The sequence below is a fragment of the Tenrec ecaudatus genome, chromosome 1, assembly GCF_050624435.1.
Source record: "Tenrec ecaudatus isolate mTenEca1 chromosome 1, mTenEca1.hap1, whole genome shotgun sequence".
Classification (NCBI taxonomy): domain Eukaryota; kingdom Metazoa; phylum Chordata; class Mammalia; order Afrosoricida; family Tenrecidae; genus Tenrec; species Tenrec ecaudatus.
This window is the reverse complement of record NC_134530.1, coordinates 155509945-155582033: the sequence shown is the minus strand read 5'-3', so window position 1 is coordinate 155582033 and position 72089 is coordinate 155509945. Positions and strand designations below refer to the sequence as shown.

At 42.9% G+C, this 72089-nt stretch overlaps 1 protein-coding gene across 1 annotated transcript; it reads right to left on the bottom strand.

Annotated features, from left to right (window-relative positions):
* Positions 1–18553: 18553 nt before the first annotated feature.
* Positions 18554–47841, bottom strand: HAO2 (hydroxyacid oxidase 2). The gene is made up of 7 exons (XM_075540329.1): positions 47711–47841; positions 45584–45735; positions 41463–41746; positions 39541–39750; positions 25285–25443; positions 24203–24272; positions 18554–20020 (listed from the first exon to the last, which is right to left on the bottom strand). The coding sequence occupies exons 1-7, from the start codon at positions 47839–47841 to the stop codon at positions 19965–19967; spliced, it is 1062 nt and encodes a 353-aa protein (XP_075396444.1). The 3' UTR covers positions 18554–19964.
* Positions 47842–72089: the final 24248 nt, after the last annotated feature.

Sequence of the window (72089 nt, the reverse complement as noted above, 5' to 3'; positions counted from 1 at the left end):
AAAACAACTGTGTAATTGTGCTCAATAATATTTTTGTCATAAAACATTAGCATATATATACATAAGCATATGCTTGGTCTTGTTGGCTTACCTTTTTCTCCCTTAGAGACGCTAATTACAAATAAACTAGATCACTTAAGTTGACTGACACCTTTTCTTATTTATTTTTCAGATCCCTGTTCCTTTTCTATTGTGATTTCTTCAGTTTCCTCTATAGTTTCTTAGTGCTTTACCTGCTTTTATTGCATGTGTTTTCAACCACCTTTTTTCTGCCAAGAGCCCTGGATGCACAGGGCAGGGTTCTTCAAGTGCTTGGTTGCTAGCTGGAAGCCCAGCAGTTTGAACTCACTGGGTATTCTGTGGGAGAGTGATGTGACATCTCAGAAGAGTGCTTATGAAGTGGTAAAACATTGCTTGAAGCAGACTCTGATAAGTTAAATGAAGTGCACTATAAACCATAAGGAAATCACTAATAAAATATATTAAAAAATAAAAACAAAAACAGAGATACAGCATGAACGTTCCACTAAAAGATAAAAATGAAGTCATACAAAAATTGGGTCCAAACTCACATAGATATCAATTATTACATCCAAATATATGAAATGTAAAATTATTTAAATGCCTCAATTAAAATACTGAGATTATCAAATTAGATCAAAGACACAAGACTCAACTAATAGCAATGAAAATAAGCTACTTTGATTCTATTGATGTGGATTTTAGAGTGAATAATATTACCAATAATAAAGAGGGTCATATGATAATATAATGGCAAAGGAGTCACATTATCAAAATAAAATAAGAATGACATACATGCATGTGGAAACTGGGCATTGAACAAGGAAGACTAAAAGAATCGAAGCATGTGAATTGTGGTGCTGGAGAAGAACTTTGAAAGTACCATGGATTGCTGAAAGGACAGATGAATGTGTCTTGGAAGAAGTATGCCAGAATGCTCCTTGGAAGCAAGGATGGCATGACTTCATCTTACATACTTTGGACATATTGTCAGGAGAGGCCAGTCCCTTAGGAAGGCGTCATGCTTGGTAAAGTGGAGGGGCAGCGAAAAAGAGGAAGGACCAAGATGGACTGACCCAGCGGCTGCATAGTGGGTTCAGGCATAGGAACAATTGTGAGGATGGTGCAGGACCGTGCAGTGTTTTCAAACAAGAAGGCATCTAAGAGATATCAGATAAGTGCTCATGGAAGAAGTACATCAGCCTGTGTAATCCAAGGACGTAAATAATAAAACCCAAATCCGGAGGAGGGAATGGTATCAGAGATTAAAGTGTGAATACCAGTTTGCCGAGGCTAGGAATGAGAGCGGAAGCTCAAAATGGGTCTGCACTGTCCCCACATGAATTAAGTATCCAGTAAGTTGATTATGGAAGATGCAGTTAGGATACAATGTAATACCTTATCTTTGATATCCCTTTTGATCCATTTTAAGTTGTTTCAGTTTTGAATATTTTCTGCTTTCTCTTTGATAGGTTTTCTATGTTGTGTCTGGTTATTGTTGTTGGGTTTTGTTTGTTTGCTTCCTGTTTGTGCTTTGTATGATTTTCTGTGTGTGAAATCCAGGATGGGTAGATAAGCAGAGAGTAACTGGATTAGAGCATGGCAGGGGAGGGTGGGGGCAGGGGTGTGGTAAGCTAGCAACAACGAGTATAAGAAGAAAGTGTTCTGAAATTGATTGTGATGATCACTGCACAAATCGTAATATGATCGAATGATTAAATTGCATAATCTGTGGAGTATATGTGTGGTAGTTATATAATCTGGTGTCAATTTGGGACTTGAGAGGATTAAGAGTGAAGGGGTGGAGTCTAGTCTGTCAATCGGATCATAGCCAATGAGGCCTCTGTGAGGGCCTTCCCCTAGGGATTCTGGGAATTGTGAGATTTCCTCCTTAGAGGCAGGAGAGACTCTCTCTCTTTGTTCACTCCCTGGGAGACATTGCAGCTGACAAGACACATGGTGCTACCCCTTGGGAGCTGGTTAAGCCACATGGACCTACCCTGATACAACCAGACCTCTGGAGCCTGAGAAGCCACGTAGAGACCCCTGCCAGTGATGAGATGCTTGCAACGCCACTACATCCACAAGACTTCCAGTCCACTGGCCAGTGATCCTCCTGCATTCAGCATAATTGCATGTATTTTGTGGGTTTGAAGAGGACCTTATAGATTGGTGTAGGACATATGGCTAATATTGGACTTATGGACTTGATCTGGACTGGGCTGGGACATTTCCTCAATGTTCAATTGGTTTTGTATATAAACCTCTTTCTTATACACATATGAGTGTCTATGAATTTGTTTCTCTAGTCTACCAGGACTAACAAAATATGCCAACAAAACTATTTAAAAGTAATAAATCAGAAATTAAAATAAAATACCATCTATAATAACATCAAAATTATTGAGATTCATTAAAGAAACCAAAATGAACAGTTACATCTTTTTTATGATTCAGAAGACTCAATATTTTAAAAATGTTGCTTGTTTGCAAATTTATCTACAGGTTCAACATAATTGCCCCCAAATCCTAGCATGTTTTTGTTTTTATGGGAATTGATGAAACTACTCTATATAAGGAAATATAAAGGATTAAAATTGGCTTAACATTTTTGAAAGAGAAGAATGACAATGAAGGACTTATACTATCTGGTTTCAAAGGTGGCAATACAAAAACCTAAATGCTTAGAGAAATTCCAAAATGGAATGTAACAGAATGTATTCATTGTGAGTCGATAAGATTTGAATTGAGCAGTGTTCACAGGGGGAGTTCCAGGAAGTTGCCTAGAAAAGGAGATAGTGGGAACTGATTTGATAGGTCACTGTTATGTTAAATTATAGAAGAATATCAAAGCATGAGCAAGGCTTCAGGGCCCCTTGGTTACAGAAATAGAATCACCAAGGACACACCATGTATGCTTTAACACAGATAAGGCCGGCTGTTCCTGTAAATATTGACAGTCTCAGAAACCCCATTTGGGTCACTATGCGTCAGAGTGTAGGTTTGGGGATTTAGTTAGACCCTGGAGTTCCTGCCACACATGCTGCAACATAGCTTCTAGTCAGATCCTGTGAAGAAATGACGTGGGGGCCACATCTGCCCTCTCTGGCTACACACAGGAGGAGAATCAACTTTGCATTAGAGGTCAAACATGCCTCCACCCCCAAGCCCACCCCCTGCCATCCATCTTTACCCTCTTTTAACATTAACCACCCCTCCTATGGCACGCTGCTTCTCCCCTGGGTTTGATCATTCATTGCAATAGCCATGCAGAACTCACAAACAATCATCACAGTTAGGGGTTTATTAGGGAATTGAACAGGGTACAAAATGTTCAAAATATACTTCTTTTGCCCGCACCAACTATTCTCAGCTAGGCTGGCAGGACTTTCTGGGTGGTACTCTCAGCCATGTGGTCCCTTGGCCTCTGCCCTGTTCTATTGGTTAGGAAGTCCATTCGTGGCTCTGCCTCATGGTCTCAGCATGGCTTCTTTGCTCTGTCTCATATCTCCATGCTTCAGCCTGGAGGCCTCTCAGGGTTCTGCCACTTCAGGCAGGGCTCTCCCACACATTATTCTGGGTTGTCAGTCACTGAATTCTCTACATCTTGTGCAATGGGAAAACTGACCAATGACCCCTATCTGTGTCTTAACACACACTAGTTGTCTGGTCCTACTAGTAATCAGGAGAGACCGTCCCCTGGAGGAGGATATCATACTTGGTAAAGTAGAGGGGGAGCAAACCCGAGGAAAGCCCTCAGCAAAATGGAGTGACACAGGACTGCAACAACAGCTTCAGGCATAGGGACAGTTATGAGGCAGGCACAGGACTGGGCAGTGTCTCCTTCTGTGGTCGGAAATGACTCGATGGCACCTAACAAAAACAACATCATCCAATCAATACAGGAGCCCTGGTGATACAGAGAGTTACATGTTGGCTGTCAACCATAAGGTTAGCAGTTTGAAGCCACCAGTTGATCCACATACGAAAGACGAAGCTATCTACTCCCACAAAGAGTTTCAGTCTCAGGAACTCACGGGGTCAATTCAACCCTGTCCTATAGGATCATTATGAGTCGGAATTGACTCAATAGCAGTGAGACCCAAGCATTTGGAAGAAAGATGAGGCTTCCTATTCCCATAAAGAGTTAAGAGTCTTGGAAACCCACAGGGGCAGTTCTACTTGTCCTATATATAGGGTCCTCAGGAATTGACTTGAAGATGGTGATTTTGAGGTGTTGTTTTTCCTAACCTTATTGATTGGTGGGAGTTATAGACACAGGGATCAAAGCGACCCCCCTCACCTGCCAAGCTAGTGCCTAAGCCAAACGCCTCCCCCCATTAACCTGTTTACAAGTTCTTGTTAGATCAGAGGAGATTCCAAGATACTAGTTCCTAGGATATTCAAAAGGACTCTTAAGGGTGGATGGCCCGGAGGATTCCCCTCATTCCCTGAACCCATAAAATCTGGATTCTCAGGAAATCAGAATGATTTTGCCAACATGAGACTGCTGTAATCATGATAGTGTAGTAATGTGGCAATTTGGACATTCAGATGGAGCGGAATGGAGATTCCAGGAACAGATCCACACTAAACTGTCAATCATTTTTCAAAATAGGTGCCAAGGCAATTCAATCTGGAAGGGGAAATCTTTCATAACAAACGATGGCAAAACAGGTGGATAACCATAAGTGAAAAAAAGAAAGAAAAGAACCTTAGCGCTCTTTTTATTTCTTGTCTTTTTTCTTTTCTTAAGCCATTTTTGTGGGGGCTTGTACAACTCTTATCACAATCCATCCATCCATCCATGGTGTCAAGCATATTTGTACATTTGTTGCCATCTTCATTCTCAAAACATTTTCTTTCTACTTGAGACTTTGGTATCAGCTTATCAATTTCCCCTCCATCACGAACCCTTGATAATTTATACATTATTATTATTTTGTAATGTCTTACACTGTCCAACATCTCCCTTCACCCACTTTTCTGTTGTCCATCAATCACCCTGGGAGGGGGTTATATGTACATCCTTGTGATCGGTTTCTCCATTCTACCCACCTTCACCTTGCCCTCCTGGTATCTCTACTCTCATTATTGCTCCTGAGGGGAATATCTGTTCTGGATTCCATGTGTTTCTAGCTCATATCTGTACCCTTGTACATGCTATAGTCTAGCCAGATTTATAAGGTAGAATTGAGGTCATGATAGTCAGGGGGAAGAAGCATTAAAGAACTAGAGGAAAGTTGTATGCTTCATCATTGCTATACTGCACCTTGACTAGCTCATCTTCTCCCTGTGACCCTTCTGTAAGAAGATGTACAGTTGCCTATAGATGTGCTTTGGGTCTCCACTCTGCACTCTCCCTAATTCACATTGATATGATTTTTTTGTTCTGGGTCTTTGCTGCCTGATATCCTATCCTATCAACACTTCGTGATCACATAGGCTGGTGTGTGTCCTCCATGTGGGCTTTGTTGCTTCTCAGCTAGATGGTCACTTGTTTATCTTCGAGCTGTTAAGACCCCAAATGCTATCTTTTGATCGCTGGGCACCATCAGCTTTCTTCACCACATTTGCTTATGCACCCATTTTGTCTTCAGCGATCATATGGGTAAGGTGAGCACCACGGAATGCCAGGTTATTAAAACAAAGTGTTCTTCTGTTGAGGGAGTACTTGAGTAGAGGCCCGATGTCCGTCTGCAACCTTAATATGTAACACATAAATATATGTACATAGATCTATTTCCCTATGATTATATATAAATATATTTACATATGGTAGATGCCTGTAGACCTCTATAAATGTCCTTTGCCTCCTGGTTCTTTCATCTATTTCCTTTTACTTTCGTCTTGTCCCACTACCATGCTCAGCCTTCATTGTGTTTCTGTAATTCCTCTCAGTTATATTGCCCTTGATCCAGCCCTACCAGGCTTCCTACACCCTCCTCACAATCGATTTTAGATCACTTGTTGTTTTCCTTGTCCCTGGGTTTGTTAGCACACACTTCCTTTCCCCCACCTCCCTCTCTCCCATGTCACCCCTGGAACTGTTGGTCATGTTGGTTTCGCCTCCAGATTGTTTATTCCACTTATCTTATCTAGATAGATCTGCAGAGATAACAATATGCACACACATACACACACACAAAAAGACAGAGCAAAACAAAGCAACAAAAGAAAATAAACAACAAAAAAAACCAATGGCAAAAAAAGAAGTCTATAAATAGTTCAAGGTCTGTTTGTTGACCTTTAGGAGTCTTTTCTGGTCGAATCTGATGGGGTGCCACCCCCTGGCTCCAAAGTCTATTTTTGGTATTCCCTGGGAACTTTCTGCACTGCTCCCCTTGCTGTTCTGTTGTACGCCCTTAGTGTTTTGCCTTGGTGTGGTGGGATCAGATTGAGTGCAATTCCCACTGTGTCTCCAGTGTTGTCCCCCATAGGGCTATAGGTTAGAGAGGGATGTGTCTCATAGTTGGGCTGGCCATATGTTCATCTCTGTGGATTGGCTGCTCTGAACAGGGTTATTGTCCTAAAGGCTTGGTGGGCCAGGATATCCTCCACTCTTTCTCCCCCTTCATTTGCTCCTGTGCGCTCGGATCAGACATGTCCCTCTCCTTCAGCTGTAGCTTCAGTGCTTTCCTCTGAATTAAATTCTTCTGCGCAGAGGGGCGGCTATCCACATAGCTGGGATTGGGGCTGGGCCCTCACTCAGACTGCTTCATACCGGTATGCTTCATGCCAGTATGCTGCGTTCACATCTTGGAGCACTGGGTTGAAGTCTGGTCCCTCTTTCCCTGTGGAGTTATAAACAATACCCTCCCCTTGGGTGGATTAGTTCCCTGTTCCCCCACTACCCATTTCTTTTTTTCCCCTTTGCCCCTCCTTTTCAGTTGGCTACCATTTGTATCCCTAGATTTATTCTGGGTCCTGCCATACTACCTGGTCCTCACCCCAGGAATGTCTCTATATAGTAGCTTTGTCCCTATGTCCCATTTGCATTTTTAAAGCTTACCTCAATGGACTCATGTTGTACTTGTCCTTTTGTGCTTGGCTTACTTCGCTTAGCATAATTTCCTCCAGTTCTTCCCATGTGGCAATGTGCTTCATGTGTTAATCACTGCTTTTTAGTGATGTATAGTATCCATTGTATGTATTTAGCACAGTTTTTTAATCCATTTTCAGTTGATGAAAATTTGGGTGGTTTCCAACTCCTTGCAATTGTGAACTGTGCTGTGATGAACATTGGAGCACAGAAGCCTGGCAGTGATTTGTTTCTTGCCTCTTCTGGGTATATGCCCAGTAGGGGGATTGCTGGGTCACATAATAGCTCAATTTCCATCTGTTTTAGATATCACTAAATAGATTTCCATAGTGGCCATACATACCAACAGGTATACCAGCAGTGGATAAGAGTTCCTATCTCACCACAGCCCCTCCAACACTTGTAACTTTCTGATTTTTTGAATTGGGCTATCTTTGAGGGTGTTAGCTGGTATCTTGCTATTTTAATTTGCATTTCTCTTATGGGTAAAGATTGGGACCATTTTCTCATATATGTATTGGCCATTTGGATTTCTGCACCTGTGAAACTTCTGTTCAGGTTCTTTGCCCACCTCCTCAGTGGGCAATTCATTTTTTTTCTTTTTGGAAGCGAGCAGAGTAGTGTAGATTTTCGTAACCAGGCCTTTGACTCATGTGTCATAGCAGCATTAATTTTTCCATAGTTTTCTTATTTTCCCTCTCAGCCCTGGTTTTAATTATTTCCTTCTTTTTAAAATTTTGCTATTAGTAGGATTGTCCTGTTGACTCTACTCTAGTTGTTGTAAATCTTGTGCCAGACTATCAAAAGGAAGTCTCTCTTCCTTTTTCATATGTGTATATATTGCTATGAAACTTCCTCTGAGAATTGCCTTTGCAGTGTCCCATAAATTTTGGTATGTCGTGTTCTCATTCTTGTTGGTTTCTAGAAATTTCGTAATTCCATTTATGATCTGGGCCAGTATACACTCCTCTTTCAATGGAGAGTTATCATCCTACAATTATTTGCTCTTGTTTTCTTCATCTTCCTTTTGTTGATTTCCAGCCTTATGGTTCAGTGGTCAGAGAGAGGTCTATTTGATGTCAATGTGCTCAAATTTATGCAGATTCGCTTTATGCCCCAGTATGTGGTCTATCTTCAAATATGTGCCATGTGGGCTTGAAAAGAATATGGTGGGTTTTTTGTTTTGGTATTTGGATGAAGAGCTCTATAAATATTTATCAGGGAAAATTGTCTAATTGTAGTATTTAGATCTCTAGCCTCCTTGTTGAGTTTCTTTCCCTGTGAACTATCTTTCTCAAAGAGCAGTGGACTGAAGTCACTTATTATAATTTTTGAGGCTGTGATTTCTTTTTTCATCTTTTGGAATGTTTGGTTGATGTATTCAATGGATCTCTCTTTTGAGGAATATATGTTTAAAATGCTTAGTCGTTCTTTGTCTGCTGTTCCCTTGAGTATTATATAGTGTCCCTCCTTATCTCTTTTTATAGTTTTGCACTTTGAGGTCAATTATATCTGAGATTAACATTGCAACCCCTACATTTTTTTTGAATTGCTGTTTGCTTGGCATGTTTTTCTCCAACCTTAGATTCTCAGCCTATTTTTGCCTGTAGTCTTGAGATGTGTGTCCCATAGTCAGCAGATTGGTGGGTTGTGCTTTCTCAGTCAGTCTGCTAGCTTCAGTCTTTTAATGCCTGAGTTCAGTCCATGGATATTCGGTTATAATCTCCATCTGTGGACTGTGTGATGTCATCTTATACCTTTTGTATTTGGTGTTTTCCTACCTCCTTTTCTTATCAGTGTGTGTGTGTATGTGTGTGTGTGTGTTTCATTCTTGACTTTTTTCCACCTTTAAGTCAATGCTATCTGAAGGGCTGTTTTCTCTTTGTTGCCCTCTGGGTGTGGTTGTTCTATGTGGTGGTCTCTTATTTATGCTTGGTGAGTGCTGTTCTTTGGTCCATACTGGGTTGGCAAGAATTTTTGTAAGGATGGGTGTCTTCTAACATATTCTTTGAGTTTTTCCTTGTCTGGAAAGTCTCTTATTTCTCCCTCTATCTTGAGAGATAATTTGGCTGGATAGAGTATTCCTGAGTTTCCATTATTTTCCTTCAATTTTTGGAATATGTTATTACACTCTCTCGTTTTCTTTATAGTGTCCACTGATAGATCTGAGCATATTTTTTGGGGGGGAACCTTTATATGTGATTGCTTGATTTCCCCAGCTGCTCTCATGATTTTCTCCTTTTCCTCAATGTTGTATAGTTTATCTATTATGTGCCTTGGTGATTTCTTCTTGGGATATAGTCCAACTGGTGTTCTTTCTGCCTCCTGAATGGTTGCCTGGTTTTCATTCATTAAGCTGGGCAGGTTTTCCTCAAAGAATTCTCTCACTCTTGTTGCAGATGAATCTTTGTTGTGTATTCCTCAGGTAATCCAATTGTTCTGATGTTGTTCTTCTTCATAACATCAGACATAGCTCTTAAGTTTTCTTTATCTTCTCTGATGATCTTATTAGATTTTTATTCGTGTTTGTTAAAGTCTGCTTGACTGTCCTCTAGGTCACTGGTGCAGTTCTCTGCCTCCTCCAGTCAATTGGTGAAGTCCATGAAGCTGCTATTAGTTTTTGTTATCTCATCCCTAAGGTCTTGTATTTCCCTATGGTGTGTGGTCTTTATCTCCTTTATCATTTCATCCTTTTTCTGTATTATTCCCCTCATATCCCCCATGACTCCAAGGAGCATTCTGAAAATTTCTTTCTGTGGCAGATCAATGTCTGCTTCTTCTATGCACGTCACTAGGTTCAGGACATCTTCTGCCATTGCCTTTTGTTTCTCATGGGTTTTTTTGTGTTGTTGTTGTTGAGGTTGTTGGTGCTTATTGCTTTTTGAATTGTATTGTTTTAGAGGAGCCAGGCGCCATTGTCCAAGCAGTTGAAGAGCACTGGCCTCTCTTGGAGACTCACAGGAATGCTTCTTCAAACTGCCTGCAGCTAATTTCACTATTAAATTGGCCTACCGCTTTATCCTCCTGTGGCTTCACTCTTTCCCTAGTCAATGAGTATTCTGTTATTTGGAGGGCACATTGGATGGTCCTCTCAGGGGACACTGGTTGGGTGGTTGTGGATCCACGAGGGTGGTGTTCTACTGAGTGATATCACAAGAAGCCATGATGGTGTGGCCCATGGCAACTTGGGCACCGCAGAGGGTGTGCAGGGGTGCCTGCTGCAATGGGTTTGCCAAAAAAGGCTGGTGGATGGCCCACTTTGGTGTAGAGCACAGTGAATGGTGGATGGACTTTTCATGGTTATGCAGATTGCTGCAGTTTGGGCAGAGATTCCTGCAGCAGCATGGAGTGTTGGCGAGTGTTGACCAAGCTTCCTTTGGCCATGTAAGGCACCACAGAAGGTACGAGGAAGTTCCATCATTCATGTAGAACCATAGAGGATGGGTAGGCACTCCCCCAGCTTCACAGGCAGTATTCCCCCGAAGATCGGCAGGATTTCCCCAACCATGGGTTAAGCACTGCAGAGGGTGGGCGCATAGAATTTCCCCCTGAAGATGGTGGGCAGGACGTCCCTTGCCTCAGGTTATACTGCAGAGGGTGGAGCTCTCCCAGCTGGGTGAATTGAAGGTGTAAATGCCCTAGGCTAAGGGGAGTGGTCTGGAGGTTGGCAGTGGCATGTAAGAGAAAAGGGAAGAGAAAAAGAAACAAAAAACCAATCCCGCTGAGACTGCGGTGTGTGGATAGAGAAATAAAAAAAATAATATAAGTGAGCCCTGATTCCTGACCATGGGTCTGGAGGGGTTTAAGCCGTGTCTTGATGCAGTGGCAAGCTGTGGCTGTGTTGAGATAAAGCCCCTGCACCAGCTCCAAATGATCCTGGCTCCGGCCGAGACAGTGGCGTGGCTAAGCTCAAATCCTAGGCAACCTCCACTGTGGTAAGTCAAAATCCCCCAGCTCCTCAAAATCTAGTGGATCTGTGCCTACTTACCTGTATAATAATCCTCCTGCAACCTGGCAGTGTGAAATTTCCCTCTTAGTAACTCCTGTGCTGATTTCTGTGGAGTCGCTCTCGTATATGTTACTCAGTCGCTATCTTCCTGGAAGTCACCCTTATTTATTTCTTCACTCTCTCTATATAAGTTCATTCAAAATGGAGCTAAAAGTTTTATGTTTCTAAAACAAAACATAAGGAGAAATTCTTAGTGACTTTGGGTTTGGGAGATTTTTCTTACTTAGAACTAGAAAGGCAAAATGTAGAATAAAAATGTGGCAATTTTGGAATTCTCATGCACTGCTTGTGGGATGAGATGTTCCAGCCTTTGCCTTCTGCTCCTGGGAAGCAGAATGACCTTTGGAATGTTGCATTTGATGAGTGTCTGTTTAGGAAGGCCTTCTGAGCAGACTGTTCCCTCTAACTTTGTGGCTAACACAGACGCTTCAAAGTAGTGTCAGACGAGGTGGAGTTTGCTAGAATGACCCTTATTCTTGAAACATAGTGGTTTGGGAAGAAGAATACAAGGGTGGGGTATAATAAATTTTGGATTCTTGGGTGGCTATGAGTCTAGTTTGGTTTAAACTTGCAGCTGTGCTGGAATAAAAGTCACCCGATGGAATTTAGTAATGATGGGCCCATTACTGTATAAGAAAATGCAAAGATGACAAGGCAAAAAGCCTTGGTTATTGTTATTTGTCATAGTTCAATACAAAAAAGTTGAGTGCTGGAGTAGATCTTGGAACTGAATCAAGGTTGGGCTCAGGGAGAGTCTGAATTACAGTTGCTAGCTTCAGGGACAACTCCAAAGGGCAGTATGTTACTGAAATAACAGATGGAGAGAAAGGTAAAGTTTGTCAGAGAATGGGTCTAAGCAAACAGAAAGGAGGATGCCAGAGGACTTGACATGGCAGAGTAGAAATAGATTGACCAAAGTGGACATTAATCCTGTCAAAGCAAATCTTCATCTGCACCCTTCCAAGTTGGCTGAAGCAATATAGACCCAAGCTGATCCCTCAACATTGAGAGGCCCAAAGCAACTTGGTTCTATTTACCCTGCCATTGTGTCCACGGATTCACGTCAGACCCATAGCTTCCTTATTTGAATATAGGCAGAACTGACTGGTAGGGATTCCAGGGCTGTAATCTTTAGCCTGTGAAACATCTGGTGAGTTGGAACAGCCAACCTTTCAGTTAGCAAACTCTTTAACCACTGTACCAGGAAAACAACAACAAAGCCGTGTCACCCTGATTCTGAACCGTAGCAATCCTACCTACTCAGCGTTCTCAAGGCTATAAATCTTTATTGGAGTCGATAGCCTCATCTTTCTTCCAAGGAGCAGCTGCCGGTGTTGAGCCACCCAGCTTCTCAGTTAGCAATCCAATGCTTACCCGACAGTTCCTTTAGTCACCCTGCTTCGGAGGAATTGGAAAAGCTGAAAGGCAAAGATGACAATAAGAAATTTAATGCCAAATTGCCAGAGGGAATGGTCTCACAATGGAAGGCCAGATGAAAGGCCTGGATTCCATGATTCAAATCCTATCTGGGGACCCAAGGCCACATGCCTATGAGTGGATAAATGGTCCAGGGTGGAAAGAGATGTTTCGGGAACTCCATATACTGTGCTTTCAAAGCCAGTTGATGAAGTTCTAGCAGGGGCTACACTTCAGGGAATGGAAATGACTGACTGGGAGCGCTTTCCTTGCCTAGCACTGTGAACCCTAGGGTGTGTAAGTGCACCTTCCCACTCAGTATTAATTGCTAAGCGGGAGCCGAGAGGATTTGCTTAGCCAATGCTGGTGTTCATTTGCTATACAATAGTCATATGTGTTGGACCCATCAATTGGGGCTTATGGAAGAAGGCTGTTGGAGCCTCTAATGCTGACTGTAGGGATTTGGGACCAGACAGTTTCCATTTAAAAGGCACTGCTAGTTTGCTGTCGGAAACTATTAGTTTATTATCAGACATTGAAACTAATATAAATAGTCTTGATAACCCAAAATACCCATAATGTCTTGAGTGGTTCTGGGTTATTTTCAGTCAGGACTGTTCTCTATAAACCTGCTGTGAACATTTGCATATGTGTTGTTACATGAATGTAGATTTTCCTTTCTCTAGGAGTGTGGTGGCTGGGTTATATGGCAGGAGTACATTTGAATCTTCAAGAAGCTGTCAGATGGTTCCCAGAGAGAGGGCAGCCTTTTTGCATGCCGCTGGAGTGTGTGGTAGCTCCAGAACCTGCCCCCTCACCATCATTTTGGATTGACAATATTTGGGGGTTAGTCATTTAGATAGGTTTAATGGTATCTTTTCGTGATTTTGTAAAAATGGTGTGGGAGGGAAACTGACCTCTAACTTTACAGGGAGAAGTGAACCAAGATCAATAACAGGCGCTCAATATTGATTTTTATGAAGTGGTGATCTGAACCTTTTAACTATTTCTCACCCAATTCTCTGCCCCCCCCCATTGCATTCTCATGCAAAGCCTATGTCTAGGAGGGCTATTTAAGTACCTCAGGGAACCACAGTTTTCAATTGTCATTACCCTATTAACTTAGCAATGTTGAGCATCTTTTCATGTGTCATCAAATAACTTCCTTGATAGAATGTATGTTCAAATCTTTTGCTTGTTTTCAAATTGGATTGCTTGGTTTCTTACTGCTGAGTTTAAAGAATTATTTATTTATTCTGGATGTGAAACTTTGCCAGATAAGTGATTTACACAAATTTCTCCCAGTCAGTAATGTATCTTTTCCTCCTTTTAACAGGGTCTCCCACAGAACAAAATATTTCCTTTTTGAGGAAGTCAGTATTTTTTGTTTATTTGTAAGTGTTCTTATCTCGTTTGTTAGTTTGCGTATTATACCTTTCAGAAGAATTCTTCACCTAACCCTAGGTCATGAAGAACTTCTCTTCAGTACCCTTTTAGAAGTTGTATAGGATAGCCTTTAGATCTATGCTTCACAATACATACACTGGTGGTAGTCTGCTTTGTTATCCCAAACACTTCAGTGTGTGTTTTTTAAATTTGTCATGGTGCAAAGATTAAAATTAGGACAACTTTACATTGATACTATATGAATCAAGCACATTTGTACATTTGTTGCCATCATCATTTTCAAAACATTTTCTTTCTACTTGAGCCCTTGGTATCAGCAATTTGTTTGATCCCCTCCCTCCCTCAGGAACCCTTGATAATTTATAAATGATTATTATTTTTTCATGTCTTACACCAACTTCTGTCTCCCTACACCCACTTTTATGCTGTCCATCCCGCTGGGAGGTTATATGTTGATTATTGTGATCAGTTTCCCCTTTCTCCTCTCACCTTCCACTTACCCTTCTGGTGACTCTCAGTACTGGTTCCGAGGGGTTTATCTGTCCTGGATTCCCTGTGTTTCCAGCTCTTATCCATACCAGTATACATGTTCTGGTCTAGTCAGATTTGTAAGGTAGAATTGGGATCATGATAGTGGTGTGTGTGTGTGTGTGTAGGAAGCATGAAAGAACTAGAGGAAAGTTGTATGTTTCATCAGAGCTTTCATCTGCACCCTGAATGGCTCGTCTCTTCCTCTTAACCTTCTGTAAGGGGTTGTCCAGTTGCCTGCAGATGGGCTTTGGGTCTCCCCTCTGTACTCCCCTCATTCACATTGATATAATTTTTTGTTCTGGGTCTTTGATGCCCGATACCTGATCCCATTGACATCTCGTGATCACACAGGCTGGTGCGCTTCTTCTATGTGAGCTTTGTTGCTTCTCAGCTAGATGGTCACTTGTTTATCTTCCAGCATTAAGAACCCAGAGGCTATCTTTTGATAGCCGGGCACCATCAGCTTTCTTCACCACATTTGCTTATGTACCCATTTTGTCTTCAGAAATCTTGTCAGGAAGGTGAGCATCATGAATGCAGGTTAATATAACAAAGTGTTCTTGCATTGAGGGAGTACTTGAACAGAGGCCCAATGTCCCTCTGCTACCTTAATAGGTAACATACAAATATATGTACATAAATCATTTCCCTATCATTATAAAATATATTTACATATTGCAGATGTCTGTATTTAGACCTCTATAAATGCCCTTTACTTCCTAGTTCTTTCCTCTATTTCCTTTTACTTTCCTCTTTTCCCACTATCATGTTTGACTTTCATTTGGGGTTCAGTCAGTAATTCCTCTCGGCTACATTGCCCTTGATAAAGCCCCACTAGACATCCTATACCCTCCTCGCCATCGATTTTAGATCATTTGTTGTTCCCTTGTCCCTGGGTTGGTTGATGCCACTCCTTCCTTTCCCCCACCTCCCTGTCTCCCATGTCTGCCCCCCAGAACCGTCAGTCCCATTATTTTCTTCTCTGGATATTATCCTGCCTATTCTATCTAGATAGGCATTCAGAGACAATAATAAGCACAAAAACAAGACAGAGCAAAACAAAGCAAAAAATGAAAACAAAAAACCCCCAAATAATTGCAACAACAACAACAACAAAAAAGCAAAGCCTATAAGTAGTTCCAGGTCTTTTCGACCTTTAGGAGTGTTTTTCTGATTGAGTCTGATGGGGTGCCATGCCCTGGCCCCAAAGTCTTTTGGAATTGCCTGGGTAGTTTATTGTTCTGCTCCTCTTGCTGCTCCGCTGCATGGCCTTAGTGTTTTGCCCCAGAGTGGGGTCAGATTGGGCACAATTCCTGCATTGTGTCTCCAGTGTTGTCCCCATAGCACTATGGGTCAGTGAGGGACATTGTGTTTCCTGGTGGGGCCAGCCCTATGGCCCTCTCTGTGCATTGGCTGCTCTGAGCAGGAATATCATCCTCAGGGTGACATTCTCACTTCTAAGAAATATTCTGACTTACCTCAGTAAAGCAAATGGTTAAATTCTCATCTGCCAAACTGAAGATCGGTGGTTCCAGTCCACCCCGCGGAACCTTGCAAGAAAGACTCAGTGACTTACTTTGGAACAATCAGCAGTTGAAAGCCCTTTGGGGGGCAGTTCTATTCTAGAACATGTGGGGCAACCATGAATCAGAATCCACTCAATGACAACGGGTTTCATTTTATTCACCTTACGTGATTAATAAGTAAGTTGTAGGGAGATATTTTGAGGCCATGTAAATATCCTCCCTTCATCAAATTTTCACCCACTAGTTTCAGAACCCATGTTGTTCGTTTTTTAAAGATTGTGTAACTCCATAAATTATTTGGATATTTTTTAGTTGGCCTGTTAATAGAAAGGAAAACTTTCCAATCTCATTCATTCATATCAGTACAGACTCCTGCACTATTAATTTATTCAATGGGTTATAATTCATTACTATCATTGCTGTAATTACAACACTAATTAAAGCAAGTACGCCAACAAACAACAACCAAAAAAGCTCACTGCCATCAAGAGGATTCTGACTCATCATGACTCATCATGACAGAGTAGAAATGCCTATGTGAGTTTCTGAGACTATAAATATTTGGGGGAGTAGAAAGTCTCATCTTTCACGCATTGGACAATTGGCTTCAAACAGTGCCAAAAGGGAGCATAGTAGGAAATGGGTTAGAAGGACAAGTGAGAAGCATATCATGCAGAGCCGGTGATCAGTTTAGAGTTCATACTGAGCACAATGGGAAGCCATAGAAAGGCGTTACACAGCTGAGATGTAAGATTTAATTTTTCAAAATTTCTCTCTGGCTGCTGAATGAAGAATGCAATATAACAAGAGATAGAAAGCACACGAAGAAACTAGTTCTGGGGCTATTTATTTCTGACATGGATTTCCATCTCTCCCCTCATCCCCAATTTTCACATGTACAATTCAGCGCTGTTGATTACATTCTCCATGTTACACAGCCAGCCATTCTCTTGATCCTTTGCCAAATGATTCCACCACCACAAGAATGAGCTCAATGCTCCCCAGGTGAAAAGTCTCCCCTTTCCTTTCTTCCCATCCCTGAAACCACTAATAATATTCTGTTACTGTCATGGTGGTGTAGTGGTTGAATGCTCAGGTGCTAATTGAAAAGTCAGTGGTTCAAACTCACCAAACACTAGGTGAGAAAGAGATGTGGCAGTCAGCTTCTGTAAGGATTATAGCCTTGGGTGCCCCATGAGGCATTTCTGCTCATATTTGGTCACTATAAATTGGAATCAACTCAACGGCAGTGGGTTTTCATACTTCTGACAAAGGAGATCCTGCTCAGTTATCTCACCCAGTCTCACATTTTCAAGGCTCATTCGTGTAGTGGCAGGCATCAGGCCTTGCTCTCTCTATTTGGCTGGTTATTCCATTGTGTGTATGGTCTACATTTTGTTCATCCATTTATCTGTGGATAGATGTTGTAGTTGTTCCTTCATTTAGGCTATTTTGAACTTGATTTTCTTGATGTCTTCTGTTATCAGTTCTTAGTTAGCTTGTTAATTCTGTCCTACAAATCTATTCTACTGGTCTAGAGAGGGTTGGTCTGTCAGGTCATCTATGCATTTTCTTCTGTTTATCCATCCATCCATCTATTTGTTCATCCATCCATCAATCCTTCCCCACAAAGTTCACTGAGATGAAACTATACACCACACCCAGAACCAAGAATATACTTTTTTGTATGAAGCAAAGCAAATCAAAACAAAAAACCCAAACTCATGGTCATCAAGTTGATGTTGACTCATAGTGACCTCAAGGGACAGAGTAGAACTGCCCCTGTGAATTTCAGAGACTGTAACTATTTAAAGAGGGAGAAATCCCATCTTTCTGCCATGGAGCAGCTGGTGATTTTGAACTTGGGGCCTTGTGGAGCATAGGCTAACTCATAATCACCATGCCACCAGGGGTCCTCTTGTGTGAAGCCAGTTACAGTATGTTTGTAGAGAGAAGCATGTACATACTGTATATAATAGAATATAAGCTGACCCGAGTATAAGCCAACGTACCTAATTATTACCTGGGAATCCAGAAAAACTGATTGATTCGAGTATAGCCTAGGGTGGGAAATGCATAATGTGAATTAACACAGAGACCAGAAGGGAGAGACGGAGCGCAGCCACAGACACATCCTTACCAGTTCAGCTGCCAGCAAATTGGAGCCGTCAACGTCACAGGATGGCTCTGATTGGTTAGATGTGAGTAAACAAACATTCAAAGCCCTGCAGTGTCAGCGGGGCTTTGAATGAACAGCGGAGGAATGGCCATCACCTGCGAGATGTTACACTTCGCTGGGGTACCACTGACCCAATGTATAAGCTGAACCCCAGTTTTTCAGCACATTTTTTTGTGCTGAAAAACTCAGCTTATACACGAGTATATATGGTAAGTAAATAGAACACAATATACCATATATACTCATGTATAAATAAATAGAACAAAATATATCGTATATACTCGTGTACAAAAATGTGCTGAAAAACTGGGGTTCGGCATATACATGGGTCAGTGGTACCCCAACAAGGTGTAACATCTTGCTGCCACTCCCCCCGCAAGGTAACGGGATGAGCGCCCATTATCTCACGAGTGATTGCCATTTCTCCGCTGTTCATTCAGAGCCCTGCTGACACTGCAGGACTTTGAATGTTTGCTTACTCACATCTAACCAATCAGAGTGGTCCTATGACGTGTATCTTTGAATAAGCCTTTTAAAGAGCGTGTGCGAAGGATGTGACATGAATGGATGTCATCTGGTCAAGCCCGACTAACAAAAGGAGGAAATCTCATAAAGTCTGACATAGAGTTAATAGCAAAGTGGGTTCGAGATGCATGGGAAGACATTCCAGAAGACATGGTGAGACGTACCTTCCAGAAATGTAGTATTAGTAATGCTATGGATGGCAGTGAAGACTGCGCTTTGTATGAAAATGGTGATGATGGCGATCTCAGTGAGGACAGCGTCTATGATGACCTCACACCAGCTGAAGCTCTGCATTGGGATACCGATGATGATGAGGAATCAGTTTTGAAGGACTTTAACCCTTTACATTTTAGCTTGGTTGCTGATTGAGCTCAGGGAATAGTACTCTTAAGGAATCATTGTTGACACGTTATTGTTTTTGTTGAACCTATTTTCCACTTACTGTGCTGGTTTACTAATGTTAAGTGACTTGTTGTCCTTTTATTTCTGTTTTTTATTTAAAATAAATATTTAAATACATTACCCGACTGATGTCTCAATTTTTAGTAATTTTATTTTCATTTGTTTTGATTATTGAAACTCACCAATAGCTTCTGCATTTTCCACCCTAGGCTTATACTCGAGTCAATCGGTTTTACTGGTTTCCCAGGTAATAATTAGGTACCTTGGCTTATACTCAGGTCGGCTCATAATCAAGTATATATGGTAATATGAATTAAAATGGTAGAATGTGCAAGGGGCACTAGAAAGCACAGAACAAGTAGCTAAGGGTATAGGTTAGGTGGCATTTGAACAAGGTCTTGAAAGATAAATAGGAATTTGCCAAACAGTCATAATACCAGTTACTATTTCTTGAGTGCCTAAAATATGCTAAATGTTGCTCTTTGCACTTTGCATACATTATCTAAATCTTTTTCCCAATCCAGCAAGTCCATTAGTGTAATCCCCATTTTACAGAGAGCAACAGAGAAATAAAGAGATGGCAACATTTGCTCAAGATACACAGCTTGTTAGTACCAGTCCTGATTGTCAAACCTAAAGTCAGATGGCACCAAAGCTTGTGCCCTTTAGTCTATCATTTCCTAAGGGAAGGGTATCCAGCAAGAGAATAATGCCATAAAGCTAATGAGTCCCAGCATTGGAGGAGGGCCCACAGCATAGGGCTGGAGGACTAAGTGTATAGAGGATGAGCCATTGGGCAGGATGGCATCCCAGGGTGTGGCACCTTGCGCCATGTTTGAGTTGGTTTGAGCTGGTCTTCCTCCTGTGGATAACCTTGGCAGTCTGATGACCATCAGCTCTCCTTGCTTACAACCTAGGGAACTGGACGAGGTTCCGGTTAATCTCAGCGACTGACCGGCAGCCTAAGAGAGCAAAGCAGGAGAGAAAGTTCAGTTTTCTAAATGCCAGCAACCCACCCATCCATGTTTGGAATGGTCAGAATGAGAACAAGACTGACTTGGTCTCTGCGCTCAACACAATAAATAATTAAATACAAAAAAAATGAACAACATTTCTGATGGCACTGAAAATTCATTTTCTGGGCTTGGGCCACACCCAATCAAACCAGAAGGCAGTTGCCCAAGGTGATCTCTGTTCCATCAGTGGGAGCCCTGCCAGGTTGATGGGTCTTATATCATGTTAGCTGGCTCCATCATTTCTCATGCACTCTCTTATTTCCAGGCAGAATGAAATATTTATGGATCATCCTATACTTTCCCGGTGTCAACTCTGGCATCGGCTGTCTATCGAAGGACTGCTGTTTCCTTTTCGTGGGGAATGGGAGATTGTTTTGATGCGTGGGGCACTGGTGTATCATTGCTTCTAATCCAGACTCCCCACATTCAGCGGACAAAATAAGGGACTCACACAGACATCCATTCATCTTTGTATGTTGTCAGTGCCACCCTATGGCAGCCTGATGTGCTGCTGCAGAGTAGAATCGCTTCCTGTCATCTTCATAGCTGTGGCATTTTGGAAGCAGATTTCCAGAAACCTCTGGGTGGGTTCAAACTACCAGTTAGACATCAGACACTTTAACTGTTTGCATCATCCAAGGACTCTTTAAACACAACCACATCAGAATAGCAGGGTAAAAACACCGCTTCTCCCTTTGTGGTCAACTAATAAGCCATGGATCTGAAATGGACTCCAAGCAGCTAGCAAAACAATAATGCACCTATTAGATACTACTTGAACTTTTATCTCAGCCTTGATATAGCCCAGGAATGTAGAAAGGGTCAGGGAGGAGCCAACCCAAGAGATGGGATGGTTGTTCCATGCATGGAAGGACCTTCAGTGTACCAAGGCTCTTAATTTGCATGCAGTAGTATGGCTGTCACGGAGACTGGACACAGGAAGAGAATAGAATCACTCCAGATAACAAGTGAAGTGAAGGGAGAAAGGAGAACCAGTAAGATGGTGTGGGGCTAGGGAGTTGGGTGCAGTGGTCAGTGAAGAATTTAATAACCTGAATAGGTAGCATTAACTTGAAATTCTGTATCTAGGATGTATACTCCTAAAGCCAAATGCAATACTCTAAAAAATAAATGTAACTAATGAGAGTATCATTTTCTGAAAATGGAAACAAAGGAAAGAGTTGCATTTCAGCCCCGGGCTGATTGACAGGGACAGAACCGGCAGGCCTGGGAGAAGAAAATAATCTGAAAATTGAAATCATTCAGTAGAAGCAGGGATTCAGTGTCAGAGGTGACCCTCTCACCTCTTACCCTTGACATTGACATTGATCTTAATAGGGTCTGTGGGTCTCCACAGGGTGGACATTCCAAGCATGTTGACATACCCAGAGTGCACAGAGGTCTCAGCTGACACTTTTCAGCTCCACATGTGAAATTTAACACCTAAACATTAGATTTTCCTTTTGACTCATTTAAAATTTGTTCTGCTTTTTAATATTTTATGCTTTTCTTTTGACTGAGGTTTTTCTCTGGTTTACTTTGTTCTTGTGTTTTTTGTATTTTTTTCTGTATATGGAATCCAGGATAGCTAACTCTATCGAGACAGTAACTAGATTAATGGTTTCTTGGGGGGGAAATTGGGAGTTAATAATATTGGGTACAAGAAATAAGAAAATGTTCCAAAATAGATTGTGGTGATGACTGTACAGACAGCTCTTCTCAATATAGTTGAACTATTGAATTGTTTGATGTGTGAATTATCTACTAAAAAAACGGTTTTTCTTTTTGAGGCTTAACAGTTACATCAAAAAGCAGTTCTGCTGCAAACCAGTTTAAGTATCAAATCTACCAGCTGTTCCATGGCAGAAAAGACCCGCAGTTTGTTTCTTCAGAGTGAAAGCTTTATGGAGTGGTTCTACACTGTCCCATAGGGCTGCTGCGAGGCCCAGTTGGCTCAATGGCGCAAAACAACACTAGGTGCATCAAAGTGATAGGATTCTATTTCAAGGCAATTTGATGTTCTCATTCACATGGCATAGTGAGTTATTCTATTGAGATGCCAACGACAAGGTCAGTAGTTCAAAATCACCAGTTGCTCTGAGGGAGAAAGATGAGGCTTTCTATTCTCTTAAAGATTTACAGCTTCAGAAATGGAAAGGACCAGTTTCTATTCCATCCTGTAGGGCCACTAGAATCAGAAACAACTCAATCACAGTGAGTTTGGTTTGGTTTGGTTTTTATTGACATGTAGAAATCAACTATATTTTTTATTTATACTACTTGTCAATGAAAGTTCTCATCACTGATTTCTGGATTCCTATCATTATACCAAAGACACTGCCTTTCACTTAACAAAAAAGTTGGGAAAATGCACGGTGACAATTTTTTCATAGCTTATATTATTATTATAAGTTATGAGGATATTTAAGGCATAACAGTTAAATCAAAAAGCAGTTCTGCTGGAAACCAGTTAAAGTATCAAATCTACTAAAAGGCTTTACCTCATTTAAAGTTAAGAAGGTAATTCAAAACAATAAAGCTGAAAAGGACTTGTATTAATTCCCAGGCCAGCTACCTCATCTAATTGGTGATGAGACTTTCATGAGGTCTAGACAACCAAGTGTTGATATGACTTCACTCAACAATTCCCTGGCATTGAGTTGATTCTGACTCATAGTAAACCTATAGAACAGCGTAGAATTGGTCCTGTGGGTTTCTGAGACTGTTACACTTTCTGAAAGTGGAAGTCATTTTTAATTTTCAAAGCGAATTATGATTTTTAACCTCTCTAGAAATATCACTATAGCAGTTAGAAACCCCATTTAACAGTAGTAGCTGAAAAGGCTTTCTTCTCTTAGTGCCGTGATAACCCAAGAGCCCACACTAATGAAGACCCAAACCCATTACTGTCAAATCAGCTCGGACTCCGAGTGACCCTATTGCGTAGAGGGAGTTGCACTGCCTCGCATCGTTTCCAGGCTGTATGCAGTCTACAGGAGCAGACTGTCACGCCCCCTCCGCCCCGGGCCAAGAGGCTGGTGAGGTGGAGCTGATGGCTCTTCAGCTGGCATTATGCAAATACTTAATGGCTGTGATACCAGCAGGAACATATTGAAAAATTCAAGAATTAGCAGCACCAAAAACCCATCGCCATTGAGTAATTTCCAACACATCACGATCCTATACGGAGTTCCTGAGACTGGATATCTTAACAGGAGTAGACAGTCTCATCTTTCTCCTGCAGAGAGGCTGGTGGTTTTGACCTAAGAACCCTGTACTTAGCAGCCCAGTGCTCACCCCAAGACACCACCAGGGCTTTTTCGGAGGGGGGAGTATTAATTTCTGACCACACGCTAACATGGGGTTTTGTGCAGATGTTTCACCTGCATTGTGCAGGGAAGGGCTAAGAGGAGCTCCCCACTCTTCCAGGAACTCTGAGGGAATGACTCTCACTCGGAAGATGGAAGAGGCTGTCGTTTCCACCAACAGAAAGTTTCCTATCTTCTTCCCTCCACCCCAGCTTTGTTCAGCATAACCCACCTTCTAAATATAAAGCAATACCTTATCATCATAGAAAACCATGGAGAAAAATAATATAAAAAGATTAAGTGGGGACAGGGCATTTTCAGGGCATGGAGTCTATTCTGTGTGACACTGTTAACACTGAACACATGGTGTGGTGCACTTGCTGCAAGACTGTCCAATGTGGAATGGATTCTGTTGTGAACCAAGACTTCAGATAATTCTTGTCTACCACTGTTCTGCTCTGTTAACAGATGGGTCTGCGTGCGTCCACTTGATGGCAATGAGTTTGTGTGTGTGTCATGGGAGCCTCAGGGAGTGGGGGGCAGAAACCAGGCTGAAGAGAGGTCAACTAGAGGCAAGGAACATCAATCTTGGTCGTCACTAGACCTCCTGCCTTAAGCTTCCAAATGGAGGGGCGGGGGGGTGGGCGGGAAATACGGAACTTACTTGTAAACTTCTATTCTTTTGGCTAACAATGAGACTAATCAATAGAATTACCTTATGCCCCTAGGGGGATGATTTATAATGTTCTCAAATAAAATGAGGATGATGTTTCTAAAGTGAACCAGGAATATATATATATAAACCCTGAATAGATCTTACCTGTAAGAGACATGGATGTGTGAAACTCCTTCTTCAAGATGTTCAAAACTTTCTGGACACCATGTTCACCCTGCTCAGGGGACAGATGGGAGAGAGAGAGAGAGAGAGAGAGAGAGAGAGAGAGAGAGAGAGAGAGAGAGAGAGAGAGAGAGAGAGAGAGAGAGCATGAAGGAACATTTTGACCATCTGCTGAATCTAAATTCTGGACATAGCCTGAGATTTGGTGGGGAACGTTTGTGAAATTACAATGATGTTGGAAATAAAGGAGAGACACAAGAAAAAAGATGGGGTAGAACTGTTGAAAAGCCTGAAGTGTCAACTGGACATCCCTTACAGAAGGGTCGAGGGGTGTGGGGAGACAAGCCAGTCAGGGTGCAGGGTAGCAACGATGAAACATACAGCTTTCCTCTATTTCCTAAATGCTTCCTCCCCTCACTATCATGATCCCAATTCTACATTACAAATCTGGCTAGACCAGAGGCTGTACACTGGTACAGATAGGAACTGGAAACACAGGGAATCGAGGGCAGATGATCCCTTCAGGACCAGTGCTAAGAGTGGTGATACCAGGAGGGTGGAGGGAGAGTGGGATGGAAACGGGGAACTGATTACAAGGATGTACACATAACCTCCTCCTTGAGAGACGAACAACAGAAAAGGGGGTGAAGGGAGACGTTGGACACGGCAAGATATGTCAAAATAATAATTTATAAATTATCAAGGGTTCATGAAGGAGGGGGTAGCGGGAAGGGAGGGGGAAATGAGGAGCTGATGCCAGGGACTTAAGTGGAGAGCAAATGTTTTGAGAATGTTGAAGGCAATGAATGTACAAATGTGATTTACACAATCGATGTCTGTATGGATTGTGATAAGAGTTGTATGAACCCCTAATAAAACGATTTTTTTTTAAAAAAGAAGAAGAAAAGCCTGAAAGTAGAAAGGCTCAAGTGAGGCATACCTGACCTTTAGGGATCTGGACAGCCTGGAAAAAGTAAGTTTGCAGGTACCTCCGCAGAAAAGCATGATGGGCATCATTAAGAAACTGAGCATTCCCCCATTGACTTTCGCTTTTTCATTCTCACCTTGTAGGCAAGACCCCACAGAATGGGTCTTCCCACGAAAACACACTTTGCTCCAAGTGCTAGGGCCTTTAGCACATCATTGCCCGTTCTGATGCCGCCGTCCAGGTATACCTCCACCTTCCCTGCCACCGCACTTACAACCTCTGTCAAGGCATCGATCTGAAAAAGAAGGACACATGTGCTCTGGGATGCCCTTGTGACCCTGAGAGGCTTATGGAACAGAGCTGTCATCTTACTTCTCTGGGTGGTGTTGGTGGTGAGGTGCCATCCAGGCAGTGGGGTTGGTTGTGATCCATAGTGTCCTGTGCATAACAGAATGACTCACTGCCCAGTCCTACACCAGCCTCCCAATTCCTGCTACGTTTACGCCTATTGCTCAAGCCATGGTGTCAACCCACCTCATTGAGAGCATTCCCCTTTTTCACTGCGCCTCTACTTGACTGAGCATGATGTCCTTTTCCAGGGACTAGTATCTCCTGAAAGTATCCAGGGTGGTGTACACGCCGGACTGCTAACTGCAAGGCCAGCAGTTCCAAACCACCAGCTACTCCTCGGTAGAAAAATGGGGCTTTCTACACCTATAAATCGCTAATCTTGGACTCTCCCATGGGGCAGTTCTTCCCTACCCTAAAGAGTCACTATGAGTTGACATCGACTTGAGGGCTGTGAGTTTGGTTTGGATTGGTGTTCCCCCTGAGAGCACGTCCAAAGTATGTGAGATTCAGTCTCAACAGCCTAGCTTCTAAGGAGCGTTCTGATCATACTGCTCTCAGGACCAGTTGTTCATTCTGTGGCTGGCATATTCAGTATCTGTAGCCAAGACTTCTTTAGTCAGTGCCTCACTTTTGCATGTATAAGAGGTGATGGGAAACTAGCATGACATGCTCAAAGTGACCTTTTTGCACTTTAAAAGTGTTTTCTGCAGCACATTTGCCCCATCTAATACACGGCTTGAGTTTGTCATTGCTGCTTCCATGGACGTTTAATGTGGATAAAATTATTCCTTGATAGCTTCAATCTTTCCCCCAATTGTCACGATGCTGCTTATTGGTCTAGTTGTAAGTATTTTGGTGTTCTTTGTGTTAAGGTGCAAACCACCCTGAAAGACATGGTCTCTGATCTTCAGTAATTGTTTTAAGTACAGGTGGGAGGGTAACGGAGGGAGGAGGAAAAAAAGAGGAGCTGAGACCAAGGGCTCAAGTAGAAAGAAAATGTTTTGGAAATGTTGATGACAACATATATACAAGTGTGCTTAATACAATTGAATGATGGATTGTTGTAAGATTTGTAAGAGCCCCCCAATAAAATGATTAATAGTAATAAAAATAAAAAAATTCCTGACTTAAAGTGACTGCCTTCCAAAGTATGAAGGGACAATCATGCCAGACATCAATAAGGAAAACTGTGTGAAAAAATTCATCTGAAACTATATAGTCCTATATTTCCATCATCTAATTATTGAAACTATTTCTATGATGCTGTGAAGAAGAAGTCATACTAGAGAAGGTAATGGAATGACTCTTCAGCTGGGTTGTAATCTGGCTTGAGTTAATTTATGCAAGAACAGGACAGAACATTGTAGAGCCCTCTAGGAATACAGCTGCCTTATTCTCCTGCTATGTCCTAGGAGAAAACACAAGGACAGAGTTAGCTGCAGAGCCTCAGAGAGCAGGGAAATTCACTCAAAAAGTCACTCCACTCAGAGAACTGGAACAGGGTGAGACAAGGGAGGCACTACCGGTGGGCACAAAATTTAAGGGACCAAAAAAAGTATTCATCAAGAAACAAAAAATCATATCATTTTAAACGTGGGTAGCCAACCGGACATCCCCTTACTGAAGGGTTGTGGGGAGAAGATGAGCCTGTCAGGGTTGCAGGGTAGCAACGATGAAACATTTAACTTTCTTCTAGTTCTTAAATGCTTCCTGCCCCCCTCCCCCTACCACTATCATGATCCCAATTCTACCTTACAGATCTGGCTAGACCAGAGGAGTACATTGGTACAGATAGCAACTGGAAACAGAGAATCCAGGACAGATGACTCCTTCAGGACCAGAGGTGAGAGTGGCGATGCCTGGAGGGTGAAGAGAATGTGGGGTAGAAAGGGGGAACTGATTACAAGAATCTAGGTATAACCTCCTCCCTGGGGGATGGACAGCAGAGAAGAAGGCGGGGAGAGACATCGGACAGTGTAACATATGACAAATAATAATAATAATAATTTATGAATGATGAAGGGTTCATGAGGTGGGGGCAGTGAGGAGGGAGGGGGGAAATGAGCAGCAGATATTAAGGGCTCAAGTAGAAGGCAAATGTTTTGAGAATGATGATGGCAGCAAATGTACAAATGTTCTTGACACATTGGATGGATGGTGATAAGAGTTGTATGAGCCCCCAATAAAATGGTTTTAAAAAAAGAAACCATATATATTTTAATGCAACATTTAAAAAAACCGAGTTGACAAAATTTGGCTTGTAAGCCAAAAACCTGTTTTACTAAATCAAGGTTATTGGAGATGGGGTCAGGGTTAAGGTACAGTGGGGGGATAGGATTATGCAAGTGTGGGGTCGTTCCTTTATTTCAAATGTTGATGTTTCATTTAAAATAGTTTTGGTCTTGCATTCATTTCTTTCTTTTTTTAAAAAATGTGAATTTAGAATTATGTGTCTTGATTAGTGAGATTTTCGGTACCTCCTCAAATTTTGAGCCCAAGGCAAAAATGCCACACTCCCTCACATTAGTCCTGTCCCTGAATGACCTTGGGTTTTTTTCTGAAGTCAAATAGCTCAAGAGAATAGCCTGCTTATCTGCCATATGGGATAAGACATTCCCTTTTCTTCCTCCTGGCTCTTTCCTGTGTCCATATAAAAGAAAAATTCTGCCAAACACTCACTTTATACTGAGGACGTGCCTGTTTTTTCTTTTAACTTGGAATTGTGCATTCGGTGACATTTTACAGCCAACACTTCATCAGCGCTCCCACTGTCAGGCCTGGCCTGCTTTCATCATCCCTTGTCCATCTCCCTCTTCCTAGGCACTGTCTTCCTCTTCGCTCAGGTGAGTCCTTGTGCACCCTTTAGTCTGTGAGAGCCCTCTCCTCCCCCTCCAGTACCAGATAGCCATCAAAGTCTGTTTTTGTCAGAAAACCATACACACATTTTTTTAAATAACAGTAATCCCACCTCCTATTTGTCCTTTTGTGATTGACTAATTTCACTCACCATAATACCCTCTAGGGTGATCCATGTCATAAGGTATTTGATGCCTTGTTATGCTTTCATGTTGCCTAGTATTCTTTTAAAAAAATCATTTCATTGGGGGCTCGTACAACCCTTATCACAATCCATCCATCCATCCATGGTGTCAAGCACATTTGTACATTTGTGGCCATCATCATTCTCAAAACATTTGCCCTCTACTTGAGCCCTTGGCATCAGCTCCTCATCACCCCCTCCCTCACGAATCCTTGATCATTTATAAATTATTATTATTTTCATATTGCATAGTATTCTATTGTGTGTATACACTCAAGTTTACTTCTGTATTGTCCCACCAATGGACATTTAAGTTGTTTCCTGTTTTTTGCTATTGTGGTGCCCAACACTGTGATTAACATGGGTGTGTATGTATTTGTCCATACTCTTGCTTATTTCTTTAGGATCTATATCCAGTAGAGGGATTGCTGGGCCATATGGCATTTTCCTTCTTCTTCTTCTTCTTCTCCTCCTCCTCCTCCTCCTCCTCCTCCTCCTTCTTCTTTTTCTTCTTCTTCTTCTTGGAAGCGCCACAGCATCTTCCACAGTGGTGTACCAACCTCTCCACCCCTTTTCCAGCATTTATTATTGTCTGGGTTTTTTCTGTTGTTACTGTGAACTTTGTTATCAATTTTAGAGTGAGGGGGTGTCTCATCTTAGTTTGGATCTATATTCTTATCTTTGGTTACTTTCAATATGGAGTTTCTTTTGCTCATGTCAGGATCAGAAGTATTTCTTCATATGTTTATTGACTATCGGCATGTTTTGTTTAGTAAACTGGTTGTTCATGTCCTCTGCCCATTCTTCAATTGGATGGCTCATCTTTTCTTGTTGAGATATTAACATTTTCTATAGAGTTTAAAGATTAGTCTTTTGATATGTCATTGGCAAAAATTCCCCCACCCCCTAGACTATAGGTTTTCTTCTTACTTTTGATGCATACAAATGTTTTATTTTTAAGCAGTCCCAGTCATCTCTTGTATCTTCTGCTGCACACATGTTTTTCTTTATTAAAGAGGAAACTTTAATAAATATTTGATACATTTTAAGTTTTGATGATCATTCCCAGCAGCTGCAGCTTTGATTAACTCCCCCCTCTCCCTTTCTTTCCTGGATGTCACTCAGACCTGAAGGAGTTGGGGCTTGATGAGTTAGGCTTGTAAGTAATTGCTACAGTGGTTAACCTAAACTTAAGAGAAAGAATCAGCCAGAGAAAACCCAGATCCATTCACGTAAAAGAAATACAGATTCTAGTCACAGATAGGAAAGCCAGAAAGTTTAAGGGGAAAAAATGTAATCAAGCAACGTACTGACACCAGAGAAGTATAAAGCCGTGGCCGTAGCTGCCGCTTCTTTCCACCTTGTTAGTAAACTGTGCTGAATTGCACCCAGTCTCTGTGATTGGCTGCAGGCACTGCTGGCTGGACATTTAGTTCTGTTTACTATGGCACCTCTAGTTGGGACATCCTCAATATCTTTTTGGAAGTAAAGGTGTTTGTCCTTTGTACTACTTGCTGGGAGACTCTGTGAGCCACCAGGACAGGGGCAGTAGGGGCACATTCTGAACCTCCTTAGTGGCACCACATTCTGAACCTCCTTAGTGAGACCAGCGCCTCGAGGACTTTTGGAGTATCCGCTTTCTGCGTGTCCCATCAGGCTTGATTTCTGCAGAATCTGTACATTTTATCTTGTGATTAGGTGCCTGGTCAGATTTCTGTTCCGCCCAAGGGCTGCTTTACAGTTGTGTGTCCCTATCCGGTCTGTTTTGGTTAACAACCCCTGTTATGATGGGAGCGAGAGCTTCCATCCTAGAAGAAAAATCCGTTCAGACAAATCCTGCTTGTGTTGGCCCATTTATGGGCCTATTTTGTCCCTATGAATAAAAAGAGAACAGTGTTCTATTGTAATATGACGTGCCCTATTTGCAATCTGGACTCTAGAGAAAAATCACCCTTAAATCGATCTGTAAAATATTATACTATCATACACTGTGAATTGTTTCGTAGAAGTTTGAGTAAATGAGATGAAAATATTTGTGAACAAGCTTTTATAACTCTCTACAACCAGGATTCAGGGCAGAAGGGAAATGAATTGTTAACTTTTCTCCCCCTTTAAATCTTTGGTTTGAACTCAGTTTTAATTTTATGATGTATTTGTGCTTTCAAATTAAATTGGCTTATTATGGGGAATTAATAAAATAGTTCCGTTCGACAGGTTTTTGTATGTGTACATCAACCTGCAAGTCTAGACTTTTACAAGTGACTTGAATTACATATTCCAGGTGTTTCCAAAGAAGGAAAAAAGGGATTTTTAGAGAGAAAAAACAATGTATGGTTTTTACACTTTTTTTTCTGGCCTGAGCTTGTTTAGATATGCATGTGGATAGAGTTCAATGTAGGTAATTCTAAGTAGAAGTGGCCAAGGGCTACAGGAAGTTCAGTACTCTGCGGCTGAACCACAATGTGGAGATTTGAGCCCAATTAAAATAAACAACAAAAAGAACTCACTGCCCTCCAGCTGACGCCAACTTATAGTGATCCTGTAGGATATGGTAGACCTTCCACGGTGAGTTTCTGAGATTGTAACTGTTTGGGGGAGTAGAGAGCCCTGTGGTCTTTCTCCTGCAGAGCGGCTGGTGATTTCAAACCACGGACCCTTCCGTTAGTAGCCCCAGTGCATAACCCCCATGCCACCGGATCAGCCAGTTGCTTCTGTTTGAGTTTTACAATCTCAGAAATCCTGGGAAGTAGTTTCTGCTCTATCCCAGGAGGTTGCCGTGAATCAGAATAAATTTAATAATCAGATTTATTTGAAGTAAAAATGGAGACATTGTAAAGAATCTAGGAAAGCTAAATTTAGATAAAATAAGCAAAGCTTAAAAATAATTAAACTGTATTTTTGTAGTATCTTATAGTACAAAAGTAAGTTCAAGAGCTTCTATGTGATCTTTTGATACTAAATCTGAGTTGGTAGATATTTTTGTAATTGGATGTTCACATTTAAAATATTTGTTGTCTGCTAAATAGTGTGTTCATTTTTTCTAATTTTGAAGAGTTCTATAGTAGATACATAAGAACAATGGTTGAAGAACTCTTATTTAATATCACTAAATTTAATTAATAGTCTGAATAATTTCACCTAGAGGACCATCTAAGACTATTCCATCCATAGGATCATTAAGACATCACGGAGATTGTTCAAACATCAAAAATGATTCTTTTACTATTTTATCTGAATGCGGTAATAAATATTTAACATCTTGTGATTATAAGTTTTACTCAAGATATAATTTTAAATATTTTAATGGCTAATTCATTTTGTTTTTGAAACTATCAACTTACCTATAGGCTTAATTAAGATTTAGCTTTTAGCTTGATGCCTTTTTTAATTAGCATGTCTTTCTTATTTCAAAATGTATGTGGATCATATTATATTCATAAAATATAGCAATTGGGATGATAAGCCCATGTGAAAGAATTTAGAGTAACCTGACTGAAAAGATATAAAGAAATCAGAATGACTAATAGTAAGGTTTGTTTGTATTTTGTTTTTTTAAGAAGGAAAAAAGGTAGCTTTATCTTAAGCAAAATGTCTGGTTGTAGTAGAGTGTGAAAGATGGTAAACTGATGCAAAGATTTGAAGGAAAGTGAACTGTAGGAAGAAAGCCCAGAAAGTTAGAAACAATGGAATGCTCTTAAACTTACATGGGATCAAAGTTAGGGTGATTTTATTCATAAGATGGAAAAATGCTGGTGAATCACCACAAAATGTTCTATAAGTAATACTATTTCCTAATAAAATAATAGTCTTAAGGGGACCTATAGCCCTGTCGTAGCAAGTACATAACAATCAGCTCAAGTAAATGCTAACTATCATATTAAGTACAATCACCAATAGTAAAGTTGAAAAAGATGGTGAATAGATCACTGCAACTATTTCTCAGTAGTACGGGTGAAAAACAATGACAGAAAGTTTAGGAATTTAGGATTGACGTTATATCTGAAAATATTAAGCACTGTATTTTGAATTGTTTCCTGTTGGTCTGACGTTCCTTCTAAGTTTTAATGAACCTTGTTTGGCTGTGCATGTTTCTGTAAGTTCTATATGTGGGAATGTTGTGGACATTAAAAGAGTATCCGCTGGAGACCTCCCCTCCCCTGGGGTCCAGTCCTTATGTTGCAGAAAGAGGAAGAAGACCAACCAGTGTCTGATATACAAGATTTTGCTTGGGTCACGCCCAGTCAACAGACACCCCAACAAAAGTGACGAGTGAACTTTACTGGAAAGTCAAGTCAGGAGGTGGGTGGGGCACTTGTCTGTTTTTGGAGGAGGCCTTACACTTCTGTTGGTGGGTAAACCGGGTGGGGCAACCTGCCACTGGAAAAAATCAAACCCTTTCCTTTCCTTGAAATAGACCTCAAGGAGAGAATATGCTGGACATTATGTCACCAATTGGAAACTTTTGACCTAGTTTCTATCCAGCCCTTGGTGACTCATGCCCCACTGTGCTCCAGAAAACAGACAACTGGTACTTCTTGACTCTGCCCCTTAGATAGGCCACAACAGATAGATCAGATTTGGAAACCCCACTAAGCAAACTGGATTTTACCTTAAACTCAGCTGTAGCAGATTTAAGGAACTGATGAACTTCTCTGGTAAGGCTGAAATGTCCGAGTGCAAGAAGAAGCAGATGATTGCTACCCCAAGGTTCTGGAATCGGAGGTCGTTGGACTTGGACTTTGGCTCTGATCTCTTATTTTGAGGGTGGCTGGAGATGAGCAAATATTTACTTATTGGGGCGGGAGGGGTGTTCTTTCTCTCTCTCTTTTTTTTACAAATCACATGTGTTACTCTGTCAGGCATGGTTCTGCCTTTCTGAATGAGCATTGTTGAAAGTTTTGCTTTATTGCCAACCTTAATTGTTTCTGTAGTGTTCAGTCATGTACGTTTTAAATCTATACAAGTCAACAATCCATGTGTTGTACTGGAATTCCTACACATATATAATTTACTTTTCTCATTTCTTTGCTATTGGCTAACAATGATACTATCAATAGAATTGCCGTATGCCCCCATGAGGATGCTTTATAAGGTTATCAGATAACATGATAATGATGTTTCTAAAGTATCCACCCTGAATAGATTTTGAGTTTACACTTAATTATAGCCCTACTCTAACAACAGTGAGGTCTTGTGACAAGGCCCTATTTAATCCTTGCCTTTGTGAAGAGATCACTGAAGATCTGAGTGCTGTAGCAAAGTGTGGTGAAGAAACCAGATGGTGCCTGGCTATGAGAAAGAATCATGTCTGGGGTCTTAAAGCCTTGTCTTAGAATAAGCAGTCATCTAAATGAGGCATTAGTTAAATCCACATGGAAGAAACAAACCAGCCTGTGTTATCCAATGGCTGTAAATAACAAAATTCACACTGGGAAGAAGGAACAGTATCAGAAACCAAATTCTGAATACTTGGTTTTCAGAAGACAGAATCCCCTCTGAAGCTAGCCCAGGGATGTGAATAGGCTTGCTTTCAGACAGGGTGCATTGTAAAGTGGATTGTTGAAAATGCAGTTAGGTTCAAATGCAACACCTTATCATTTGCTCTCCCTTTTGACACATTAAAAATTTATTCTAATTTTTAATATGTTTGGCTTTTACTTTTTAATTTTTCCCAACAGTTTTATGAGCATATATCATACATATACAATTCAATAGCTGAATCACATCAAGAAGAGTTGTACAATCATCACCACGATCAACTTTAGAACGTTTTCTTTATTCTTGTATTCGTCGTTATTAGCTCCTTATTTCCCCCACCTCTCTTGCCATACCCCAAGGAACCATTAATCCAGTTATGATCTCTATAGATTTACCTGTCCTGGATTTTGTATACAGAAAAACTTTAAAAACAAAATAAAAACAATAACAAAGTAGGGTAGATAAATACCTCAGTTGAAAAGAAATCAGAAAATATTAAAAAGGAGCTCAAATTTTAGGGGCTCATAAGGAATGTGGTAGTTCTGTAATCTGGTGTAAACTTGAGACTATTAAGAGGGAAGGAGTGGAGTCTAGCCTGTCAATCAGGTTACAGCTTGTTTACCTCATTTGGAGGTGCTAAGGAGATTAATAGCTCGCTTGAGGCAGGACACAAAGACTTTCCCTGGGAGACATGTCTGTTGACAAGCCACATGGAGCTAAGCTGATAGAGACAGAACTCTGGAACTGGAGAAGTCACGTTGAGACCCACGCCAGTGCTGAGATGCGTCCACCACCACTGGGTCCATAAGACTTCCCACCCACTGGCCTGTGATCTTCCTGCATTCAATATCATTGTATGGCTGCATGAGTGTAAAGAGGAATTTATGAACTAGTATTGACATATGGGATAATATCTAACTTATGGACTTGATTTGGACTGGACTGGGATGTTTTCTTCATGTAAAATTGCTCTTTGATATGAAGTTCTCCGTTATACACACATTAGTGTCCTGGATGTGTTTCTCTAGTCTAGCCAGACTAACACGAGGGTGATCAAATGATGGGTTGCTAAATTTTAACCCAACTGCATCTGAAACAGTCCACTTTCCAGTGCACTCTGCATGTTAACCAGGCTGTTCACATCCCGGCTCCACTGGGCAGAAGGGATTCACCAGGAGCGTACTATACATACGTGTATTTCCCCTTCACTTAAAAAAGAAACAGCTTTAAAATGAGTCAAAAGAGAAGAAATTATATTTTAACCTAACTCGTTCTGCCCTAATCCCCTTGACAATGCTCTCTGTCTGATAACAGGGCTGTCCACATCCCTCGCCTGTGAGCAGAGAGGACCCACCAGTGTTTAATGCATGTGTGGAACCTGAAAGTGGATTTGGGCTTCCACTGTCATCCATAGCCTTCTGCAAGCCAGGTGTTCACATTTTAATCTCTGATACCATTCTCTCCTTTAGATTTGGATTATATTATTTACGCTCCTTGGATCACACAGGCTGATTCGATTCATCCATGTAGACTTAATTGATGCCACATTTATATGGCTGCTTGTTTGACAAGCCTTTCAGACCCCAGATGCTATTCTTTCAGATAGGCAGGCACTGTGTCGTTTCTTCACCACGTTACTATAGCACACACATCTTCCGTGATCTCTTCACGAGCGTGAGCATCAGCAGGGCCGTGTCATAGAAACAAACCGTTTATAGATAAGTACAAATCTCAAATCCATTCATGCATCTGTGGTTTATATTTGTCTCTGGTTCACTTTAGAGACATCACTGTCATTAGAAAGCGTTATCAATTACCTCCCAGGCCATCACTTCCACTGCCATCAAGTCAATGCTGACTCACAGTGACCTTACAGGTAGGGCAGGGTAACACTGCCCTTGTGCATCTCTGAGTCTGCAAATCTTCGCAGGAGTAGAAGAAACAGGCTTTCCTTACAACCGAGGCATCTTTATTTCTCATCTTGTCATTGTTCTTGATTTTTTGTTGTTACTCCTTGTTTTTGCTATATGTTTTCTGTACATGAAACCCAGAATGGGCAAATCGATAGAGACAGTAACGATTAGTAATTTCCTACGGGCATGCCAGCGAAGGCTGAGGGGCAATGGGAGCTAACAACAGTGAGTACAAGAAAGAGGAAACTGTTCTAACATTGATGGTGGTGAAGACTGCACAACTATCAATATGATTGAGCTACTGAACTGCATGATATGTGAGTGATATGTCAATCACACGGCTTTTTAAAAGTATCCTCTGGGTGTGGAAAAAAAAAAAAGCGTCCTCTCTATATAAGTAACTAGTTTTCTCATTTCGCCAAATTTGTTAGGTTTATGGGTTTAAAAATACCATGACTTTCAAATGAAAAGCTTCTATTAGTAATTTAACAAATTCATAATAATTGTCATTAGGGAAGCTAGTGATATTTGAGCTAAATAAAATAAGAGTTCGATTCCCCGCTAAGTTCCTGAGACGGTGCATCTCTCACTAGAGGGCCTTGTCATGAACATCCTGAGGGGCTGACAGGTGGTGACTGCTGCTGGTGTGATTTAAACCTGCACAAATTCCTCTTAGTATTGACCGCCCTTAGTCTTATATGCTATTTTCCAATATTTAGTTTAATATTAGTCTTTCTGTTCTGTCTCTGGCTTTTGTGGAAGTTAGGATAACCCACAGTGAACTATCTGCCCTAGATGTTTTTCAACTTCAAATCTTAGACCAAAAATGCAACACACAAACAAAAATTGGTGTCTAAAAAGCATTTTAAATCTAAATGATGGTCCAAAAGCACCAACAGACCGTTTTGCCTTGAGCATTATGCCGTAACAAAGAACTCAGACTATTTAAAGGAACAGACTCAGAACCAGAAAATCCGAACAGTCACTTGAATTTCGAGCAAGTCCTCTATCATTTAATTGATCCTAGGCTGTGATGTGACATATCTGTCCGATGCTTATAACTCATTTATTTGTAAATCTTAAAGCCAGTTCTTCAGAAGGCCTCACATCAGCCAATCAGTTACTGTCTTTATATACCCATCTAGCGTGGCTTCTGAAACAGAAAAATATACAACACAAGGACAAAAACCAAAAGAAGTACCCAGCAGCAGTGATCATACAAAACAGTGAACGACCTCGCCAGCCTGTGTGATCATGAGGTGTCTATGGGATCAGGTATCAGGCATCAAAGACCCAGAACAAAAAATCATATCAATGTGATTGAGGGGGAGTGTGGAGTGGAGACCTAGAGCCCATCTGTAGACAATTGGACATCCCCTTACAGAAGGGTCACAAGGAAGAGACGAGCCAGTCAGGGTGCAGTATAGCACCGATGAAACATACAACTTTCATTTAGTTCTTTGATGCTTCCCCCCCCCCCCACTGCCCATGATTATGACCCCTGTTCTGCCTTACAAATCCGGCTAGACCAGAGCATATGCAAAGGTACAGATAAGAGCTGGGAACCCAGGGAACCCCTCAGGACTGATATTGAGAGTAGCGATATCAGGAGGGGAAGGGAAAGGTGGGGAGAACAAGGGAACTGATTAGATTACAATGATCTACATATAACCCCCTCCCAGAGGGATGGACGACAGAAAACTGGGTGAAGGGAGATGTCAGACAGGGTAAGATAGGAAAAAATAATAATACTTTACAAATTATCAAGGGTTCGTGAGGGAGGAAGCGCGGGGGAGGGAGGGGAAAATGAGGAGCTGATACCAAGGGCTCAAGTAGAAAGAAAATGTTTTTAAAATGTTGACGGCAACAAATGTACAAATGTGCTTGACACAATCGATGGATGGGTGGATTGTGTTACAAGTTGTATGAGCCCCCAGTAAAAGGATTTAAAAAAAAAAAGAAAGAAAAAAAAAGCAGAAGCAAAGGCTATTAATTTAAGCACAATTCAAAGTGGGCCCAAAGGGAGCCCAAAGGGATAAGGTGTTACATTCCAGTCTAAGTACAGCTGCTAAGAACCACTTCACAGCGCTTTTTGGTCTGATTTTAGGACTGTTCCCATTCCTAGTCTATGGACAGAGGAGATTCTCCAGGGATTCAGTCCATGTCTCGGGACCTTGGAGATGGATTTTGAACTGCCATTATTTTATCGGTAGCCTTCCAAAAAAGTGGGTGTTTAGAATTTAGGCACCAGTATCATTCCCTCCTCTGGGTTTGAGTCTTACTGTTTACAATGCTTGGATCACCCAGGCTGACATGCTTCTCTGTGTGGACTTAGCTGATTCCGCTGTTAGATAGCTGCTTGTTTTGAGATAGAGGCTTGTCCTGAGAAGCAGCTGTCTAAGTACAGTGTCAGCTAAATCCATGCAAATGAAGCACACTGGGCGGTATGGCCAAAAGACTACTCATAATATAATCCACACTCAGAGGAAAAGTTGCACAGGAACTTAAATTCTGAACATCCTCCCTGCAGAAGGCTATAGCCCCAAATTCATTTGCAGATTCATGGCGAAAGGCAGCAACAATGTTTTCATCTTTCACAAACCTTATAGATACCCGATGATTTACATACGCCACGGGGAGTGACAGAGGAACTGCTGATTAAATATTCACAGTTGAAGATTTGATTATCATTCTCAGCAGCTGTGGCTTTGACTAACCTCCTCCTCCCCCTGTATGTGCCCCAGGTGTTTGGTTTCTGTTTCATTATTCTGAAAATTGAAATCTAGTTTTGCAGCATCATTTGTTGAAGAGATTATCTCTTCCCCACTTCAGATGTTTCAGCCCTCTAACAAAAATCAGCTGCTGGTGGACGAGACTGGTAGGGAGACTGGTGATTCCCATCGGTGAGATCCTGGTGGAGGGGAGCAGGGCAGATCTCCTAACACGTTTGTAACAAAGGTGCAGTTAAATCTATGTGCAATTGTTCACTACACAGTAGCAAGTAGGCACAAGTAAGCCCACATTCACCTTACTTACAGCACTCCGTCCCTTTTAGGGATCGTAGACTTTGAAGAGTCTTTGACTATGTAAAAGGCTGGTGTAGGTGTACACCTCATATCTCTGCACCTTAAGCATCTGCCGAGGTGTCCATTTGTAGGTCCTTCCTGTTATTTACTATTTTTGAAGGCTTATGTGTATAACAGTATTTACCTTTGCTGTCTTTTACTCTGTGTACCTCCAAGTGATTTATTTCCTTTGCTGCTGGCCTCTTGAACACTTCTTTTTATCAAGTCCCACCTTAAATACTAATTAACTGTGGTTATCAACTCAGACAGGCTACTTCACATCACTAAATTCCAATCTCCCCATCTTTAAAATGAGCATAAAAATGCCCACCTTGCAGATTGCTGTGAGAATAGAGATGATATATAAGTAAAATTTGAAGAAAAAAAAAAGAACTTGACCCACACTAAGCTATTAAGTTTTAAAGTCCCTAAAATTTACACATATATTCTGACATGTATGGCCACGGAGGTGTAAGTGTGTACCAAATTACACAGAGTACTTTGTTTGTGGACAGACACACACGCCTTGAAGTCATTCTACTTACTGATGCAGCAACTCCATCAAGTTGCCTTCCACCATGATTGGAAACAATGATGCCTTGCACATTGTGCCTCACCGCTAGTTCTGCATCCTCTTTTGTCAAGATGCCTTTAAGGATAATGGGCAACTGAGTGATACTTTGAAACCAGGAGAGATCATTCCAGCACATGGATGGGTCAATAGGAGTCATCTGCAGATGAGGTGTTGAATATCTCTGTGGAAAATAAAAAGAGAACCTTAGTCCTAAACTCCTATAAAATGTCCCACTCCATTCCAAAGATGAAACATATTCTAACTGTCTTCTATAAGCTTGATAAGAGTGACACTTAAAAAAAACACACAACACAAACTCATAAAACATAGATCCAGGAATGGGTTTGGGGCTTTCACTAAATCTTGGCTCTAACTTAAGAGCTGTTAGTTCTTATATCATGGACCTACTCAGGAAGGGAACACAGAAGATATGGGTGATATAGCAAAACGTGGCAAAGAAATGATAGGGTACCTGACTATCAGACAAAATAGCATCTGGGTCTTAGAGGCTGGCCTCCAAACAAGCAGCCATCTAAGTGAGATGCCAGCTAAGTCCACGTGGAAGAAGCACACCATCATCAGTCACCAAATGATTGTAAATGATGTCATCTGAATTGGAGACTCCAGTTTGCAGAGGTTAGGGGTTACAGTGGGAGCGCAAGATACATTTGTAGGAACTACATAGGAAATAAGTCTCCGGTGATTTTCTTCTCTCCTTAATTGGGAATGGGAGCAATGTGGTTACTAAACAGTGCACTGGAGGCCTGAGTGTAGATCAAAGACTTTTGTCAGTTGATGCCCCCTCTCCTGCATGCTGGACCTGATCTGGTTTTCTACAATTTCCGTATTTTGTTTGTTTGTTTGTTTGTTTGTTCATACTAGGGTTTATGTCAGGGGTGTTATGCCGTTGGGGATCACCATCTTGAAGTTGTGGTACATGTTTTTCTGTTTTCGGTATATAACCTATAGGACAGCGAGTAGAATAAGGGTTTTGGGGTGGTGGGGCAGTACAGGGGTGGGGTAGGAGGGGAAAGGGAGACAATGCCGAGGAATCCCGGAAGGAAAACAGTGTTTGTAAATGGACTCTGGTAGCAGTTGTATAATACTACTTGATGTGATTGAACTACAGGATGATATGATATAGGTATTAACTCCCAACTAATAATAACTTTTTCAAAAATCCAACAATGTTTCCAGCTCCCATTCTTAACAAAATGTTCTTAAAGGAATTTCTACTTAGTTTATTCCTTAACCATTATTCATATCCCCGTTCAATAATGATGGCAGGTAGTGGTGACACAAAGGTGAATAAGACATACTCCTTACTTTAGAAGACCCCAAGAGTATAGCAAGTGACTTGGATAAGCCAAAGCATCTATAATTTGATGTGTTGTAGTTGAGATATCATACGTCAATAAGCCCAAGTCAGGTATTAGGAAACATTTACTCTTGGTTCACGATGTCCATGGAGTACTCAGAAACCGCAATATGTCTCTGGAATCAGAGATAAGGATTTCAGAAATCTCAAAGGCAACTTGTGATTAGTGGTTGGAACTGCTGAGTCACTGACTGTGAACACCGGTCTCACTCTCTCTCTGTTGTCGGCAGTGGGATCCTGCCTTACCATGGTGTTCTCTCTCTTGGCCCTGTTGCTTCATTCAGTGTAGGAATTACTGAGGGGTGTGCTCTTCGCAGGCACCTAGTTTAGAGATTCCAAAGAGATGTGATGTAGTACTGTGGGGCTTCCTGGAGGAATTCTAAATATACAATGACTGACTCTTCAGACAGGAAATGAGTAAATGCCTGACAGAAGGATGCAGGGAAGACAGGAAGGGAGAGGTTGGCTACTTGTCTCCTGCAGTGCGTACCCATGGGCTCTGATAGCTTCCCTACCTCTTTAGGGGATCGAAGATCCTTTAGCAGTAAATTCGCCTTCAAATCCAAATTGTTTCGAACATCACGTCGCCTGTTGCCAGGTACGGGCACGTCCACAGTGATTACTAAAGCTTTGTAGCCCAAGGACTCTGCCCTCTGGATCAGTTGTTTGTTCAGCAGCCGGTCTGGCTGTGCATAGAGCTGGAACCACCGGAGACCTCTGGGAGCAGCGGAAACAATGTCTTCAAGGGTGCACGAGGCGTACGTGCTAGTGACATAGCAGATGTCAGCGGTCTGGGCAGCTATAAATCAAAAGACACCACATCAGTTGAAGGGAAGAATTGTTCTGGAATGGGGAGAGCGACCCTACAAGTTGTTTTGTCCTGAGAGTAGAAATAAAGCTTGGTTCCACTCTGTTTCCCTGGAGGGTATGAATAAGCAGGGGCTTGATCAGACTGGGAGGCATACACGTTTGATGTCTTGTCTGAGTAATATGTCTTAAAAACACTCCAGAAAAAAAAATCTCTACCCAGACATGTCTCTTCATGCCCAGAACGCTGGTGGGCATGTAGAGGACTCGGCAGGAAGTGGACTTCTTATTTCCTTATTGGGGAATTCAAAGGCAGAGCATGAAAAACTGTTATTTCCAGTAGAGAAAATGGAGGTTTGTAGCAGCAAAGGTGTGCTACCTGGAAGTACAGGAGTTCCAGCTCTAGTGCTCTTAGCTCTGCGCCTTACTCCCCTTATTTGGAAGATGGAAAAATAATAGCTCAGGATCAATAGGAGATACCAGATGAGAATCGATATGGGTGCACGCTTTCAGTTGCCACGTAACGGACTGTACGGGTGACATGGGTCATGAGAGTGATGGTAGGGTGGGGATGCTTTTGATACGAATGCCGCTGATAAATTGAGTGCCTCCCAGTCGACTCCGGCAAGTTTTAGTGGAATTTCTAACAGGTAATGCCACTATCGCTCTGTATTACATGCACAGAAAATTGGATCTAATCAAAACATAATATTTTCTTCACTTCTCTACTCCGCATCTGGGAAGCCACTAACTGGTCTTATATGACCACTCACAGACTTTTAAGACTCCAATCGCTACTCCCCCCAAATCAAATCTAGAACATTTTGTGTGTGGACCGTGTGGTGTCAAATGACTTTGATGTCCCTCAAGACTGTGGTCTCACAACTGCACACCCAGCAGCAACTCAATCCCTCAAGATATTTGGTGACACTTAAGAAGTGGTCATCACTGTGTTCCTAGTATGGACCACTATATTCATGGACATGTTTGCAGCACATACATGTAAATACATATCTAGTGATGCCTTCTGTCAAATGTGTATTTGTCAAACACATATTTGTGGGTTTCATGCTATTTGCCTTCCCACCCCTGTTCAGCTTGTATGACTATTTCTAGATCGATTCCTAGGTTATTGTTATTACTGTTAATGCAGGATTGGGTCTATAATAATAGTTACCTCTGTTGCCTTTCAAAGACACACGGAAGCAATTAGTCTAATGGACTAATGGACCCGATGAGCTCCCGCTTCCGTGACCACGACACAAAAAGCAACAGATGGTGCCCGGCCCCCACGGCCAACTGCTCTGAAAAGAACTACTTTAGGAGGTCTTAGATAGAGTGAGCGAAAAAAAGTAGAACAACGTGCTAAATAATAACCATAATCATAAAAGACCAGGCTTACTGCTCTGATAGCACTTGGAGGAACCCCCCATCACTACAGCACACAGTCGCCCTTCAAGTCTGGCACTGAACCACACCCCCCCTGGCTCAGCTTTCAGGCACCCCACAGACAGGTTTATAAGGCGGACAATACCGCCAGAGAGGTGCACACTCCTTGGACTAATCAACCACTCAAGATCACAAGGCCAGCGTTTACACGGAGACAAATTTCAGAAGGCAAGAGGAGATGGAAACGAAGGGCTAGTGGGAGCGGGAAGCACAGGGACAAGGAAAGAGTGCTACTGCCTGTGGGCATGGCAGCCAACGGCTGAAACCCAAGTGCACGCGTCATTCAACGGAAGACTGGTTTGCTCTTCAAATGTTCACCGCCGCCACAATAAAAGTTTTAAAGTCTTACTTTCCATTTTAAACCTCCACAGGAAAGACCCCTTACGTCATGCGCCCTCATAAGGACAACACCACACAACATTCAACCGTGCAGATGAGTAAACTGGCCTTATTTTACACTGGTCACACTGATTCCTAACCCATGCAGATGGTTGTCGCCTTCAGGTCTAGACTCCTCGTAGCCATGCCTCCCTGCTTCACGGAATCAAAGCAGAAGACTGCAGGGAAGCCCCGGGAAGCTTGCAAAGTAAATGAGAGTGAGGCTCACAAAGGCCTTAACAGCAATATTGTCAGGTTGTTCAATTTTCTTTTACTACCTTTGGGGCTGGGGGTGATAGGGGGGAATTTCATTGGGCAAATCTGCTGCCAATGACCTCTTTGAAGTGTTGGAAAGCGAAGATGTCACTTTGGTAAGAACTGAGGGTGCCTGACCCAAGCCATGGCATTTTCCGTTCCTTGCATGCATAGGGAGGAGTCCTGGGGGAGGAGTGGTTAGGGCTCGGGCTGTGCTCCACAAGGTCCTCAGTGCAGAACCAAGATGGGCTTCCTACTCCCTTAACAGTTCCAGTCTTGGAAGCTCACAGAAGCTGCTGTACCACATCCTACAGATTGGACCGCTAGGTGTTAGCATCGACTCAGTGGCAGTGGCTTTGGTCTTGTTTTAGGTGTGTGAAAACTGGGCAATGAATCACGAAGGCAGAATTTGTGACTTTGAATGACAGTGTTGGGAAGGCCATTGGGTGGACTGTGGGCTGCCATAGATTGAGCAAATCTGTCCTGGAAGAAGTACGGCCAGCTGTAAGTTTTCACCCAAATCTCGTGCGCGTGCTCTCTCACCCACACACACTAACAGTCACCTCACAAGGGACTGGCCAGTGCCCAAAACAAACTATTTGACTTAAAAAAAAAAACAACAATGTGAGACAAACACAAGGCAGATATGAGATGATTATCTGGCTCTTAATATGAGGACAAAGTGTCATAGAATGATTCTCCAGGGATATGCTCATGGGATGAAGGATTCTTGTGCAATAACCGGGGTTCAGTGAAGCACCTAGTCATGTTCGTGATGAAACATTTGGAAGTGAGGGCAGCCAACAGCCAGAAGTCTTCTCATCGGCAAGAATGACAAGACTGTCTTACCTACTTTGGACATGTTACCAGGATGGATCCGTCTCTGGAGAAAGAAATCATCCTTGGTAAAGTCGAGGGCAGTCCCAGAGGATGGTCTTTAACAATGTGGATTGACACAGTGGTTGTAGCAATGGGCTCAAACATGACAGTGCTTGTGTGCATGGTACAGGGCCCAGCAGTGTTTTATTCTGTTGGGCTGTGGGTCACAGCTGGTTTGCTGGCACCTAAGAACGAGAAACTACTAACAAGGAGACAGCACACCTCAAAAATGTTGTCAAACAAGAAGAGAAGAGCAATCGAAGACAAGGGAAATGGACTCCTGCATCAGAGTGGCTGCCAGGGTCTGTTGTGAGGACCGAAAGGCATGGTTTCTCTGACTCCTAATCTCAGATGGCTGTTGTTCCATCCCAACCTTGCCCAGGAAAAGCTCAGGGAGCCCTGTCCCTGTGGCCCCATTAGGATCCACAGAGAGTCAGAGAGGGGTGGCTGTGGTTTGGTGGGGTTTGGGTGACCCTCTCATTGATCAGAAAGGAGCTTTGGCTGTGCAGTGGCCAAGTGCTTGACTGCTGACCTAAAGGTTAGTGGTTTGAAAATACTAGCCTCTTCACAGGAGAAAAAAAGAGGCAGTGTGCTTCCGAAAAGATTGCAGCTCAGAAACCCTATGGGGCTCTTCTGCTCTGTCTTCCAGGGTCTGTATGAATTGGGTTTCCCACTCTGACCACTCCCTATTATGAAAATGGTTGTTTCATCAATTGTAGGTAAACCTTTAGACAAACACACCTTGAAATCTTCCCTTTCTCACCCTCCCCGAGTCCAACCAGATTGCTGTCCCCAGGTAGAGAAAACTTGCTGTTGTCTGCCATGTCTTTCCTCTGGGAAAAGAGCCTCCAGTGGGGTAGGGTCATACCTCTGGCTGTACTCATTTCTCCATCTGGCCAGGTGAGGCAATGGAAGCCCGTGGGTGCAATGCAGATGGGGGCGCTGATCTCCTGCCCTTGGATTGTGGTCCGAGTGTCCACCTCGGACACATCTCTCAGGAAGCGGGGGCGGAGGCGGATTCTATATTAAATAACAGAGAAGTGTTCTCTTGGTGGGTTTAACTCTCCAAGATGGAGTTGCTACCTGGGCCTGACAGCTGATTTCCGCACAGGCCTTAGCCAGGTGGGTCCCCAGAAGCCAGGTGGGCTCAGTTGACCGGTAGCTTTACTCTCCAGGAAGCATCTTCTACCTTCCTACTTCACATCCATCTGCTTTCTCTGAACCCCTCCAGCACACGTGCAGATCCTCCTGCCCTGCTGAGCTTTCCCTGTGCTCAGTGTCTTTGAATTGTGCTTCTTTGGCTGCGAACGCAGCAGTTCAAGGGCCATCAGAATGAGGCCTAGGGAGGAAGAGGATAGGCGTGGGGATGTTATATGCCTTTTCTCGTTCAGATGAGAACCATTTCTCCAAAGTGAGTAAGGCCACCAAACGAGGAAGCGTTCTAGATATTAATCATGAATTTTTTTGGAGGGGGGGACTAGAAGTTGATTTATTTAAAATCTGCTTTAAGGTAAAGGAGCACACAGATAGGAAGGACAGTATGCAAAATACAAATTTTAAGATTAATGGATACTTAGCTTCTGGGTCCAAAAATGTTTGTTTTTTACCTAAAATGTCAGCTCTGTCTACAAACGTAAAGGGGTTTTCCTGGGCGTACGTGTTGTGCAAACTTTAGTCAGGGAGCCTCAGTTGCTTCATCTGTGAAATGGGTGCAATGGTATAAATTTCCTAATAGTTTTGCAAAGATAAAATGAGAGGAAACTGTTAAAACGTCTAGAATGGTGCCAAAGGAGCCGTGGGGGTGGAGGTAAGCACTCAGCTGCTAACTGAGAGTTCACCTGTGCCACCCGCCAGCCGCTCCATGGAGACGGGCAGTCTGCTTTGTGAAGGTTCACCCACTGGAACCCTGTGAAGAAGTTCTCCCTTGACGGGCAGAGTCATTACGAGTCAGAATTCAGTTGACGACAATCCATTTGGGTGTACAATGACAGTTAAGTGTGACAATACAGAATACAATGCTAACATTGTATCCCATTTCTTTCTCGGTACTCTCCTCCCCTCTCTGTCACAGGAGCCAGACCACACTTTATTAAAGGGCCAGATCAGTAATAGTTTAGACTTCAAAGACCACAAAGTCTCCACTACAATTACTTAGCGTGTCGTGCAAAGGCAGCCACAGACACCATGCGAATGAATGAGCGTTGCCATGTTCTAATAGAACATAACTAATGTACACTGAAATTTTTAATTTCATAACATTTTTCCATAATCACCAACTTTGATTCTTTCATTGAATTATTTTCAACCATTAAAAAAACACCCACCCTCAGTTTGGGGCCACACCAAAGCAGGGAGAAGGCCAGATGTAGCTTGCGGGTCATTGTTTGCTGACCCCTGCTCTTCTCCCTTGGGCCACTCTTAGTTCATCATGATTCCTTGAGTCTCCATATCTTCTACCTATCCAGAGTCTTCTCCCTTGCCTTCCTCCAGAAAGATTCAGGCCCTCCCAGGAATTGTCCCTGCCTGCCCAGGTCACTGTGTACTCCAGTACACAGAGTGCTGGGTGTTCTTGTCCTATCTTACCAGGTTACAAAGGTTCTTAGATTCTGCAATAGTTGCAGAAATACAAAGACAAATTCCATCTTCCTCCGCCCACCCCCATCTTGGTTGGTGGTGGTGTGTGCCATTGAGTCAATTCTAATTCATAGCTTCCATAGAGGACAGAGAGGGTCAAACATAGAGGACAGGTAGACTTTCATAGGCTTGAACTCTTTACGGGTCTTTTCTCCAATAGAGCTGCTGGTGGGCGGGAGTCACCAGCCTTCGTTAAAAGCAGAGTGCTTACACCACTGTGCCACCAGTTCCTTGGCCTAATTGTTATTCCCCACAGAACTATATCCTTTTTTAGATCTTGAGTACACTCTATCTGATGGGAGCAGAAACTGGGACTGCCACCCTCCAAGGAGCTTAACGAAGGACAGACATAACACCGAACCTTTTAAATGCTGCGATGTTCTCGTCCCGGGTGACGCTGTCATCAGCCCCTCCATCAATGAAGTCCCAAGTTGACTTGCACAGAAGCTCTTGAGCATGGGCCCGAAAGTCTGCCAAACACACTAACGACATTTCTGTACCTTGAAAGAGAAAAAACACAACAAAACAAAAGCCCAGCAGGTACACTTTAGATGTGGAGGAGATGGAGAGGAGAGAGTTTCATTATGCAGTTGTTTGGATCCAACATTCATCCCCTGCATTCGTTAGATCAGCAGTTCTCAACCTGTGGGTCGCGACCCCTTTTGGGGTCAAACCACCCTTTCACAGCGTTCTCCCAATTCATCACAGTAGCAAAATTATAGTGATGAGGTAGCCACGAAAATAATTTTATGGTTGGGGGCCACCATAACATGAACTGTATTAAAGGGTCGCGGCATCAGAAAGGTTGAGAAGCACTGCTTTCGATTAAAGGATACTCCCAAGATATGACCACCAAGCCAGAAATCTGGAATCCGTATTCCAGTCCTCCAGTCGCTCAGCTCTCAATCTCCGACCCTACTTATTTGGGCTTTTAAATATCCTTCGTGTCTGTTGTCTCTCTTCATTCCCACTGCCTCAGCTCTAAGTGAGGGTTGACCACCTCTTGCAGGATGTATTGCAGAAATGATCGATCTCTGTCCTCTCGCCGCCAAGTTCACTCTTCATCTGATCTCCTTCGAGCTGCTAGAAGGAGTGATCTTTCTCAAGTGCAAGTCTGATAAAAACTCTTGTTTTTCAATGTGCCCACTTGATGGCCTTCCTAGTCTTGCAGGTCTGGTCCAACCTGCCTCACCAGCTTTATCTCTTGGGGCCCTTTCCTTGTACTTGTTATTCATGTTGCTACTTGCATTTCCTGGTCTGGCCAACGGACTGCGTCACCTCTCTGTGCCTTTTGAGGAGGGTATCTTTAGGGTAGAAAAAAATGAGGTGGAATTGATCCAAATATCTTGAAGTTCCCAGGAACCACCATATGTCTGAGTTGCCAGGGGCTGTGGATAATGTGGGAGAGGAGGCTGTCTTTCCGGGACTTTTTTCTGCATCACCAAATATGCCTCTTACTATCAGTTCCATTTTCTTGTTGTTAGGTGTCATTTAGTCAATTCTGACTCACAATTGACCATATGTATAACAGAACCAAATGCTGCCCAGTCCTGTGTGGTCCTAATAATTTGCTATATTTGAATACTTTATTTCTCAGATAATAATTAAATATATTCAAATAACAGTTTGCTGTATTTTAATCCCTTGTTGAAGCTGCCTGTCAATCCACTTTATTGAGGGTATTCTTCATTTTTCACTGGCCCTTCACCTTGTCAATGATGCTGTCCCCCAAGGATTCGTCTCTCCTGAGAACATAGCCCAAGTTCCTGAGATGAAGTCTAGCCATCTTCACTTCCTAGGAGCATTCTGGTCATGATTCTTCTGAGACAGATTTGATCCTTCTTCTGGCCAAACCAAGCTCACTGTCATTGAGTCAGTTCCAACTTACCATGACCCTAGTGGCATTGTGGGTTAGGTGGGGGACAGTTAACCACAAGGTAAGTAGTTCAAATCTACCAGCTGGTCCACAGGGGAAAAACAAGGCTATGTTCTCATAAAGATTCTTCTCTCAGCCCATGGTGCGCTCAATATTCTTTGCCAACATGATAATTCAAGTGTGTTAGGCAGGGTTCTCTGGAGAAACAAAACCAGGGCACTTATGATTATTTATATAAAGGAGAGGTTTATATAGTGAAAAAGAACACAACAGCTAACTAGTCTTCATAGCAGTACGGAGGGCTCAGTCCCACTCATTTTTGGTTCAGTTAATATATTGAAGGTCCTTCCTACTCATGCCGGTTGCTGGTCCAAGGTCAAGGAAGCAGACAGTGAAGTGGCTAGCAGGAAGTATAGAGTCTGCCCACAGGCAAGATGAACAGATTTGGCCCACAGGGAGCAACCATGGCATGGTGGGGCTGCAACAGCAAGAGGATGAGATGTTGGGGTGTAGCAGAGGCCAGTAATGCAACAGTGTAGGGAAGCAGGCCGTGTTAGAGCCTCAAGATATACAACATGGCGATGATCCACTACAATCTATGGGTTGGCTCAGTTCACAGGTAGTGCAGCACACTGTTGAAGCAGAGTAGCTAACTCAGGCAACAGCTCACTGGTCCAATTACCAGGGAGAAAGAAAGAGGTCAGCCTTGGAGAGCCATTTGTCTCAGGTGCCCTCCAATCAAGCTGTGACCTGATTGATAGGTTAATCTCCACCCACATTTTCCTACAGGAGACATGTTGGCACAAAAAAACCCTAACTATCACACTAAGTGACCAGTAAAAACAAACATAACTCATTGCCATTGTGTCAATTCTGACTCATAGTGACCTAATAGGGCAATGCAGAGCTGACCCACAGGATTTTCAATGATGCAAATCTTTACGGAAAATTTAAAGACTGCCATTCCTTCCCACCGATGTAGCGCTGGTGGGTTCAAACAGCTGATGTTTCAGTTAGCAGCCAAGAGCTTTACCCACAAAGCCACAGGGATCCCTTATAAATGACCAACTTGCAGGAAATACCTTGGGCATAGAGTCTTTTCTCTGCAATAAATCAGAGCAGTGAGTGCGACTCTACACGGGGTCTTGAGTGCTCCTGGAGAACCAGTGAGGCTAGGGGTGGTCTTGGGGACCCATGAAAACACAGGGACTAGCTTAGCGTCTGACACTGAGTTGCTGTTCATCAGTGTTCCCTGTTTGAATTTAACATCCCCCTGACTGTTATTTCTCTGCCGTATTGGATGAGAATGCTCCACTAGGTTTCAAGCCTCCGTGTCTCAATAAATTCTCTTATTTTTCCCATTGCAGACTCACATTAATGTTCTGTGCATTTCTAGCATAGAAACTAGATAAAGCATGTGTCTAGAGAAATGACTCAGACATTCAGAAAAACTTGCTTGAGATAGTGTAGATGATTTCATTTGAAAATTGCTTGGGACTAAAGAATTAACCCCAGCATTTTAATCCTTGTATAGATCAAAGATTAATGTCCTATATTTCTAGAGGAGCCATCTAATTTTTGTTCTTAGTCTCTTTTCTGTCTATAATGTAAGTTTACATTTGTGCAATGATAAAATTTGACAGCTGTGTAGCGATGTATTTTGTAGTCATCCTACATTTTTGCATACACTACATGTTATGCATAGTATGCAAAAATGTTTGCAAAACAATTTGTCTATGGAACCTAACCATGTTGTTAAGTGAAGAGTGAGTGTGTACAATTATGATGTATCTTAAAATTGCATATGTACAACTAACTCAGTAAGATATTTAGTCCATTGTTTTCTTCAGAGATCGGATATAAATAAAGCTTATTGTTGAAAAGCAGGCTAACTTCTCTGTGCAAAGTTCTCCTTAAATTTAGGAGGGAAGATTTAGCACTGTCTGTTTTGTATATTTCCGTTTGCTCCGTGCCAGATTTGAAGCCACCAGAAATGTAAGGGAAGATGCACGTTTTCTTGTATTCCCATTTTCTCTCGTCTCCATTCCAGTGTTGTTGTTCCTTTGTTTCTCTTCTTCTCTATCCTCGTTGACCAACAGGAAGAGAAGGGAATAAATATTTTTGAGGTGCTCTGATCCCGTTGTGGATACTGTTCTAGGACTTTAGCTAATTGTAGCTCATTTAACCTGTTTAGATTCTTTGTCTTATGGTGGGGAGAAGAAAAAAAAAACCCCAAAGGCATTCTTGCACTAACCTACCACTGCCTAGCATCCCACAGTGCCTGTTGCTAACAGTTAGAAGGGGCAGGGATGCACGCTGGAGGGGGAAGTGCTCCCCAGCACACGTTGCTTTCTTCCACACTGCCATTTGACCTGAAGGAGTTAAGCTAAGGGAGCAGTTGCTTTCCTTTGAAGATTTCAGTTGCCTCATATGCTTTACGTCGATGCCACGTTAGGAGCCTTGGGATATCAGGGCTGAGCTCATAGGACAGGCCACTGAAACGCAATGATGAAAGCAAAGGTTAATTCTGATGACTCACCTTAAGATCCACCAAAGAGGTGTCCTTCAAGACCCTCTGGCCCGATCTGCTGTGAGCTGATGGCAAATTTCCCAAAGAGAAGGCAGGCGACAACACCAAGGCTGCCTTCGGGGGCCTTTGTTTAAAAGATGAAACAGTTCCAGGATAGTTGAGACGACTTAATCACCGCATGTGCGGGGAGAGCTTTGCCCTGATGCTCTGGTGCCTGAAATGCTGAACTGTGAGGAAAAGAATGGTCTGGCTGGCGAAGGCTCTCCCCTCTGTTGTTTGTATCGTAGCAGCAAAGGGGAGCTAAGACAAGGTGGCCGAGGAACTAAAGGCGGCAGAGGTATGGGGGTGGGGGGGGCACCAAGGAGCCCCGCGTGGGTCTGACAGTCCAGGCCAATGTTGTCGTTTCAGATACCATTCCTCTCTGCAGGTCCCCGCCCCCCATTCGCTTTAGCCCACTTTCCTTCCTGGTGAGTAACTTTCCCTTGGGACCCAGGAGAAGGCCTGGCACCTAAATAAATGGTCAGCAGTTTGAAACCACCAGATAGATCAGGATTTCCACTCTAGTACAGGTTTATTGGCTCAGAAACCCACAGGGGCGGTCCTGCTCTGTCTTCTCGGCTTGCTTTGTGTCAGAATGGACACGTTGGCAGTGAGTCTGGCTTGGCTTTGGGTTGACTCAGGAGCATGCTATGTTATGCCATTAAATCACCATGATAGTGACACGAGGCATGTGATGCCACCATGATCCTTATCTTTGTTTTTCGAAAAACGAAACCTTTATCTTTTTGAATCATGGTTTTAAGGACTTTATGAGGCTTGGGATGACTAATTATTTTTGGGTGGGGAGGTCGGGGGCAGGGCATATTCACTCTGGAGAAATGGTGGCAACATTTGGCCACCAGTCGTGCCTGGTGAGGACCAGAAAGCAATGGGAAGCACTGTGGTTGGTAGAGGTGAGAGGGGCTTCAGGGGATGCAGGGAGGCCCACGAGCACGTGCGGTAGGTTCGCAGCATCACAAAGGAGACCCCCGTGTCCTCCCTCAGGCTCCTAATGAAGTAGCTACTGTCCGCACAGGCTGAAGGCTTCGTTGTAGCTACACTGGATTTCCTCATCCCAACTCTTCCTCCACACTTTGTGAGTGAGCAACAGGCTGCACTTGATTTTGGAGGGTCAGGGGGAAATGTTGTTTCATCCAGTCAGGGGTCTAATACGCGTGGCTGCTTCAAGGAAGGGCTTTCTTGCTACATGCCAGCGATGTGAACAAAGAAAAATGATTTTTTTTCCCCTTTGGGCCTCAGTTTGCTCATTTGGAAAATAAGGTGGCTGAGGAGCCTTCAGGTGTTCACATGTAGTGCGTCTCCTGTCCATAAATACACGGGCCTCTGTTTACAGGTCAGGAGCCCTGTTGAGGCAATGGGCAAGCGCTTGCCTGCTAGATGAATGGGTGGTGGGTCAAACCCACCATGTGGCTCTTCAGGAGACAGTACTGGAAAGCTTCTCCCATCCGGATTACAGCCTAGAAAACACGATGGGGCTAGGCATTGCTAAGATTCAGAACCCACTGGGCAGCAGCAACCCTGTCGAACATATGAGTTTGGCAGTTTTGACAGTAAAGTGGGTTGCTAACAAGATCAAAGGTTCAAACCCACCAGCTGCTCTGTGGGAGAAAGATGGGGTAACTGTAATTGGAATCTATTCAGTGACAGAGTTGGGTACTGTTTTTTTCCAGAGCATTTAAAAGAAAGAAGAGATATTTACTATACAGGGTTTTCTTAGTTTCTTTTTTCCTTTTGGTTGATGGCTAGCAGTACAATATGATTTTGGGCTAATTTGCATTTCAAATATGTGCATTTTCTGCCATATATATTTTTAATCATTTTATTGGGGGCCTCTTACAAGTCTTATGACAATCTGTCATTTAATTGCACTATGCACACTGGTACAGATATTGCCATCAACCTTTCCAAACATTTTCTTTCTACTTGAGCCCTTGGTAGCAGCTCCTCCTTTTTCTCCTCCCTCCCCTTCTGCTGTCTGATCAGGTGGGTCTTTTCAGCCATCAGTGGAAAGTAGTCACTGTGTCACTGGCATTCTTTCGATGGAAAAGCGCATCTGAGTTTCAAACAGTGACCTCCAAAGAGCGCTTTGGAGCACAGCACTGTTGTGAATTGGGACTATGGGAGAGGGTACTGGCTGTTTCCAGTTTAGGGCATCCTGGGAGGGATTGCTTCAAATGCTCAGCTAGCATTTTGAAAGGTTGAGGATTGTCTTATACTTCACAGCAGTGGAATGATTTGATTGTAGACAGAGCCTTGGAGAAAGTGTAACTGCTCCTTAGTACGAAAGATAATACCACTAACAAGAACATTGCAGCCACTTCTCGCATGCTTCATGATGTGTCATGTTCTCTGTAAAATGTTTTCCAGGCATGCACATTCTCATCGTTAAAACAATCCCCAAGCACAGAGAACGTCATCTCCACTTTGCCAAGCAACACCCAAAGTTCAGGAAGGTTCGAATGCTCTGCCTGAGTCACCGGGTCTGACTCAAACAGCTGATTCCTAAACATTGTGAGTTGGAGAAAATGCATGCAGTTTATAGACTCGCAGAGAGCCTTCAAGGCACACAATATGAGAATAGGTTTGCTCTCTCCCTCCCTCAGGAAACTCATAAGACAATCTCTTCCATTGAGCCGGGACAAGCCTGCTCGGGGGAGAGGGGGGCGGTTGGGGTTGGGGAAGTGACCTGGAGCAGAGAGAGCAAGCAGAGCACTTGGAAAGTGCGATCATGGCTGTGTCCTGTTACCTGCTCCCCGGAGACACCTTGTCGTTGGATCTCCCTCTTAATCCACTATATTAGTATTCCCATTTTTAATATTTTCTGCTTGGCTTTACATTGAAGTTCTCCTCTGCTTTATTCTATCAGTGTTGGCGGATTGTTTATGTTTTTATTTGGTATGTTTCACTATATATGAAACCTAGGACACAGAGGAGCCAGCAGCTGGATTCACAGTCTCACAGGGAGGTGGCAGTGGCAGGAGAGGTCGGCAGGAATGGAGAACCAGCAACAATGAGGACAAGAAAGAAGAAATGTCCTGGAATTGCTTGTGGTGATGGGTTCACAATGCTTATGAATAAGAGTGAACTATTGAAATGCATGATGTGTGAATTGTACACCAGTGAAGCTGTTAAAAATCAATCATTTTTTAAAAGTTACACTGTGCCAGACGGCATTTAGGAGCTACCCACAGCTTCGGTACAGGCTCTGGACTCTACTCTTCTCTCTATTGACTTTCCAAATCAATATCCAAAGTCACCGCTTTAGAGTCGATAATGACTCATAGTGATACTATAGGGCAGGGTGAGATTCTGAGAAAATAACCCTTTATGAAAGTCATAGAGTAGAAAGCCCGCTCTTTCGTCCATGGAGCAGCTGGTGGTTTCAAATTGCAGACCTTATGGTTAGTAGCCCAATGCGTAACCACTACACCACCAGGGCTCCTCTGTGGACTCTAGGTTTTGTCAAACAAACAAACACAAGCCTATTGCCTGAGAGTTTATTCTGACACATAGGGACTCCACAGGACAGAGTAGAACTTTCTGCAGTTTCCAAGATTGTGAACTTTATGGAAAGAAGATTTGGTGTTCCAACATTACAAAGGTCAGTAGTTCACCCCACTAGCTGCTCCCTGAGAGAAAAGATTGTGGCAATCAGCTTCTGAAGAGATCGCAGCCTCAGTGGCTCTACTGTCCTGTGGCGCCACTATGTCCATTCAGACAGGCTCAATGACAAGGGATTTGGTTTGTTTTATCTTAATGTTGTTGTTGCCCCCAGCCCCTAAATCTTTTTTTAGGAGCTAATCCAAACATTGTATAATTGCTACCCAAATCAGTTTCAAAACATTTTCTTCCTTCTTGAACTCCTGGATATCAGCTCCCTCTTACCACCTGGTTTTGTTTCTCTAGACAACCCTGTCTGACACAATTGGTGCCAGGAGTGGTTCTAGAGAAACAAGACCATCAATATGGGCTTCTCAGATCGGCTCTCCAGCACTGGCAATGCTGTCTCTAGCCCTAAAGGCATGGGTAAGCCTGCCACTCTTCCTAATCCATGGGGTGCAGTATCAAAGCTAATATCCACCGTATTGCCACCAATAGATGAAGTGCTGGTTAGAGGAGAGGCTCTGGGTGATTGCGTGTTTGATATTTTCCAGAAGTTTTGTCAGGATGACAAATAGAGCTGACACTGCCAAAACCCTAATCCAGGGTCTCACCATACGAGTAGCTGAATTACAACATCAGCTGAATTGCAGGTCTAGAACAGTGTCTGATATTAGTATAAGGTCATTAATAGGAAAGAATTGGGACCCTGAAACATGGGATGGCAACACATGGGCTAATGATCCAGCAGAGAAGGATATTGAGCCCCTAGAGATGATTGAGCCACCTCAGTCAATAGATCCACCCCACACTGAGTACCAATTGTGTCAGACAGGGTTCTCTAGAGAAACAATCCAGGACACTTATGATTATAGATTGATAGATAGATATAACATGAAGAAATAAACAGCTAATTGGACCACAGAACAGTACAGAGGTTTCAGTTCAACTCACTTCCATGAGATGGTTAATATACTGGCAGTCCTTCACCTCACAAGGACTGCTGGGTGCAAGTCAAGGAAGCACACAGCTGAGTCTTCTGGAGAGCAATACAGGTAGTCCGGCCACAGGCAGCAAACAGTAGGGAGGGTCACTAACAGCCAGCTAGATGACAGGGTTCAGTAGTCCCCAACTCAAGTGATGTATACACCAGCAGTGTGGTGAAGCAGGTCTCAAAGGAACCTCAAGCTATAGCGACCTGGTCCATGGGTTGGGCGGCCTACAGGTAGTGTAGCTCGCAAGTTGAGGCAGAGAACTAGCTAAGGAAGCTGCACACTGGTCTGATCATCAGAGAGCAAGAGTCAGAAAGGTGAGGCTCAATGAGCCATTTATCTCTTTGTCCTTCAATTAAACTGTGACCTTATTAATTCCACACATGTTTATTGGCCAGGTTGGCACAATAAACCTACCTATCACGTCACATTGCCCCCTCAGGAAGCAATATCCTAGTTGTCGTCTTGATCCACCCATCCTGGGCTTCATATTGAAGGCTACTAAGAATGACAAAGGCAATAGAGATAAATCCTCATATTGGAAAAAAAAAAAAAGAAAAGAAACCACAGAAAACATTAAAAACCAGATCAAGCCCATAGTGTATCAGAGGGGAAATCAAGTGAGACGGTTTTAGCCATTCAAGTCAGATTAATCAATTTAATCTATTATTGTTGTTTCTACAATCCCCTGTTTGATAACCAGTTTATGCCCAGCCCTCAGTTATAGTTCGAGAGAAATCCCCGGGAGTTTATTCTCTGTGTAGATCCTGCGAATGTATTTTGGGTTTCCACTGCCATCCATAGCCTTCTACACACCAGAATCTCACCATTTAAGCTATGAAACTATTTCCCCTTTCAGATTTGGATTAATCTTTATGGAAGCAGACACGGATTGCCACATCTTTCTTCCAGGGAGCAGTTGGTGGGTCCAAATAACGGACCTTCCATTAAGAGCCAAGTGCTTCACCTCTGCCCCACCAGGGCTCCTTTTAGATCCTATAGGTGCTGGTACAGCTAGTAGTGGCGGTCACCGGGCACTTTCAGGAGAGGCAGCGTGATGCTGAGTGGGACTCTGCTCTTGTTTACCTGCATCCTACTACCTCTCACCATGGTGGCAGAGGCTGCAGTTTTTCTTTCTTTGATGTGTTTGAAATGAACTTGTATATCACTAAAGATTCCAAGTCCGCTTCAGTTTTACTTTCCCTCTTTTTTTAAGCCACATACCAATATTTAGATCTGAGGGGTAAGGAATCTGGAAGTTTTAAAAAATATTAATTATTAATTGCTTTTTACCTTGTTTTCTGATAAACCTTCCATATTTTTCGTCACCCTCCATTCCTCTTCTCACCTTAGTATGGCCTCCTCATAGTCCTCAAAGCCTTGTCAATTGGTGCACAAATCACATTTCCTCTTTGCTTTTCTTCACAGTGGTGAAAATAAATATTTATCTTTGTAAGATTGACTGATTGGGCTAAGTATAGTTTTGCCCATGTTTTGCAGTGTTTAAGAGAGTTATCATTGTTTTTTATTGACACATAAAATTCCATAGTCTGAATGTACCAGAGCTTGTTCATCCATTCCTCTGTAGTTGGGGTTTCTGTTTGATTCCAGTTTTTTGTTAGTGTGGGTATTGCTGCAATATGCATAGGTGTGCGTATGTCTGTTCTGGTCATACTCTCAATTTGGGGAGGGTGTATGCCCAGGAGAGAGATGCTGCTGGATCATTAGGAACTAGGATTTGCATTTGCTTAAGGAAGAGTCATCCTGATTTCCGTAATGGTTGCTCAATTCTGCAGCCCACCAGCAGTGTAAACACCAATGACCGGAAGAAAGTGTATGTGGCTTGTAGCCTACACTTTCTTTGAGCTCCTCGGCTTCCCACAGTGTTCCAATCTACATCCTCTCCAGCATTTATCATTTTCTATTGTATTGACCTTTGCCAGAAATGTTGGTGTGAAGTGATATCTCATTGATGCTTAAATTTGTATTTCTCTCATTGCTGATGATCACAATATTTCTTTATATGGTTGCCGGCCACCTGCGTGTCATCTTTGGTGAGTGGTCTACTCATGTTTTGTACCCAATATTTATTTGGATTATTTGTGTTTTCTTGGGAAGCTATTGTAGGTTTCTTTAGATTTTGGAGATTAGCCCTTTATCTGGTGTATTATTACTGAATATTTTTTTCTAATCTGTAGGTTCTCTATTGACACTTTTGATGAAGTTATTTTTGTGTGCATAGACGTCTTATTTTTAGTAGGTCTCAGTTCTTTATTTGTCTTCCACAGTATGAATATTTTTCATTATATTTGCTAGTGTGTTTATGTCTTGTCTTAGCATCCTTAAGTTTGTCCCTATGTTTTCATTGATGGTCTCAATAATTAAGTGATTTATACTTAGTTCTCTGATCGAGCTTGCATTTGTTTTTGTACATGGTGTGAAGCGTGGTCATTGATTCATTTGTTTACAGATGAAGGTCCAGTTTTTCCAGCACCATTTATTGAAAAGGCAGTCTCTGGCCCATTTAATGTGTTTTAGCTCCTTCTAAAAAAATTAGGTGTCTAGAGGTACTTAGCTGTGTTTCTGGGTTTTTAATTTAATCCATTGGTATTTACATCTACCCTTTGTACCCGGGTCTTTGATTATCTGGTAGGCTATCTAGTAGGTTTTGAGAGTGAAAGGCTTCCTACTCTGTTTTTATTTTTCAATGGTTTTTTAATTAATTCTAGTTTCTTTCCTTTCCATATAAAGTTGGTAATTAGTTTTCCTATTTCTTGGAAAAATTGTGGTGGAGTTTGGATCATAATTGCAATGAATTTGTAAAGTATTTAGGGAAATATTGGCATTTTAACAGTATTTAGTCTGCTTATCCAGGAATATGATAACTTGTCCCCTTTGTGTAAGTTCCTTTTGGTTTTTTGAAGGAGCGTTTTCTAGTTTTCCTTGTATAAGTCTTTTGTTTCTCCTAAATATTTTACCAACTGTGTAGTTATTGTAAATGGTATTGTTCTTTTGATATCTTTTTGATATCTTCATACTTTAATCTGCAGTAATCCAACATAGCCTGCTATACTGCCTAATTTTTCAATTACAATTGTTAAATCGAATCTGTGGGTTTTTCTATATATAGGATTATATTGTCTACTAATAAAGAAATTTTTATGTCTTCTGTGCCTATGTGGATACCTTTTATATGATTTTAGTGTCTTTTGGCTCTAACTAAAACTTCCAGAATTATATTAAATAAAAGTGGTGACAAAAGGCAACCTTGTATAATTCCCATTCAAAGAGGAAATTATTTCCATTTCTCTCGTTCAATGAGATGCAGACCATTGGTTTCACACATATGGCTTTTACTATGTTGAGAAATTTCCCTTTTCTATCTATTTTGTTGATTATTTTTATTAAGAAAGGATACTGAATTTTGTCAACTATCTTTTTTGCATCAATTGATATAATCATATGGTTCTTCTTTATTTATGTGATGAATTCTATTGATTGCTTTTCAAATATTAAAGCATCTTTGTATATTTGGTATGAATCCCACTCAATTGTGATGTATTATTAGTATTTTTTAATGCTTAGTTGAATTTTATTGGTTAGTTTTTTTATTGAAGATTTTGACATCTATATTCATTAGAAATATTGGTCTGTAATTTGCCTGATTTAGGTAACAGAGTTATAGTGTCTTCATAAGATGAGTTTGGTAGTAAATAGTCCTTTTGTATATTATGAGATAGTTTATATAAAATTGGTATTAAGTCTTTTCTAAATGTTTGATAAAATTCCCCAGGGACAATCTGGTCCTTCCCAGGCTCTTTGATGTTGGTAATTTTTTAATTACTAGATCTGTTTCTTCTCATTTTATAGGCTTGTTGAGATTTTCTACATCATTCTGTGATAATTAAGTTAAATAATGCATTTTCTAGAAATTTATCCATTTCTTCTAGATTTTAAAATCTAGAAAAAGTCAAATAAAAATTTGTCGAATACAATTTCTCATAATACTGTGTGATTATATTTTTATCTCATATTTTTCTGAGGCTGCATTTCTAAGGGGCTTTGCTTTTACTTTGTAAATAAGGTCCATAAGGCGTTCACGGCTGAGGAAGTCAATGAAGAATAAAAAGTAAGTTTAGGAACTTGCCTTATTTGGGTTAAAATCTCAGCTTGCCACTTGTTCACTGTGGCTCCATGAAAAAGTTGTGAAAAGAGAATATTAACCCGTATTCCATAGGATCTTTGGGTTTCCTTAGGGCTTCGAGCAGCAAGAATGTTACTTTGATGATGAAGATGTGTCTGACCCACCCCCTCCGAGGGGGACAGACAACAGAAAAGTGGGCAAAGGGAGACCGGTCAATGTCAGACATGAAAAAATAATAATTTATAAATTATCAAGAGATCATGAGGGAGGGGAGGGGAGGAGGTGGAGGGGATAATGAGGAACTGATACCAAGGGCTCAAGTAGAAAGAACATGTTTTAAAAATGTTGATGGCAGCAAATGTACAAATGTGCTCAACACAATGGATGGTTGTATGGATTGTGAACAGAGCTGTATGAGTCCCCAATAAAATGATTTTTTTTTAAAGAAAGATGTGTCCGACTCAAGCCATGACACTTTCACTTGCCTCATATGCATGTGAAAATTGAACATTGAATAAAGAATACCTAAGAAGAATTGATGCATTTGAATTATTGTGCTGGAGAAGAATATTGAAAGTACCATGGGCTGCTAAAAGGACAAATCTATGTGTGCTGGAAGAACTACAGCCAGAGTGCTCCTTAGGGGCAAGGAAGGATAGGTTTCACCTTTCAGACTTTGAGCATTTTGTCAGGAGAGAGCAATCCCTGGAGAAGGAGATCATGTTCAGTCAAGTAGAGGGGCAGCAAAAATGAGGCAGGCCCTCTAGGAGATGGACTGACACTGTGGCTGCAACAATGGGCTGACACTTGGGCACGGTTGTGAGCATGGTGCAGGGCAGGGCGGTGATTCATGTTGTTGTACATAAGTCACTCTGGGTCAGACCAACTTGATAGCACCTAACAACAACAACAAAACAACAACGACAACATAGGGTCTTCAAGAAGATTAAATAATACAGCCTGTAAAGCATTTCTGGAGGAGTCCAGACCATGCAGCGGTTACTTGTCGGGTGGCTAATGGTGAGGTCAGAAACTGGAAGCCCCTAGCCTGTCCACAGGAGATACTCCCATATGGGGTTACAGTCCTGGTAGATCACAGGGACAATTGTACCTTGTCCTAGGAGTCGACATTGAATCAATGGCAGTGAGTTTTTATCAAACCTTTCTCTCACTGCCATCGAATTGATTCCAATTCAGAGTGACCCTATAGGCTTCTTTCTCCTGGGAGTAGCTAATGGCTTTGAACTGCTGACCTTAGGGTCACAGTCCAATGTGTAACCACTATGCCACCATGGCTCCTCTAGGATAATGCTTTGTACAGAGTAGATCAATGTTTCTCAACATGGGTGACATTGCACCCCTGGTGGCGGAAGGTGATGGAGCTGTCCAGTTGGGGTTGCAAAAGTAGATTCCTACACTTTTCCTGGACTATAGTACAAAAATTTTTAATTGCTAGAGGGAGTGTTGAGTTTGCTTGTTTTGTTGCTTTTTTTTGAAAAGCAAATATGCCACATAAGTTTGAGGACATATGGAGTCAATGGCCAATCAATAGTCAATTCATTTTCATTACTCTTCCTATTGAGGACAAGGACATTTCCATCTGGGTTTCTGGACATTGGTGGCACAGTGGGTTTCTGCGTTCAGCTGCTAGCCCCGAGGTCAGCCATTTGAAATTACCAGCTGCTCTGCAAGAACAAGATAAGATTTTTCTGCTCCTGGGAAGAGTTATGGGAACTCACAGGGGGCAGTTCTAGCCTGTCCTGTAGGATCACTCTGAGCCAGAATTGACTCAGTGATCCTGTTTTATTTTTCATTTGTTGGGTAAGATTTAAAGACGTCTGTGATGATAGAATAGACAAGCTGTGTCAGACCTATTCATTAGGTTAGCCACCGAAGTTTGTGGAGTTCTTGTTTTCAGCCGATGTGGCGGAGGCCTTCGCTGGTCACCATAGGTTCACATAGACTACAAACATGTGTATGTATCAACAACCTTAACCCAATGATAATTATAGAACCCTCCTCCCAATAGCAGAGTACACAGTCCTTTTGAATGCACACAAAACGCTGACCAAAGTAAGTCATACTTGTGTTCATAAAGCAAGATTCTAGCCACTATGGAATTAAATCAGAAATAACAGAAAGCTTAGTGGAACGGTTGGTGCAACAGCTTAAAAACTGGGCTAAAAACTAAGAGGCTGGTGATCTGTACCCAGCAGTTGCTCCACAGGAGAAAGATGAGGCTGTTTGTTTCCATAAAAATTCACAGCCCTGGAAACCTCTATGGAGCAGTTCTACTCAGTCCATAGGGCTGTTATGAGTCAGAATCAACTTGGTGGCAGTAGGTTTGGTTTAACGATATCTTTGCTATTTTCCTATGTTTATGTCACTTACTGACAGAGTTATTTTCATATCTAACTGTACTTGAATATTTGCCTCTTCTTTTGGCATTTTAATATTTAGGTTTCATGTACTCTGAGGGCCCGTTATTAGGAGCAAAAACCGTTTGAATTATAAAGAAGAAAGTAAAACTGTTTTTATGTATTAGTTGATAAATATGTGTATGTAGCACATACAAAGGAGTTATAAATTACTGGGATAAGTTCATTCAGTGAACTTACTGTACAAAATCTACATACAAAAATCAATCGTCTGTGTATAGGAAACTTAAATTGGAAAATGAAAAGTTAAAAATACCTTTTACAATATCAAGACATTAAATACCTAGTAATACATTAAATAACAAACACATTATATATCCTAGAATAAATCCAACAACAAAACTTTTCTGAGCGATGTGAAAAAAATCTAAATAAGTGGAATAAAACACTATGTTCGTGGATTGGCTTTCTCCAAGTGAGATGGCAATTCTCTCTAAACAGATCGATAGATTCAACCTGACCCCACTCTAGTCTTAGGAGGCACTTAACTGAAGGGGATTTGTGCTTTCTGTACATGCTCCTCAACCTCCTCTCCCAATTAGAAGCACACAAAACACACCCAACAGCAAACCTGATTCTAGCGTCTTCTTGTGCTGGGGAGAAACGGTGGTGTCTGAGGCAGCCACTGCTGGACGTGGTAGGCAAAAGGGTCACTCCCGCAGAGTTCTATGTGGTAAGAAGAGGTTCAAAGGTAAAAGTTAATCTATTAATGGGGAATGATCACTGGCTTAAAAGTAAATGAGCAGCCAGACCAGCGCAAGGTTAGGCCTTCGTTTGCTTACCTTAACACAAAGTGTAGTTCACTGCAAAAGCAAAGTTTGGAACCAACTGTTTCCGACTTGCCCCCAAACATTTGTTGTGTTTTCTCATCAGTGATGGTCAGAGGAACTGGGCGGGTGATTTGCGGGGCAAAGAATTACAGAAACCTAAATGTTGGAGAGAAGGGCTTGTTTGGGTGGGTAGTGTGCATCTGAGAGAGGAACAAGCACAGCTGGAAAGCCAGTGGGCAGCAGAGGAGTGAGGCCCCAAGCCAGGTGGGCTGGAGGAGCTGACGGGGCAGGCGTGGTGGAGGGTTGTTTATATTCATGTGAGAGGCCGGAAGAACCACTAGTATTTTTGAGCGAAGAAGTGATTCAGTAATTAGGTGGAAGGCTGGGAAACATATGCACAAGAATGTAAGTTTTAAAAAGAGCTCAAAACTGTCTTGTGGGGTTGACTATTGTTGGATACCATTGAGATGGTTCCGATCCATAGCGCCCTGATTGAAATGCTGCCTGGTCCTGTGCCATCTTCACAATTGTTCTTATGCCTGCGCCCATCGCCGCAGCCATGGTGTCAGTGCATCTCTTTGAGGGCTTCCTCCGTTTCGCTGCCCCGCTCCTCTGCCAAGCATGGCGTCCTTCTGCAGGGACTGGCCTCTCAGGACTGCATGATTCCAGGTCACGAATTTCTAATGCATCCAGGTCCTCTCTCTGTCCGACCCCAGCTTGTCACAGCAGCAGTGAACATTTAGGAAGTGCTCCCCGTGGGCCTGAAGTCCCTGGGTGGTCACATGGTTACTAGCTACCAGCTACTAGCTACAAGGCTAGAAGTTCAAGTCCACCCACTGACACCTCCGAAGAAAAGGCTAGACGTGAGGACAGTCAGCCATTGAAAACTCTGTGGAGCACAGTTCTGTTGACGCATGTGGGGTCCCCGCGTGCTGAAGGTGAGTCATTGGCAATGGTTTCAGATGCCTCACATGCTTCTGACCCTCAGTTTCACTTAGTCCCACAGCAGCTCTCTGACCAGGTAGTATTTTTCCGATTTTTCTGATGAGAAAATAAGGTTCAATTGTCCAAAGCAGGAGTTGGCAAATTGTAGCCACCGCACTACGACGAGAGGGCATTGTGAGAAGCTCACTGCCCTGTCCAGATGATCACAGCAGTGGGACCTGCCTGACTTTAAAAAAAAAAATGTACCTGGAGTCAAAACTAGCAACATCCCTGCTGATTTGTCACACCTTACTCACGGCTCATCCTCACGTGCTTGGAGGGTAACTGACTTGTCTTTCCACTAGATGGCACTAGGACCTCAGAAATGCGTTTCAAAACCACCCTCATCTGTGTAAACTGCTGTCCTGTCGCTTTGATCTGTGGTGACCACATCTTGATGGCCATGTGGTGCCTATTGAGCAGTGGGCCTCTTAGTTGGGGTGAGGCATGAGAAAGGACAGGTCATTTCTGAGCAGTCATGAGCCAGCCTGCGAGGGAACAGAATGAAACACCTGAGTCCTGCGTGATGGAGGGGACCAAGGGTGTGCTAGGCCCTTCACTTTCCTGCTACCCAGTGCAGCCGTCATCTTGGCTGGGCCAACTCCTCAAGTCAGAGGAACCTTGAACTTTGAATGACATTGCTCCAGCTAATCAGGGTGCAGCGGTGGAGTTAATAATTACTTCGACTTGTTGAAACGTGAAGAACAGGACAGAGCAGGACCAAGCAAACCACGGGGCAGTTTGCGACATCCTTGGGCAGTCATTGAGCTTCTTAAAGGCCACCGGCTCCTCAGTCATGGAGCTGAGGAGCGTGGAACCAACGGTGTGGAATGAACGCAGTGGGGGCTGGGGAGATTGCCAGAGAATAGCCTGCCAGAAAGCTTGATTGTGGGCCAGTGGCTGTTTTCATGGGGCTGGGTTGCTTGCTATCCTCTCAGCGTTTCTAAAGTAGAAAGAGAAGGAGTTCCTTCAGCTTCCGAGTTTGTTGTCCGGGTCAGATTTGATGGGAAGAAGGCATCTCTGGGCACGGATGTAAACTAGGTGAAAAGACATGGGTATATGCACAATTCCAAGATCATTGAAGAAGTCAGGTGCTGGGTCCAGCACAGGAGTTCAGGACCCTGGGGTCTGCTGGGTGCCTTGGGTCATGGACCGGGTCTTTAATGTGAGAGGATGCTGGATCCACAACTAATAGCCTGCTGTAAAATCCCCTCTTCCTATTTCTGAGATGACCCCCTTTATACCATCAGTGTGATGATCCCAATGAACCTCTTAACGATCACTCACAGCCGAATTATAGAATCCAAGCACCGTCTCCCCCTCCCTTCTTACTCACATCTGTCAGGGAAAGGAAGGTCTTTTGGTGGGAGTAATACAGACTATAATAAAGAGCTATATTAAACAATTCACTGCATTGTAATATGACTGCAATTAGCATCGTAGGGTTGACTTGTACAGTGTTGATCCGGGCTCAACTTGGTTATGTTTGGTAACAGGGGGCAAAAGATTGAAGAAAGAGTTTTTTCTTTTTCTATTAAGAAAACAGCAATGTCCTTCCTAAAGTTACCCAAGGTGACGCCATTTCCTCCCAAGAAACCAGGATGCCTCACAACGGTTACAGTATTTAAAGGGGCAAGTGCCAGGTCTAGTACTAATGAATGCTCAAAAAATAGTAGTTCACAGTATCCTCAATAGCAGCAACAATGAATACGATTTTAAAAAATGATTGTGTTTCTGAGAAAACAGTACGTAAGCTTTTGAACTCAAGTCAATGAAAGTCGAAAGCACTTGGCACGAGCTCCAAAGACACTTTGAGTTGCAATGCTTGCCATGTTCTCAGAGAAGGAGACAACCATGTCTTCTCGTTCCACTTCAAGTCCAGGGTCAGAACTGAGTTTCACACTGTTCTCAATGCACTTAGTGTGGCCCACATGAGGATGTCTCAAGTCCATTCTGTGACTGACAAAAGCAATGTAGACTTGTTTCCATCCACGCACCTAAACCAAATAGGTCTCCCCATTCCATTAAATACATTATGTTACAGACATGGGAATGTTTCCCACTTGGCTGTATGAAGCAGTCGACAAGGTGCAGCTTCTTGTACTCAGGTTGATGAGATCAAAGAGTTTTCCAAATTGTGCAAGGATACTTTGCGTTACAATATAACGAAGACTTTTAAAGGCATTGTCGGTGTTCATACTTTATGTATATTAATTCATGAAGTGGGGTTTGTCATTATGAATGAGGACACGGAAGCATGGGGTGGGGGGGAAAGTTAACCAAGACTACATAGCTAGCAAGTAACAGAATGAGGATCAAGGTCATGCCAATTGTCCCCAGAATCCATACTTTCCACCATTATAAATAATTCAGGGAGTAGCATATAAAGGCTCAGAAATCACTTCTGATTGGCGTGACCCAGGAACACTGCTTGAATAAGCAGATGTTTCAGTTGGCTCCGGTTCTTGTTGGTAAAATCAGCATCCTGAGGAGTAGTTTTATAAAGGTCTAAGCTTCTGGACAGATCCACAGCCCCTTGTCCATGCAGGATGCTAAACTGCCAGATAGTTCTGGATGTTGAATGGACCACGCTCAGTCTGAACACCCTGCATAAGCCTTCTGCACCTCTCTGGGTGGGAGGAAACTTGCCTCTGAGAAACAGTTGAATAGAGAGGCCTGAGACTCCCCTCCTCAGAACAGGCAAGTCGTTTTTCCTTCCAGGTGTGCTCCGGAGACACTTCCTGAACTCGGGACCTTCAGGTCCTCTGAGCATGTTGCTTGGCTTGTCATCTTTTACTTGGGTGGCAGGTGGCAGCGACCACCTGTGCTTCAGTCCTGTTTTATCCACAATATCCTTAATCCCCCTATATTCAGAGGCTGACTAAAACTTCAAACATTAAACAGCGACTGACCCCAGGTGCCTACCCCAGTGAGCTGCTTCCACACATAATTAATTCTCCCTCTTAATTGCGGAGCACTGTTCTATTGTGTGACTAGAACCAAATTTATTCATCGTCTGTTGTTGGACATTTGGATTGCTTCCAGTTTGGGGGCTATTATGAGTAAAACCGCTATAAACAGTCTTACACGATGTTTTTCATGTGTGAACCTGTTTTTGCTTCTCTTGGATAAATGCCTAGGTGTCACGTGACTGTGTAACATGGCAGGTGTATCTTTAGCTTTGCCAGGAACACTTCTGCCAAGTGATCGTACCATGTGACCCAACTGCCCGCAGGGGATGAGTGCTCTGGCTATTTCCTGGTCGGTCTAAGCATGCCTGGTGGTGCAGTGGTCACCCGATTGACTGTCAGCCAAAGGGCAAGCTTTCAAACCCACCAGCGCCTCTGCAGGGGAAAGGTCTGCCTCTCCACCCCACGAGGATCCCAGCCTGGGAGACGGGAGGGGCAGTTCTGCTCTGTCACGTGGTGATGCTCTGGGTTGAAACGGACTCACGGCACCTCAACACAGCAAGCTTCGTTCTCATAGCTCCCAGTCACTAATGAGAGAGAACGGGTTTAAGGAACATGAAACTGGTCCTTAGGAATAGGTGACACAGAAAACTCTGCCCCCAAGAGGTACTTCACAGTTGAATCTCCCCATGAGAAAAGAGTTTGCCGCTTGTTAGGACACTGGGCCCAGCACACACCTTTAGGCCAGACACTCACCAAGCCGTGAGGGCAGAAGGCGGCTCCGCCAGCATGCCATCCAACTGCCGATCTGGGGACAGATGTTCAAGCCACATCAGGCTCATACCCACGAGCGGCTTTGCATTATCCCCGAGAGTCATCCGAGTAAATATTCGCAGTCTGTTAGTTAATTGTTCCCATACAGAGCGCAGATCTTAACTAAGTGCCTTAAGTGACATGTAAATTTCTGGTCTTGATTATGAAACCGTTGATAAATTACCATGCTCATGTCCTGTCTTAGAGTTCGATTTAATTCACTCACGTGTTCAGCTGATATAAGAGATTACAGAACCCATTCATAAGATCGGATGCGAACACTGGAGAAGATATGGGGTTTGCAGGCAGAGGAGGGACACTGTACGCCAAGTACACAACCTCCAGCAAGTCACACCACTTCCCTGGGCTCCGGTTAGTCCAGACCAGAGTGAGACCAAGAATCCCTGTTTCTGCCCACCCGCCGACCAGGGTGGGTGTGGATTTCAAATGAGACACAGCTGTCTTGGACACCTGGCTCTGCTACACACGACCGAGAGCTTGACCCTTTGCTGTCCAAAGCCGAGCGTTTCAACTTTGTGAAGAACGCATGGGCTTATGGGACTGCTGCAAGAACTGAGTAATGCACATCTGGGCACCTTTCACGTCGGTGCTCAGGAAAGCGGGGCCTGGACAACAAGCACTAGATGACACAAGGGTTCTGACTAGGGTTTTCTTGACCAAGTGCCAGGCCCATTCAGTTGATGCCCACCCTTCCGTGGACACCCTCTAGGAACCGGTCCTGGGTCTAGCTGATCAGACTCACAGAGCAGTAGCAGTCCTATTTGAACTGTGATTTGTAACCCAATTTTCGGTCTGTCCCCATTGCTTCCTCTCCAATCTGAACTAACAGGGGAAACAGGCTCTAACCTCCACCTCACATGGAGCAGGAAGTCCCCAGAGCTCCCCTCCCTGACTCCATGGATTCTCAGAGGACCTCCCTCGTTGCTGTTGAACCCCGACCTCTTTGTGTCCTGCCTCTTGTAGCCCCATTATTTTCCCCTTCCCCGTTTGGCTGAAATGTAAATGCAGGACACGTCTCTTCTCTTCAAACCAGGCTACTGGTCTCTCCTTTTGCGACTTCCTGCTCATCTCTTACAAAGAATAAGGCCAGTCTCTCATTACTTCTGCAAAGATAAGATTTTATTCTCGTGTTCACCTAAATCTCTGCTCTTGTTTTTCTATATTTATTGAACAGAGTCGACTTTGACATCCGGCACGTCTTCATTCAAATGTAATCATTTTCTGTTGTGAGAGCTTGTGATCCAATGAAGTGTCCCAGTCTGTTCATAGCTGAACAAAGACCTGTGGAAATATGGATTTCCGTACTGTGTTTGTGCACCTGTCTGCGACAACTGATCTCGCTCGCGGAGTGCAGAGATAGGCCGCGTTGTTGCTGTTGAAGATCATCAAGGTAATTCCGCCATTTGGAGGCTCTGCCCTGTTGATGTCAGCTTCTGAGTCACAGTGACCCTTTGTAAGAATGGAGAACCGCCCCGCCCCACTGTGCCCTGGAAGGACTTCCTTTGTTTTCACTGCCCCTCCACGTTACCAAGACCACTCTGAAGGGTTCGGCACCGAAAACCTTTTGAATAGTGACCCCAGTAAACTAAAACCACCACACTCATGACAGCGAGTCGATTCCAGCTCCAAGGACAGTCGTAGGGAGATGGATAATAAAAGTGCCACACAGTGTCCGAGGCTGAAATCTTGACCGGAGTCGATCAGGCCCCAGCTGTCCTCTTCTGTGGAGCGACAGGCAGGTTCAAGCAGGTGACCATCTGGCTAGCAGGTAAGCACCTGACTCTTGTGCCACCGGGGGTTCTTAGGTACGGGATATGATCTACAGTTTTAATTTCAAAGTAATTTTAACTTAAAAGGCACACTGGTGCACAGCCGTTCAGAATGCAGCTGCTGAACCCAAAGTTAATGGTTGGAACCCACCAGCTGTTGTGCCAGAGAAAGATGTAGTGCTGTGCTTTCCTAAGGACAGCCTAAACCCCCTGGAACAGTGCTTCCCTGTCCTACAGAGTCGGAGTGAACGGCAATCAGCTTGATGGCTGCAGATTTCATTTCTGTTTGTCTATTTTCAAAAAGGAAACAAACAAAATATAGGGTATGGAAAGAGGGCTTTGGATCGAAGGGTGCTGACAAGCGGTGTTTTGAGTGATGTGTGGGCCGATTAAGAGAAACAGCTTTCAGTCGTTTTTGCTTGCAACCGCTCTTGTTAGAGCAGCAGGTTAGAATTCTTACCCCGAGGTTCACAGAGTGAAGTCTGAGGGAGTCGCTCCCTTTGTGAGCTGTGGAGCATTGATTTGCAAGCTGTTTCCTTGTGTCCACATGGACGCCAGCAGCATCCTAGGACAAGGTCTGAGTGGCCGTGCTGTGCCTCTCCGGGAGTTTTGAGAAATGGCACAAGGAAATCGCTCCAGTTCCACGACACTGCAGAGCAGGACTCTGAGGGGCTGTCTGAACACCAACGTCCAATTTGGACACACAGCCACTTGTCAGGTGAGATCCAAGCAAACTTTCAACATTCCAGCTCCTGTGCTGCCTGTCTCGCTGACCCACCCGCATATCCACCCTCCTACCCACAGAGCAGATCTGCTGGAGGCTGACCATAAATATTTACCTTTCATCAAACATGTCATCACTGTCAGTCCCTCAGAGTCTCAGGTGCACCTGGACAGATGCAGGGGCTGGGTCTTGGAAGCAACAGGCCTGGATGGAGTTCTTTGGAACAACTGGTGAACCTCGTTTTGCAGGTCCACTGAAGTGCAGAGCCCAGGAGAAGGCTCTGTCTCTGTTCTTAACCCAGAAAAAGCCCAATTGGGTGTTGGACATAGTGGAGCAGAGCAGAGATAGAAGGAGCACTTTCTACAAGTAAAGGTAGGTCTCCTTAGCTCCATTCCCCAGGATTGGATAATGATGGGGGAGACACAGAAAGATGTAAACAAATGAACCAGAGCCGCCGCACTACCAGTAGAACTTATGCTGACTGTCGGCATGTTCATATGGAATACCGTAGCCGCTAATCAGCCCTAGCTTCCAGGCCCTTGAAATGTTGCTAGTGCAGTGTGAGTGGTTCCTAACTCTTGCATTTAAATGCGAATAGCTGCATGTGGCTAGGGACTGGTAGAGTATGAGACGAGACATTAATCAAGAACCTCCGAAGGGTCGCCGTGGTGTGGTCTGCTTTAAGATTTCAAAATGTTGTTGTTGTGAATACCCACAGCAGGGCACACTAATTCAGTCACTCGCATGTGCACAATTTAGTGACACGGATTATATTTTCATTCTCCTTTTTGGGAGCAGTTTCTCCTTGGATTGAACTTCACACAAACACACTGCCCCTAAGCTTCCTATTGGATCATTTGAGGGACTGTGGGCACTCAGGGAGACCTTCCAAGAGCACAATGCTGCTGAGTATAGTTAGGCAATCACAAGAGAACAAATGTATTAGACCACTGTGACATGAAAAAAAATATTTAAAAAAATGCTTTTCACACTGAAAGAAATGTTCTTTCGGAGTTACCAAGAACAGAAGGCAGGAAGGGCAGTTGCTGGCTAGAGGGCGGACAGTGTTTACTTGTGTAAAGAGAAAGGTTAACGCCTTGTAAGGGAGGT

Excerpts from the sequence above, each read along its gene's own strand:
- HAO2 (XM_075540329.1), bottom strand. The coding sequence starts at position 47,841 with ATGTCGTTAGTGTGTTTGGCAGACTTTCGGGCCCATGCTCAAGAGCTT. Across the intron at positions 45,736-47,710 it reads AACATCGCAGCATTTAAAAG|AATCCGCCTCCGCCCCCGCT; the intron begins GTTCGGTGTTAT and ends TATTTAATATAG. Across the intron at positions 25,444-39,540 it reads TTGATGGAGTTGCTGCATCA|ATCGATGCCTTGACAGAGGT; the intron begins GTAAGTAGAATG and ends CTTCTTTTTCAG.